This window comes from Bufo gargarizans, chromosome 2 (genome assembly GCF_014858855.1).
Source record: "Bufo gargarizans isolate SCDJY-AF-19 chromosome 2, ASM1485885v1, whole genome shotgun sequence".
In the NCBI taxonomy this organism is placed as follows: Eukaryota; Metazoa; Chordata; class Amphibia; order Anura; family Bufonidae; genus Bufo; species Bufo gargarizans.
This window is the reverse complement of record NC_058081.1, coordinates 702,518,235-702,579,182: the sequence shown is the minus strand read 5'-3', so window position 1 is coordinate 702,579,182 and position 60,948 is coordinate 702,518,235. Positions and strand designations below refer to the sequence as shown.

At 44.7% G+C, this 60,948-nt stretch overlaps 1 protein-coding gene across 2 annotated transcripts; it reads left to right on the top strand.

Annotated features, from left to right (window-relative positions):
• Window positions 1–3,913: 3,913 nt before the first annotated feature.
• Window positions 3,914–57,962, top strand: LOC122929047 (rho guanine nucleotide exchange factor 19-like). 2 transcript variants are annotated; one of them, XM_044282489.1, is made up of 17 exons: window positions 3,914–4,449; window positions 25,778–25,853; window positions 27,820–28,316; window positions 31,402–31,713; window positions 31,848–31,944; window positions 35,355–35,539; window positions 37,085–37,332; window positions 41,886–42,046; window positions 42,474–42,626; window positions 46,029–46,158; window positions 47,403–47,477; window positions 50,713–50,802; window positions 50,934–51,097; window positions 54,310–54,468; window positions 55,328–55,407; window positions 55,633–55,737; window positions 57,247–57,962. In XM_044282489.1, exons 3-17 carry the CDS (start codon window positions 27,845–27,847, stop codon window positions 57,402–57,404), a joined length of 2,589 nt encoding a protein of 862 aa, XP_044138424.1. In that variant the 5' UTR covers window positions 3,914–4,449; window positions 25,778–25,853; window positions 27,820–27,844; the 3' UTR covers window positions 57,405–57,962. The 2 variants fall into 2 exon arrangements, with proteins under 2 accessions (XP_044138424.1, XP_044138423.1); XM_044282488.1 differs by lacking the exon at window positions 25,778–25,853.
• Window positions 57,963–60,948: the final 2,986 nt, after the last annotated feature.

Sequence of the window (60,948 nt, the reverse complement as noted above, 5' to 3'; positions counted from 1 at the left end):
GGAGTATAATACAGGATGTAACTCAGGATCAGTACAGGATAAGTTATGTAATGTATGTACACAGTGACTCCACCAGCAGAATAGTGAGTGCAGCTCTGGAGTATAATACAGGATGTAACTCAGGATCAGCACAGGATAAGTTATGTAATGTCTGTACACAGTGACTGCACCAGCAGAATAGTGAGTGCAGCTCTGGAGTATAATACAGGATGTAACTCAGGATCAGCACAGGATAAGTAATGTATGTACACAGTGGCTGCACCAGCAGAATAGTGAGTGCAGCTCTGGAGTATAATACAGGATGTAACTCAGGATCAGTACAGGATAAGTAATGTAATGTATGTACACAGTGGCTGCACCAGCAGAACAGTGAGTGCAGCTCTGGAGTATAATACAGGATGTAACTCAGGATCAGTACAGGATAAGTAATGTATGTACACAGTGACTCCAGCAGAAGAACAATGAGTGCAGCTCTGGAGGATAATACAGGATGTAACTCAGGATCAGTACAGGATAAGTAATGTATGTACACAGTGACTCCACAAGCAGAATAGTGAGTGCAGCTCTGGAGTATAATACAGGATGTTGCCAAGAATGAATACAGGAGAATTAACATAATTAAATATGTAATTACTTATGTTTTGTTCCTTATAATTAGTAGAATTCTTTAATTTCTTACATCTCTTCCTCTATCATTCTGTCTATGGTCGGCCAATAGAGAAAATCAAGCAGCAAATGCAGTAATCCAATGGTTCATTGCTAAAGAGTTAAAGGGTTTTTCCTAGATAATTTTACTGATGACCTACTATCCTCTGAACAGAAGTATTTATGAAAGCAGAACCAATGTCCCTTCTAGACTCCCTCAGGAATGCCTAAAAGCCTGTTGGCAACCAAATATCCTTAGGTCGATCCAGATACAATACCAAGCATAGTAGATGGCAGCATGTCCTTTAAGGTTTCTTTATTCAAATTGGGTTCATAAAAATGTACAGAAAGTGCCAAAGATAGTGCAACGTTTCGACTATATCCTAGTCTTTTTAAGGATATAGTCGAAACGTTGCACTATCTTTGGCACTTTCTGTACATTTTTATGAACCCAATTTGAATAAAGAAACCTTAAAGGACATGCTGCCGTCTACTCTGCTTACTATCCTCTGGATAGGTCATCATTATCTGACCAGTGGGGTCCAACACCTGGAACCCCTGCCGTTCAGTTGTTTGAGAAGGCACCAGCTTTTCTCAGCTTTCCCCAGGCCATGTGACATCACTGTTATTGGTCACATGGCCTAGGCACGGTTCATCCCAACTGAAGTGAATAGGGCTGAGCTGCAATACCAAGCACAACCACTACCAAATGGACGGCACTGGTGAGCAGAGAGAAGGCTGCGAGAGCCAGTGCCTTCTCAAACAGCCCGGTGTTGGACACCCATATATCAGACACTGATGAACTATCCTCTGGATAGGTCATCAGTAAAAATATCTTGGAAAACCCCCTTAATTCATTACTAAACTGATTAAAGTGTTCACTGTGATATTGACTATGTTCTATGCACTATGTAACCAAAAAAGGCTATGTATGGGTAGGAAACAGTAAGGGTACTTTCACATTTGCGTTAGCGGAACTGCCTGCCGGATCCGGAAATCTGTGCGCAAACGGATACCATTTGTTGCCTGAGATGGATGCGGATCCGGCTGATAAATGAATTGAAACACCGGATCATATAGAAAAACGGATCCGGTATTTATTTATTTTCACATTTTTAAAGGTCTGTGCATTGCACAGACGGGGATCCGGATCCGGTTTTACAGGACACTTGGTACCGGATCCGGTATTAATACATTTCAATGGAAATTAATGCCGGATCCGGCAATCAGGCAAGTGTTCCGGAATTTTGGCCGGTCAAATACCGTAAAAGTGACTGAACTGAAGACATCCTGATGCATACTGAACGGATTGCTTTCCATTCAGAATGCATTGGGATAAAACTGCGTTTTTTCCGGTATTGAGCCCCTAGGACGGGACTCAATGCCGAAAAACTTTAACGCTAGTGTGAAAGTACCCTTAACTGGCAGTTCTTATTGTTAGTTGCCGAGTAATGTGCTGGTCCCATTTCCCCTGGTTAGTGAAGTATGCTGGTGATCAAGCAAGAGAGAGGACGTGTCTAGTGTGTGCCGCTGCCAAATAGGCCAAGACAGAATCCTGCTTTAGGAAAACACTATTCCTGTGGGTGAAAGTGGCCAAAAAGGCAACTTTGCCACGGATTAACTTCTGAGGGAAATAAGCATGGAATTACTGCAGAAGGTTGAGGATCATGAGGGCCGTGCTTGGACTGAGTCAGTAAGGCTGGGTTCAGACCGGAGCGTTCTGAAACGAGCGCTCTGTATGCGCGATTGTACGGGCGTTTACAATCGCGCATACAGAGACAGGCGTGCACACATTGTCGCGCGTTCCCGAATATCTATGTGCGGGAACGCGCGACAAACGCCCAAAAAAAAGCTCAAGCACTTGTTTGAGCGTCGGGCGTTTTACAGCGCGATCGTACTGATTAAAGTGTTCACTGTGATATTGACTATGTTCTATGCACTATGTAACCAAAAAAGGCTATGTATGGGTAGGAAACAGTAAGGGTACTTTCACATTTGCGTTAGAGGAATCCAGCCTCCACCTGAGCGTTTTACAGCGCGTTCCTACGCGCTGTAAAACGCACAACAGGCAAGAACCAATGATTCCCTATGGGAATGGTTCTCACCTGGGCGTTTTACAGCACGTACGATCGCGCTGTAAAACGCCCGACGCTCAAACAAGTGCTTGAGCTTTTTTTTGGGCGTTTGTCGCGCGTTCCCGCACATAGATATTCGGGAACGCGCGACAATGTGTGCACGCCTGTCTCTGTATGCGCGATTGTAAACGCCCGTACAATCGCGCATACAGAGCGCTCGTTTCAGAACGCTCAGGTCTGAACCCAGCCTTAAAGTAACACACGCATACAGCTTTAGACTTTACTGCCAGTGGTTTGGGTTATATTGCTTCTGGCGCCTGCCAACTAATGAGATGGACTGGCCCTCCAATCTAGGACTGCACCCCGCCGATGGGCATTGCAGATAATTATTGGGAGTAACCACACACTTTTAGTCATTGTGGAAGATTGCTAGTGTTTAAAGGAAAACTCAGGTTGGACCACCATTATGATAGCTACCTCCTATACACAGCCTTTGGGAAAAAGCCTACTCTGGGAAATACTTCAGAACTGTGCCTAATGCATGTATTTGTACTGTGACCCCACCATCTAATTAGTGAAGGAGAGACTGATCATCATCTGCCTCCTCTTCTCCTAACTTGCACCCCATGGCTCATTTAACAACAAGGACACCCCGGTCACCACCAGCCCGGAGACCTGAAAGTCCAGGATGTGCCCCGAGGGGAAGAAGGGTGTTCCCTTCCAATACCTGCGTGTCTGGCTTGGGGGAGCACTGGAGCAGGTTTAGCCACTGTGAGGACAACAACCACCCTCATTGCTACAGCCTCCAATGCGGACCTGCACAGTGTACAAGCTTTCCCAATATACCATACCTTTAACCCTGTCACCACTTGGGTCTGCTGGTGCTTGGGTCCAACTCACTAAGAATTGGCAACTGCTCTAGGGATGGGGGTCTAAGTTGATGTGTTTGCTTTCAGCCTGATGGTTGCGTAAAATAAAAAAGTTTCAGTCTGTGGGGTTTAGTGGCGGCGTGACCCACGTTAACCCGTTCTTGGCCACAGTTGAGCAGGGATGCCCCCCTCCCTTTCCCCTCAGCCTGGCACAGCTCTCCAGTCTCTTGTGTGATGAGACATTTCTTCCTCCAAGAATCTCCCTGTTATTTTGGGAGCTGCCAAACCAGTTCTGAGCTTGTGAGCAGAGACATGTCTGGAGGGACTGGGAGAAGAAGGGAGGGGGCTGGGGCGTGTGGCTGGGACATGTCAGCACAACACTAGGAGTCGGGTCTCCCTCCTCCCCCCTGTGCTGTGTCCCCAGTGTACACACACTCCCAGGCTCACACTCTGTACACAGTGGCACCCAGGCCGGGCACACACAGGCCGAGGATGAGCGACAGGTGCTGAGGATGACCTAGCTGTGGGTACGCAGGAGATGCTGGGGGGCCACGACGCAAGACGAAGAAGAAAAAGCCTGGGATTGTGCAGCAGCTCTGCAGCAAGGATGAAAGAAAAGGGGTCAACTACATAACCATCCAAGGGGGAGGGAAAGAGACAAAGGGGATGTGAGACTGGGACTTACATGGAGATACTGGAAAGCACCTGTTGGAAAGAAAAAGCCAAAACGAGGGACACCCCAGGCGACAAGTGAAGCCCAATCAGGCAGGGGGCTCGGTGCTGTAGACCCAACGCCATGTTCCGTCTGAAGACCCAGAACCCACAAGCAGATGGAGCCGGTGAAGGACTCGCACAATGAGGTACTGTGTCCCGCTCGTATCTGCTAGAACATTAGTCGGGGCCCCATCAATGATACTTTTGTTGTGTGCAGGGTCCCGCCGCAGTCCACTGGATTCCCACACTCATCCCCCCACACCCTCCACTTGTTGATCCGAAAACTTTCAGCCAGTTTGTCGGAAAGGCCCAGTTGGGATATTAAAAGTTCTGTTCGGAGCCCGAGGGAGATGAAGGAGGGTGCACTTATGGTTAGGGAGTAATTGTAGGGGGGGGGGGGGGGTGGGCGGACATTGAAAAGATGGGGGTGGGGGGTCCATTACTTTTGTTTGCTTGCAGGGAGAAGTGAAAGCGTTGCCTGACAAACTTGTCACTGTTATTCTCTGTTAATCCTTTTGTTCCCCCCGCTGCTGCTGACAATGAATAGGGGGCTCGCTGCTCGCCGTACTGGGAGAGGGGGGGGGGGGCTGCGGCAAAACTTTCTGCAGCAAGCAGAAAGTGAGATGTAGATCCAGCATCGGGGGCGAGGGGTATGGATTTTATGGGATGTGTTATGTACATGTGCGGCAGTCAGATCTCGGCTGCGTACGATGGATTTTCCGCTATAGGCGACTCTCGGCTTCTGCACACTCAGCATACGTCCTGACCGTTTGCTAAGGAGCAAGTGATGAAATATTTAAAGGGCCAGTGCCCAGTTTTCATCATTGTGAAAAGAAATGTTCTTATACACCTTGGCCTTCGGGTGCTTATGGACTTGCACCACTTTTTCTGCATCATTTTGGGGCATTTCCAAGGCAGGGATTGGTTTGAAATGTGACAACGTGCACCAAAAATGTGCCAAATATTTTTTACGGAAAACTATGCAAATAGGTGGTTCAAAGGGGAGTTCCAAGAGTTTAATACTAATGATTTGTGGGGGTCTGACTCCCAGCCCCCCAGCCAATCAGTTGTTTGAAGAGACCGAGATGTTCCGTGAGCATAGATTGGTCATGTGGCCTAGGGGCAGCTCAGTCCCATTCAAGTGAATGGGGCTGAGCTGCAATACCAAGCATGGCCACTATCCAATGGACGGCACTGTGCTTGGTAAGTTGCGAGGAGGTCGCGGGGCAGCGGGAGTTGGACCGCCACCGATCTGATGGTGGGGGGTAGTAGTAAATACTCAGGAGTTAGTAGTAAACAATCATTTAAAGTTACACACAAGTGCCTAAAATTGTGTCGCTGTGATAAATTTGGGCATTTTCTGACTTTATGGTTTAAATTTTAGACAGCATTTTAGAAAATGTCAGCCTTTGTGTTTCAAATTCTTGTCTTCAAGATCTTTGCATGCTATCAGTGAACAGAAAGATCCTTGTTTCCATGCAGAGGCTGAAAGCCCATCCTGATCGGACACAGGTGCAGAATTCATGACAAGAGGCCTAGTGTAGGTCATAGGCTATGGGCAACTAAGCCAGTGTTCCTTTGCACCAGTTTTGATAAATGTCATCCAGTATGTTTTAGTGACCTTAGAGCCTGGCCCCCTGACATGTGGAGGTTTATAATGTCCTCGTAGACAGTGCGAGGGTAGGAGTGTAATCCATCATGGTCTACATGACGTCATCAATGTGACATCACAGCGCTAGACAATTCTGTGTTTGATAAAACTAGGACAAAACCTGTCATTAAAGTATTACTGGCCGGGCATCACACATGTGGATGCAAATGCCTCAGGGGGTGTCTTATCCCAATATGAAGAATACAATCAGGGCCAAAAGTTTTGAAAGTGACAGTGCTTCAGGGTTTTTTCAATCTTTTTGTAAGATGTCTATGGTACATTAAAGTACAATTATGAGCAAGTTTTTTTTTTTTTGACAAATCCATCCAGTTTATGTAAAGATCCAATGGGGGAGAAAGCGCTGGTCTTCATATCCCCTGCGCTTCCGCAGGATACGCCCTAATTTATGACGCCGCGGCAGTCCAAGCGCCTGCGTTCAGCAGTCCAGGCGTCTAAACAGAAATCTACGGTAGCTCAGAGCTGCCGTAAATTTCTAGTTTCATTTGAACCAGAAAATTGATGCAAATGAAGATAAATGTGTTGCATCAGCTGGCCACACCCCCCTTACCAACCTTGCCACGCCCCCTTTCTGAAAAGTGATGAAGGCAGCGTAAAAAACATGAGTTTGCAACTTTTTAACACCACTTTTCTGGCTCATGACAACCCATTTTTGTCTAATCAGTGCTTGGGCTTTATATCAATTTCTGACTTTTTGTTTGGCCATTTGCTTTGAAGATTGACCACAGGTTGAGATCTGGGGAGTTTCCTGCCCATGGACCCAAAATTTCTGTGTTTTAGTCACTGAGCTTCTTAGCTCTCACTTTTGACGTTGCTCCTGGATGGTTGGGAGAAGTTGCTTCTGGATGGTTGGGAGAAGTTGCTTCTGGATGGTTGGGAGAAGTTGCTTCTGGATGGTTGGGAGAAGTTGCTTCTGGATGGTTGGGAGAAGTTGCTTCTGGATGGGATGGGAGAAGTTGCTTCTGGATGGTTGGGAGAAGTTGCTTCTGGATGGTTAGGAGAAGTTGCTTCTGGATGGGATGGGAGAAGTTGCTTCTGGATGGTTAGGAGAAGTTGCTTCTGGATGGTATGGGAGAAGTTGCTTCTGGATGGTATGGGAGAAGTTGCTTATGGATGGTTAGGAGAAGTTGCTTCTGGATGGTATGGGAGAAGTTGCTCCTGGATGGTTGGGAGAAGTTGCTTCTGGATGGGATGGGAGAAGTTGCTTCTGGATGGGATGGGAGAAGTTGCTCCTGGATGGTTGGAATCCCATTCGGTTTTTGTGGCCATGTTCTTAGGCAAAACTTTAAGTGAGCCCACTGCCTTAGAGGAGAAGGAACCCCACATATGAATGGTCTCAGAATGCTTTAGTGTTGGCACTCACAGTGATAGGAAGGCCTTTAGAGGATGGCCTGATGTCAAGAAGGGCAGCAAAGAAGCCACTTATGTCCAAGAAAAACATTAAGGACACACTAACATTCTGCAGGAAGTACAGGGATTGTACTGCAGAGAACTGGGGATTTGACTCTTGGCACCCTGCCATCAACTATTTAAAAGGGCCATGGCACTATGGCAAGCACGGCATCTCCTAAAAGTGTAACTGCCGTTTTATTTTTATTTGTGTAATGTATAGGGGCAGTGATACTGACCATTTTGTAATATACTTTAATTACATACATTTCTATTAGAAAAATAGCCCCAAAGTGGCCCATTTTGAGCCTTAGGCCGCATGCACACGACCGTTCCGTTTTTTGCGGTCCGCAAACTTGTGTCTTCCGCACTTTGGCGAACGGAACGGACGGCCGTCAATATAAATGCCTATTCTTGTCCGCAAAGCGCGGACAAGAATAGGACATGTTATATTTTTTTAGCGGGGCCGCGGAACGGAGCCAGGGATGCGGAAAGCACACGGAGTGCTGTCCGCATCTTTTGCGGCCCTATTGAATTGAATGGATATGCATCCGAGCCGCCAAAACGGCGGCTCGGATGCTGACCCAAACAACGGCCGTGTGCATGAGGCCTTAGCAACGCTTCTCTGTCTTCTGTTTACATAACACAGTCAGTGCTAGCAAGTCTCCACTGTTATGTAAACAGAAGACTCAAAATGGGCCACTTTGGGGCTATTTTTCTAATAGAAATGTATGATTTCAGTAATTAAAGTATATTAAAATATGGTCAATATCACTGCCCCTACCCATTACACAAATAACAATAAAACGGCAGTTACACTTTAAATGTTTACCAGTCCTAGCTCATAGTTTTAGTAGAGCCTGTGTCTATCATTGCAGTTCAGAGCAGATCGGACCCATGCATGTTAAAGTTTTATCCCATCTCAACATTTGTGGCCTATCACTAGGATATTCAACAAATGTCAGATAGGAGTAGGTCACATTTCTGGGACCCACCGTCCTATCTCCAGAAGGGGCCCCCCCCCCCCCAAAGTGAAGGAAAATGTACCGTGGATGCATGGCATCCTTTCCCTTCACTGCTGTGGGACCCTAAAAAAAAAAACTCTGGTGCATACCTGCTATATATATGGATGGCATACCTTTGACACTATCTTTCTATCCATATATTTCACAGCTATCTACATTATACAGGTAGATCAGCTATCTGGCGGTCTGTCTCTCATATCTAAAGTATCTTTATCTATCTATTTAAAAAAAGAAATAAACAGTCGCACTTCTCCACAATGACATATATCCATCTATTATCGATCATCTATGTATCTATAAATGTATCTATTTCATATCTATATATCTATCCAACTATTTTCATGTTTATCTACCATCTATATTGGAAATCCCTGGATATCTGCATTGATTACTGATAAAATGTAGTCTGACTGATATATGTGCCAGAATTAGGTTGGTTCCACACATGTGTTTCTATTTTTGGCCCATATGCAGGATTTTTTAAAGGCCTTTTTTCCCACTTTTAGATTTGCGTTAAAATCTTTTTGCATGTCACTTTTTGTGTTGTGTTACATGGGCACACTCAGCTGATTGTATATTTTTATGAAATAAGAAATATCAGTCAAATTTCCCTTATGATAAATCTCCCTTTAAATATAAGGCCGGGTTCACATCACCATTTATTTTTCTGTTCTTGTGAACCGTCAGGAGAACAGAAAACATAAACCAAAAAACGGATCCTGTATTTTAAGCTTCCGTTATACTCATTAAGGCTACATGCACACGACCGTGTGCCCCCCGTGGCCGTATTGCGGCCCGCATACAGCGGGTCCGCAATACATGGGCACCGGCCGTGTGCATTCCGTATTCAGCATCGCGGATCGCGGACCCATTCACGTGAATGGGTTCGCAATCACAGGGATGCGGAACGGAGGCATGGATCGGAGCCCCACGGAAGCACTTTGGAGTGTTTCCATGATGTTTCTGGCCGTGCCTCCGCACCGCAAAAAAATAGCACATGCACTACTGACCGTCGGATGCGGATCGCGGACCCCATTCAAGTGAATGGGTCCGCAATCCGTATGCGGCTGCCCCATGGTCTGTGTCCAAGCAATTTGCGGTCCGCAGCACGGGCACGGAGCCCTAACGTTCGTGTGCATGTAGCCTAATTCACATTTTGCATCCATTTTAGCCATTTCTGTCTGAGATCTGTTATTTTAGATACGACGTAGGTTTAGTAAATCTGCCCAAATTTCTTCTCTTTTTGAATCCACTCCTTGCTTTAGCTGCACTGAACCTAAAAGTAGAAGCCCAGCACTGGGGTACATCTTAGTTTACTCTATGGGCTCAATAAAAGACATGGATGGTACAACTGATTGTATCAGTATCTATTTATCTATCCATCCATCTCTATATCTATCTAATATCTTTATATCTATCTACCTAGTATGTTTCCATACATATAATATTTCATATCCGCACATAGGGGTCACAGTAGGAATTGTGCGTCCTCCTAAGCAATCCATTGGCACTGACACCTGGAAAGTCTTCCCCAGCCTTTGCAGTAGGTCTTGGAGACAGAGCCTGCGGTAATATGGATTACCACACCGGCGAGACACAGCACCCGGCGTGACTCATGGACCTCAGAGCTGGAAATGTATGTGTGTGTACTGTACATCTCACTGACAGCATTCCTGTTCTTCTGTACCACGGGGCCAGTGTATCTAATGCTCGGACACAATATTATTTTATTCAGAGGTTCCAGTATTTTTTTAGGGTAAGAAAACCAGAACCTGGTCACAAACGGACTAATTTCCTTAAGGCTGGGATCAGACCTGAGCGTTTTACAGCGCGTTCCTACGCGCTGTAAAATGCTCAACAGGCAAGAACCAATGATTCCCTATGGGAATGGTTCTCACCTGAGCGTTTTACAGCGCGTACGATCGCGCTGTAAAACGCCCGACGCCCCAAGAAGTACATGAGCTTCTTTGGGGCGTCTTGTCGCGCGTTCCCGTACATAGACTTCAGCGGGAACGCGCGACAATGGGCGTTCGCTTGTCTCTGTATGCGCGATTGCAAACGCCCGTACAATCGCGCATACAGAGCGTACGTTCAAGTACGCTCAGGTCTGAACCCAGCGTAAATATCAGCAGGTTTCTTTCAAGATTTGCCAAGATATGTTTGAAACCAGATCCACCATAACTATCACAGCTCTATTATGATCAGAAGCCAAGATGCTAGTATGAACAGAGCCTAAACCTGTCGTGGGGGATACTGTCTGCTGAACCTCTGTATCTAAACCTATCATGTGAGAAGCTGCCTACCTAGATACTGTATCTAAGGGTACTTTTCACACTAGCGGCAGGACGGATCCGACAGGCTGTTCACCCTGTCGGATCCGTCCTGCTGCTATTTCGCCGTGCCGCCGGACCGCCGCTTCATCCCTATTGACTATAATGGGGACGGGGCGGAGCTTCGCGGTGAGAGGCCGCCGGACATGCAGTACATTTAGTCTGGCGGCCTTTCGCCGTGCACTGCCGTGCTGCACCGGTGCTCCGCCCCCTGCCGGCGAAATAGCGGCAGGATGAACAGCCTGTCGGATCCGTCCTGCCGCTAGTGTGAAAATAGCCTAAGACTGACATATGTGATACAGTCTGCCGAGCTGCTGTATCTAAAGCCTCATTCACACATCAGTGTTTGATCAGTGATTTCCATCAGTGATTGTGAGCCAAAACCAGGATTGGAGCCTCCACAGAGATACGGTATAAGGGAATGATCTGCACCTGCTCTGTGTTTGGAGCCGCACCTGGTTTTAGCTCAGAATCACTGATGGAAATCACTGACCAAACACTGACTGTGTGAATGAGGCTTAAGCCTATTATGTGTGATGTCAGCTCTGTATCGGAGCTTATCACATGAGACACTGGCAGCTCAGCTGCTATATCTCATGCTGTGTGATGCTGTCAGCTGAGCTGCTGTATCTAATCATTAGTGATACTATCTGCTGAATCTCTGTGAGCCAATCATGTGTGATGTCTGCTGACCTGCTGTACCTAAGCCTATTATGTGTGATACTTTCTGGTCAGCTGCTGTATCTAATCATATCATATGTGATACCATCTGCTGTATCTAATCTTATCATGTCTGCTGAGCTGCTGTATCTAATCCTATCATGCGTGATACCAACTGATGTATCTAATCCTATCATGTGTGATACCATCTGCTAAGCTGCTGTATCTAATCCTATCATGCGTGATACTGTCTAGTGCTACATTCCGTTTCCAGAGACTTCCTCCGTGCATCTTGTTATGTGCAGGTGAGCGACTTGTCACCTGACACGGGCTGGGGTGGGGGCCACACATTCTTCAGAGTCTATAACATGCCAGGGGCCGTGCTTTTATCTTGTCCTCCGGGAGCAGCGCATGTAACCACAGAAGCATCAGCCCCTGTAAATCCTTCACATTCACAATCATTATCCACGTTTCAGTGAGTGGCTGATAAACATGTCCCTGAAATTCACCCCAATTACTGCCTCTTAGGCGATTGTTATGTATGTAAAGAGTTAATATGTTTTAAACTTTCTCTTAAGATGCCTTCAAGCCTAAATAGCAGCCATGAGCGTCAGAGAAGCCGCGTGTTATAGGGGAAGCATTTATCTGCACACACCAGACTTCCCGTCAGGAACCGCTCTGGATGACAGCGCACTGAGTCGGGGATTAATGTGGTTTATGTAAGAGAACAATAGATTAAAGAAATGGAAGAGCACACAGCACCGACACGTGTAATATCACACATGTAATACGGAAAGTCACCTGTGTAATATTACGCGTAATACAGAAGCTCCCCATGTAATACCACTTATCGCTCTCCTTGCTTATATCACACATGTAATACAGATGCTCCCCATGTAATATCAGACATGTAATACAGATGCTCCCCATGTTATATCACACATGTAATACAGATGCTCCCGATGTAATATCACACATGTAATAAGGTAAGTCGCCTGTGTAATATCACACGTAAGCTCCCCATGTAATATCACTTATCACTCTCCATGTTAATATTACACATGTATACAAATGCTCCCCATGTAATATCACACACGTAATACAGATGCTCCCTGTGTAATATCACACATTTAATACAGATGCTCCCCATTTATTATCACACATGTAATACAAAGACTCCCAATGTAATATCACACGTAATACAGAAACTCCCCATGTAATATCACACATGTAATACAGATACTCCCCATGTAATATCAAACATGTAATACAGATGCTCCCCATGTAATATCACACATGTAATACAGATGCTCCCGATGTAATATCACACATGTAATACGGAAAGTCGCCTGTGTAATATTACGCGTAATAAAGAAGCTCCCCATGTAATATCACACATGTAATACAGATACTCCCCATGTAATATCAGACATGTAATACAGATGCTCCCCATGTAATATCAGACATGTAATACAGATGCTCCCCATGTAATATCACACATGTAATACGGAAAGTCGCCTGTGTAATATCACACGTAAGCTCCCCATGTAATATCACTTATCACTTCCCATGTAATATCACACATGTAATACAGATACTCCCCATGTAATATCACACATGTAATACAGATGCTCCCCATGTAATATTACACATGTAATACAGATGCTCCCCAAGTAATATCACACATGTAATACAGATGCTCCCTATGTAATACAACACAATTTAACAGCACCTTGCAAACACAGAATATATTAACTACTGTAATTTCACTATATAACATGAATATGATATTTTGCTCAAAATAGGATGTGCCCATCCACCATGGCAAGGTGACTTCTTTCTGGATAGGAACCTACTCTATATGATACCTCCCCATGTGCCAACCGGAGTCTAATTATTTAGGGAGAGCAGGCTCCACATGTATACTGGATCTGCTCTATGTGTTACCTATCTTTGCACCAGCAGTTCTGAAGTGAATTCAGAGAGAGCAGACTACAACTATATATTGCACTAATTAAAACAGCCTGTGGAAAAGATGGGTTAGGGCCCATTCACACGACCGTAGGCGGTCCGTGCCCATATATCGAACCGCAAACAGCCATTGACTTGAATGGGTCCACAATCTGCAAGATACGGTGCGGAACTGAGCCATGGATAGGAAACCCATAGAAGCACTACGAAGCGCTTCCGTGGGCTTTTCGGTCCGTGCCTCTGCACCACAAAAGATAGGACATGTCCTATCTTTTGCTGTATATTGAGGATCGTGTACCTATTCAATAGTCACTGGTTCTGCGTCGCAATACGGGATTCACATAGCCAGTGCCCATGCATTGCGGACCGCAATTTGTGGGCTGCAGCACGGGCACGGGGCACACAAGGTCGTGTGTATGACTTAGGAGTGCACAACCGAAATGGAGACAGCCACACCTCCGAATGCATACTGCAGAAACAAAAGACGAAGTTAGTCATTACATCCAGTAAAATGAAGTGCGCAGGTGCGCGTCGCCATGGCCGAAACTACAAAAGTAAAAGCAAACACAATGCAACAGCACTCTGCAAACATAGAATATATGAACTAACGCTATATTCGCTATAAGAATTAGGCCTCATGCACACGACAGTATTTTTTCACGGTCCGCAAAACGGGGTTCCGTTGTTCCGTGATCCGTGTCCGTTTTTTCTTCCGTGTGTCTTCCTTGATTTTTGGAGGATCACCAGACCAGAAAATCTTGTGTGCCTCCGTGTTTTTTAACGGACCCATTGACTTGAATGGGTCCGCGAACCGTTGTCCGTCAAAAAAATAGGACAGGTCCTATTTTTTTGACGGACAGGAAACACGGATCACGGACGCGGATGACAAACGGTGCATTCTCCGAGTTTTCAACCGACCCATTGAAAGTCAATGGGTCCGCAGAAAATCACGGAAAACAGAACAACTGACACGGATGCACACAACGGTCGTGTGCATGAGGCCTTAGTATGAGATGCCTAGCAAATATATTTTGATCAAAATCACTTGTGCTGATCCACCACAACAAGGTGGCTCCCTATGTAATAAAACATATGTGACACAGACGCTTCCTATGTAATATCACACGTAATACAAACGTTTCCTATGTAATATCACACATGTAAGACAAATGCTCCCCATATAATATCACACATGCAACACAGGCGTTCCCCATGCAATATCACGCGTAATTCAAACGATTCTTATGTAATACAGACACTTCCTATGTAATATCCCACATGTAATACAAACACTCCCCATGTAATATCACACATGTAATACAGACTCTCCCCATGTAATATCACACTAAATACAGATGTTCCACTATGTAATATCACACATTAAATATACTTCCTATGTAATATCACACATGGAATACAAATGCTCCCTATATTACACACTCAGTATAGAAGTCCCCCATGTGATATCACATATAGAATGCAGAGGTTCTCCTGTGTAATATCACATGTGTAATACATTCTCTGTGTCATATACATGCAGTAATGATCCCCCCCTATGTAATAGAGTACAGTCTCTGTGTAATCACACATGTAGTAAAGATACTGCCCCCCATGTAATATCACACAAGAGTGCAGATATCATCGGTATAAGGGTACAGCCGGGGCCGTGATATGGTCGGGTTTAGGTCGTGCTGCTTTTCTTTTAGCTAAGGAAGACCGCACTGTAGTCAGTCTTCTTTGTTAATGGATGAGCGGCACATAACGCTGCACTATTGGTCTGGTAAAATATCAGTTTTTCTAACGGAAATTCAACACGACCCCTTATAGGTCTGTCGGACGCCATTTGTTACCGTTACTTGCCGCAGCAGATGACTCTGTTATTTTCATTGCTCTGCTCCTATAAGAGAAAAAAACAATGTAAATTAAAGCACTGGTGTGAACCAAGCACAATACTGGCGGCCCTGTGTAATACAACACACGTAATACAGACAGTCATCCGTTTATCACACATGTAATACAGACAGTCCCCAGTGTAATATCATACATGCAATACAGACAGCCCACCGTCTAATACAACACATGTAATACAGTCTCACATGTAATATCACACATGTACTACAATATGAAAAAAGGTTATGATTCCTCAGTGGTTGATATCTTTTACTGGCTAACACAGTATTTTTTTTTTTTTTTTACTTTTAACATGTAATACAGACAGTCTTTATAATATCACACTTGTAATACAGAGAGCCCGCTGTGTAATATCACACATGTAACTCAGACAGTTCCATGCATAATATATCACACATGTAATACAGACAGTGCCCTGTGTAATATCACACATGTAATACAGACAGTCCTACTTATAATATCACACTTGTAATACAGACAGTACCATATATAATATCACACATGTAATACAGACAGTCCCCTGTGTGATATCACACATGTAATACAGACAGTCCCCTGTGTGATATCACACATGTAATACAGACAGTGCCACGTGTAATATTACACATGTAATACAGACAGCTCTACTTATAATATCACACATGTAATACAGACAGTGCCCCGTGTAATATTACACATGTAATACAGACAGTCCTACTTATAATATCACACATGTAATACAGACAGTGCCCCGTGTAATATCACACTTGTAGTACAGACAGTTCTGTGTATAATATCACACATGCAATACATACAGTCCGCCGTGTAATATCACACATGTAATATTGAGATGTGACCATGTTATTTCTGGTTTGTTATGTTCTGAGAACGCTACATCTTATATAATATGTTCTTGGAGATGTAACAGAATATTTCTGCTGCGCATATAATTAGTAGGAAAGTGATCTGTGATAATTAGGGGATTTAGTGTGGGGTATGAGCCACTTTACTGGGAGCAGGAGCCAGAGAGATTACTATGTACTGGGCCAGCGGCCATACTCTGCAGACCCCAGGGTGGAAAATGTGAGCGCAGGACCCAGGACAGGAGCCAGCTGTGTCCTGCGCTGAGTGGTACAAGCACCATCATCGTGTTACATGTTACCCCGCACTCGGCAGTGATCCGTCTTCACATCTTGCTGAAACATCAGTACCAACAATAAATGTCAAAATCTATTATTACCCTGCGCAGTTATCAGTATGTGCATATGTTATGTGTACACGCTGCTCTTTTGACAGGATTATTGGACAGACATTTACTGTATGATTACGACATTTTCAAATATTTTTCAAGCCTTTTGAATGATTATGGCCTCTTTCACACTGGCGTGTGCACCCCGTTGCCCTATTGCGGATGCGGACCCATTCACTTGAATGGGTCCGCAAATCCGGAGATTTGGAATGGTGTGGAACGGAACCCTACGGAAGCACTACAGAGTGCTTCCGTGGGGTTTCGTCCCGTACTTCCGTTCTGCAAAAAGATAGAACATGTCCTATCTTTTTGTGGAATGGCCGGATCGCGAACCCATTCAAGTGAATGGGTCCGCGATCCGCTGCGGCTGCCCCGCGGACTGTGCTCGTGCATTGCGGCCCGCATTTTGCGGGCCGCAATACGGCAACGGGGCGCACACTCCACTGTGAATGGGGCCTATATCAGTGTTTCCATACATGCAATTAAAGGGGTGGCCCATCTGGGGATAGATGGCATATCACTAGGATATCCCTTCAATGTCATATAGGTAGGTGTCCCAGGGATAGCTCAGAACGGGGACCCAGAAGTGAACAGAGAGCCGCTATGGGAGTTTGGAAATTACATAAATAAATACAGCACCACAACTAAGCCCAATACATAAGCACAGCACCAGAACCAAGCACAATATGTATATACAGCACCAGAACCAAGCACAATATGTATATACAGCACCAGAACCAAGCACAATATGTATATACAGCACCAGAACCAAGCACAATATGTATATACAGCACCAGAACTAAGATCAATACACAAATACTGCACCACAACCAAGTTCATTACATAAATACAGCACCAGAACCAATCTCATTACATAAATACAGCACCAGAACCAAGCTCATTACATAAACACAGCACCAGAACCAAGTTCATTACATAAATACAGCACCAGAACCAAGCTCATTACATAAACACAGCACCAGAACCAAGCTCATTACATAAATACAGCACCAGAACCAAGCTCATTACATAAACACATCACCAGAACCAAGCTCATTACATAAACACAGCACCAGAACCAAGTTCATTACATAAACACAGCACCAGAACCAAGTTCATTACATAAATACAGCACCAGAACCAAGCTCATTACATAAACACAGCACCAGAACCAAGCTCATTACATAAACACAGCACCAGAACCAAGTTCATTACATAAACACAGCACCAGAACCAAGTTCATTACATAAATACAGCACCAGAACCAAGCTCATTACATAAACACAGCACCAGAACCAAGCTCATTACATAACTACAGCACCAGAACCAAGCTCATTACATAAACACAGCACCAGAAACAAGCTCATTACATAAACACAGCACCAGAACCAAGCTCATTACATAAACACAGCACCAGAACCAAGCTCATTACATAAACACAGCACCAGAAACAAGCTCATTACATAAACACAGCACCAGAACCAAGCTCATTACATAAACACAGCACCAGAACCAAGCTCATTACATAAACACAGCACCAGAACCAAGCACATTACATAAACACAGCACCAGAATAAAGCTCATTACATAAACACAGCACCAGAATAAAGCTCATTACATAAACACAGCACCAGAATAAAGCTCATTACATAAACACAGCACCAGAACCAAGCTCGTTACATAAACACAGCACCAGAACCAAGCTCGTTACATAAATACAGCACCAGAACCAAGCTCGTTACATAAACACAGTACCAGAACCAAGCTCATTACATAAATACAGCACCAGAAACAAGCTCATTACATAAATACAGCACCAGAACCAAGCTCATTACATAACTACAGCACCAGAACCAAGCTCATTACATAAACACAGTACCAGAAACAAGCTCATTACATAAACACAGCACCAGAAACAAGCTCATTACATAAACACAGCACCAGAACCAAGCACATTACATAAACACAGCACCAGAACCAAGCTCATTACATAAACACAGTACCAGAAACAAGCTCATTACATAAACACAGCACCAGAAACAAGCTCGTTACATAAACAAAGCACCAGAACCAAGCTCATTACATAAACACAGCACCAGAACCAAGCTCGTTACATAAACACAGCACCAGAACCAAGCTCGTTACATAAACACAGCACCAGAACCAAGCTCGTTACATAAACACAGCACCAGAACCAAGCTCGTTACATAAACACAGCACCAGAACCAAGCTCATTACATAAACACAGCACCAGAACCAAGCTCATTACATAAACACAGTACCAGAAACAAGCTCATTACATAAACACAGCACCAGAAACAAGCTCGTTACATAAACACAGCACCAGAACCAAGCTCATTACATAAACACAGTACCAGAAACAAGCTCATTACATAAACACAGCACCAGAACCAAGCTCGTTACATAAACACAGCACCAGAAACAAGCTCATTACATAAACACAGCACCAGAACCAAGCTCATTACATAAACACAGTACCAGAAACAAGCTCATTACATAAACACAGCACCAGAACCAAGCTCGTTACATAAACACAGCACCAGAACCAAGCTCGTTACATAAACACAGCACCAGAACCAAGCTCGTTACATAAACACAGTACCAGAAACAAGCTCGTTACATAAACAAAGCACCAGAACCAAGCTCGTTACATAAACACAGCACCAGAACCAAGCTCGTTACATAAACACTGCACCAGAACCAAGCTCGTTACATAAACACAGCACCAGAACCAAGCTCGTTACATAAACAAAGCACCAGAACCAAGCTCGTTACATAAACACAGCACCAGAACCAAGCTCGTTTCATAAACACAGCACCAGAACCAAGCTCGTTACATAACTACAGCACCAGAACCAAGCTCGTTACATAACTACAGCACCAGAACCAAGCTCGTTACATAAATACAGCACCAGAACCAAGCTCGTTACATAAACACAGCACCAGAACCAAGCTCGTTACATAAACACAGCACCAGAACCAAGCTCGTTACATAAGCACAGCACCAGAACCAAGCTCATTACATAAACACAGCACCAGAACCAAGCATGGCACATATATACAGCAACAGCTCAAGCAAATAGCTCAGTACAGATATTATTTGCATAGTCTGGTTAAATCTTGCCATATAAGTTTGTAAAATGTGAAACCACAGCTCCCAGTATGGCCTGAACAGGTGTAAAGGTATGCTGGGAGCTGTTGTTTCCCGAGGTAGTGGACTCCTGACGATCTGATATTGATGATATCATGATATCAATATCAAAATCTTGGAAAACCCCTTTAAAATAAAGGGCCACACACAGTGGTTCTAATGGCAGTGCACCCTATAGATAGAGTGTGTGGCACTGTGGCACCATATTTAGTGCCCCTGTATATATTGTCACACACACCTTGTGACCCGTGTTTATAGTGACAGGTTCTGTGACCTGTTTACATAATGCCTTTTGCTCAGTGCCCCTCGCCCAGTGCACCTTTATATGGCGCCTCTTGATCTGTGCCCCTGTATTCAGTGTAGTGCCAGGTTCTGTGACCCCTTTATTTAGTGCCTTTTACTCTGTGCTCCTTGCTCTATGCCTACTTTATATACTGCCAGAATCTGTGACCCCTATATCTAGTGCCTTTTGCTGTGTGCCCACTTTATGCAGTGCCAGGTTCGGTGTCCCCCATGTATAGCGCCTCTTGCCCAGAGGTAGAAACATAAATGTCTTTCTTTACTCAAGTGCAAAATGGGAGTTGTAGTACATCCAATTGTAGTCACAATTCGAAATGTACACAGTGCAATTCTGTTCCTAGATAGCGATGTATGGATTTAGGCAAGGATGGGAGTTATGGCCCTCTTTGTACACTATTTTACTAAAGTCTCTCTCAGTTGAATCTTTGGCTGTCAACGGTACCTTGGCAATAATCGCTGTAATGTCCACTGCAGGATACAGAGTTTTGAAGGCATGTCTGGCCAGGATGTGTCCAAGTGTAAATGGTGTCTTAGCAGTGTCCCTCACAGCAGTAAATCTGAATTGCTGTAGTAGCAGGTTACCTTCAACGTCCTTGCTTAGCCATGGAGATTCCAAGTTCTCCATTATCTTTGTCTCTTTCTGTAGATCTTGCAGATCTTGTACATCTTTCTGGACCTGAGAAGAGGGAGCACATGGACTTTGCTTCCTCTATCTCTCTTCTAAATCTCCCTAGAACAACCTCAGGTTAGGGGTAGAGCTAGCCGTCTATAGGAGCTGAGACAGGATTGTTAAGCTTGGCGTGCCATCCATATATAGCTATACTGGGCATAGCTCGGAGGTTCGAATCCGGAGTTTGTATGTTCTCCCCGTGTTTGCATGGGTTTCCTCCCACACTCCAAAGTGCTGGGGTCCTAGGTTCGAATCCGGAGTTTGTATGTTCTCCCTGTGTTTGCATAGGTTTCCTCCCACACTCCAAAGTGCTGGGGTCCTAGGTTCGAATCCGGAGTTTGTATGTTCTCCCCGTGTTTGCATGGGTTTCCTCCCACACTCCAAAGTGCTGGGGTCCTAGGTTCGAATCCGGAGTTTGTATGTTCTCCACGTGTTTGCATGGGTTTCCTCTCACACTCCAAAGTGCTGGGGTCCTAGGTTCGAATCCGGAGTTTATATGTTCTTCCCGTGTTTGCATGGGTTTCCTCCCACACTCTAAAGATGTACTGATAGGGAACATAGATTGTGAGTCCCATTAACTTGATGCTAATGTCTGTGAAGCGCTGCGGAATATAGTAGCACTACATAAGTGCATAAAATACTAATACATAACAATACAATATATTACATAACAAACCATTTGCAGATACCCCCTGCTCTGGGCTACTGCATAGTGGCATGTTCTGTGCACCTTTTCTTTGGTGCCAGGGTATGTGCTCTCTATTAGAGTTTGAGGATCTGTGCCTCCTTTATATAGTGCTTTGTGCTCTGTGCCCCTGTGTAAGCATACTCACCTATCTCGGATACCGGGTGAGTCAACCTGGTGACTACTGTAGGTACTTGGGAGAGAGAGCCCAAAACACCCTGTCCTAGGTGAACCAGGAGAGTGGGGCTTAGCGGTATGACAGAGGTGGAGCTAAGCAGAATGATGGGCGCGGAGGACAGCAGTGCTGCAGGCGCGGAGGACAGCAGTGCTGCAGGCGCGGAGGACAGCAGTGCTGCAGGCGCGGAGGACAGCAGTGCTGCAGGCGCGGAGGACAGCAGTGCTGCAGGCGCAGGGCTTAGTGATGCAATGAAAACATGTGCTATAGAAATAGTGATAGTTTCAGCATTTTATAGGATTTTTGGGCAGGTGTGGATCATTTATCTTCACTCTGCTAAACTCTCTCACACCAGTGTAAACTCACCGGGGGAGATTTATCAAACTGGTGTAAAGTAGAACTGGCTTGGTTGCCCATAGCAACCAATCCGATTCCACCTTTCATTTTTCACAGCTGCTCTGGAAAATGAAAGGTGGAATCTGATTGGTCGCTACTTTACACTGGTTTGATAAATCTCCCTCACTGTCCTTTAGGCCATCAGTACACTGCAGACAGCCTCAAGTCACCTCTGAGAGGCGGCAATGTTACATCCTAGCATTCTTCAGTTATGAAGGAGCATCCTGTGAATTATTCTTGAGGCTGCCACATCCTGAGAGGAATCTTGTTTTGTTCCTTGGGGTTATAATGATGGAAGCTGATGCGGCTCATAGAGTCCGTGAGTCAGTGCAGCCTCAGGCACCAGTATGGGGAATATTTTTCTCACCTAACCTTCTATCACTCACATGCTCCCATCTTGTTAATGACCATGACCCGGAGGAGACAGTGACCTCATTTCTTGCAATCTGACCTCGGCCTGACAAGTGGAGAGAATCCCTGCAGAAGTGTCCCTCCAAAAGATGAACCTGTGTCATATGTGCGGAGGGTGAACACTATAGAAGACTAGTTTATGAGAGCATAGAGGATAATTCCCAGACCTCTGAGGAAAAGTGAACATATTGCCTAATATGAGGCAACCTAAACATCAGGCTGTGGGATAAGAACACTATGTGTGTATGAAACGAGGGTGGGATTATGCAGAACAATTTATTTCAAGAGAGGATGGATCTAGAATAGAAGGATCTCAGACTATAATATGGGATCCACATGGGATTATAGTCATCCATTGTGGATCCCTTAGCATTTTGGCAGGAGCTTTTTCCCGCCTAAAAGTGGTTGCCGTCGTTGGGCAGATTTGCCCAGGGTGGTAACGTCTCCTGGATTGGTTAACATTTTTGTTGCTATCCCTTGGCAGAATTTCCCAGGGTGGCAACAGGGTTCAATTGGTCCGGTAATCCAGCCAATCAGTCACTCTGGCTCAAGGAAGATTTTCGCTGGCCCCAGTGACAGCTATTTTATTGGGAATTAGGTCCCTCATGTGACCAGGGGTTTGACGTAGAAAATAGAGTTATCCAGGGGCCTGTGTGACTTACCTGTCAAAATCTGAAGATTGTGGACAGATTTTCACACTACTATTTCCTTATGATTCATTGTTAATCTGGGATAAAATTGCTTTATGGGCAGATTTTAGTAGTAGCGCTCGAGTGGTTGGTTTGATAAAGTTATTCAGTTGTTGATTGATTAGAATTTGAAGATATGGTTTATTAATTTTTATGAATGATAAAGGTAGCAGCCCATTAATTTCTATGTGTCTTTTATATATTTGCATTTGGAATGGTATTAGGTATGATTTGTAATCCCATGAAGTACTCTGTGTAGGACGATGCAGCTTGGTGTTGAGTTAGGATAATGTATCTAAGTGCAGTGTGAATGGTGATGTACAGGGCATTGGATATATCAGAGTATTGCATGCAGATGATATTATCTGGGTGGTAGGTGAAGGATGATATACTGCATTTGTCTAGAAGGTTCACGATTATATATCTAGGTGCCACAGTCAGGATGATAACTCTGGGTGGTAGTTTCAGGAACATGTCTGGGTATTGACTGCAGTAATATATCTGCTATTGAATGCAGGATGATATACAGTTATCTAGGTGGTTAACAGAACTGGGATCCCAAACCTGTTCACCCCTGGTCCCAATGTTATCCACAAGGTCCAGAAGAGCCCAACATGTAGGAGGCATAGGAGAGCCCAGCGCCTTACTGTTATGCAGGTGCCTGAATCCTGAATCTACCACCTAGATGTATCATGAACCTAACACCCAGATCTATCAAACCGAGTCATCTGATAGATATGAGTGGTAGTTCAGGATGATATATATGGGTTGTAAATTAAGGATGATATATCTGCTTGGTAGGTTTATGATGATACAGCTGGGTGGTAGGTTCAGGATGACAGATCTGGGTGGTAGGTTCAGTTTGATAAAGTTGGGTGGTAGGTTCAGGATGATATATCTGAGTGGTAGGTACAGGATGATAGATCTGACTGGTATATTCAGGTTGACAGATATGGGCGGTAGGTTCAGGATGACAGATCTGGGTGGTAGGGTTAGTTTTAAAAAGTTGGGTGGTAGGTTCAGGATTATATATCTGAGTGGTATGTTCAGGTTGACAGATCTGGGTCGTAGGTTCAGGATGACAGATCTGGGTGGTAGGTTCAGTTTGAAAAAGTTGGGTGGTAGGTTCAGGATGATATATCTGAGTGGTAGGTTTAGGAAGATAGATATGGGTGGTAGGTTCAGAATGATAGATCTGGGTTGTGTTATATATCTGGGTACTGGTTGAATGATGATATATCTGGGTCTAGGATAAGGGACATTACTGCTTATCTGGTACTCAGTCTGCATGATTTACATCTCCTGATTTCACTCACCGCTTCCACAGAGGGTGTGAATTTTGAATTTTTGGGTTCCCATACGGAAGTATACGTGGACTATTCTGTTTCCCGTTTCCAAGGAAAAATTCACTCCATGGTCCAACCTCAGCCAACAGAGATAAATCGAGGTTTCCAACACACTAGTGTTACAAAAATTTATATCTGTAACGGCTTGAGAAAAGGAAAATAAAGCACAGAACGCTAGGATAATTTTAAAACACTTATTTTATTGCTTATACTAAAAAAAATACAAAAATAAAAATCCAGCATATTATACAGCACATGTGCAGATGCTGGCAAAATATACCAGACCCTGACTTTTCCCCTTGCCTCATCTGGGGCATGGTCAGGTAAAACTAAATTAGCATACTATATAGGTAGCAGTGAATGAATACCACACCCACCAATTACAAGGTCTGAATATTCTAACTGTACTTAAAATACATATTAAAAAAAGGTAGATACACAATTTCCAAAATGTAAATATCTAAAAAATGCATAGAATAAAAACAGCCCTTTAGGTAAACATAACTCCCATGTACGTGGAGATTTCCCCATAATTCACGTCATCTGGGATCCCCAATCACATGTCATAGAGTAGCAAATAGAAAGGTTCGGATCTCGATCTACTAACAGTAATTAACCCAGATGGCATTTCATTTCAAATTCTAAATTAATACCTTCCGGACACAATGTTTTCTAATGTATAAATCCAAAAACCTTCCCATTTATTCAGTTTTTTATTCGCATCTTCATCCCGCCACCATCCCTTTACTACCTCTATACCCCAGAAAACCCACAAATAATGCACTAGACCAACAATTAATGAATTAAATCATGACTTTATTAGAGAAATAGATAATACACATAAAAAACATATAAGAGGGACATACCTAAGATAACATGGTGATACTAAGGTAAGGTACTACATAATACTATGGCACATATGGTACCATGCCAGATATTCCCACAGACATACCAAAAATAAGGTCTCTAGACTAATCCTGGGGCCAGCAAAAATAGGTAACAACATGCAATTGAGATAAGAAAAAACTGAAAATATTGAGCAAAGTAGAGCACAGGACACCCTGATGTACGTTTCACATGAAAGCTTTGGGTGCGAAACGTACAAGGGGGTGGGTTATTGGACATATGATGGTATAATATGGTGAACACAGATCTATAGAATATTGTCAGCAATGAGTGGTAGGTTGGACAATAAAATATAGGGGGAAATGAGTGCAAAAATGTTTGAAAATGTGACTAAAAATGCTGGACATAGGATGATATAATAGGTAAGACATTATAACATGTTGGATACTTCTTAATATATTTTGGATATGTGGCAATATATTGGGTGATATGCTATACATATCACAATATGATCAGATTGATATCTGGGAAAACTGTAGACAAGTCATCATCTTGATCTCTCTGTCATGTTCCTTGTTCCTGGACGTTTTTTTTTTTTCAGTGTGGCCGGGGCATTATCCTGCTGAATGAGGCCACTGGCACTAGGGGGCACCGCTGCCATGAAAGGGGGTGTTTAGGTAGGTGGTATGTATAACATCTACATGATGTCAGGTTCAAGCAGAACATTGCCCAGAGCATCACAATGCCTCTGCCGACTCGTCTTTTTCTCATAATGCATCCACAGGCCGTCCACATGATGTAATGTGATTTAACCATTGCTCAATGGTCGACCATACTCTGACCAGTCAGCGACTACAGAGTAAGCTGTAATGTCCTGTGTCGCTGGTTCACTAGTTGTCCTTCCTTGGACCATTTTTGGTAGGTATGAACCACTACATACTGGGAACACCCAACAAGACTGTACGCTTTGGAGACGCTCTGACCCTGTCGTTAGACATCACAATCTGGTCCATGTCACAGTCGCTCAGATCCTTACATTTGCCCATTTTTCCTGCTTCCAAAATATCAACTTCAAAAATGGGCAGTTCACTTGCTGCCTAATATATCCCACCGCTTGTCTTCACTTCACCAGTCAGTGGTTAAGGCTGTTGCTGTATGTCCAGGACATTAAAATGAGCAGTATATGTTCTACAATATGTAACAATAGTGGACTGGAGGAGAGAACATCATGGCTGTACGTTATAGGGAATATACACTCACCTAAAGAATTATTAGGAACACCTGTTCTTTTTCTCATTAATGCGATTATCTAGTCAACCAATCACATGGCAGTTGCTTCAATGCATGTAGGGTTGTGGTCCTGGTCAAGACAATCTCCTGAACTCCAAACAATGTCAGAATGGGAAAGAAAGGTGATTTAAGCAATTTTGAGCGTGGCATGGTTGTTGGTGCCAGACGGGCCGGTCTGAGTATTTCACAATCTGCTCAGTTACTGGGATTTTCACGCACAACCATTTCTAGGGTTTACAAAGAATGGTGTGAAAAGGGAAAAACATCCAGTATGCGGCAGTCCTGTGGGCGAAAATGCCTTGTTGATGCTAGAGGTCAGAGGAGAATGGGCTGACTGATTCAAGCTGATAGAAGAGCAACGTTGACTGAAATAACCACTCGTTACAACCGAGGTATGCAGCAAAGCATTCGTGAAGCCACAACACGCACAACCTTGAGGCGGATGGGCTACAACAGCAGAAGACCCCACCGGGTACCACTCATCTCCACTACAAATAGGAAAAAGAGGCTACAATTTGCACGAGCTCACCAAAATTGGACTGTTGAAGACTGGAAAAATGTTGCCTGGTTTGATGAGTCTCGATTTCTGTTGAGACATTGAAATGGTAGAGTCCGAATTTGGCGTAAACAGAATGAGAACATGTATCCATCATGCCTTGTTACCACTGTGCAGGCTGGTGGTGGTGGTGTAATGGTGTGGGGGATGTTTTCTGGGCACACTTTAGGCCCCTTAGTGCCAATTGGCCATCGTTTAAATGCCACGGGCTACCTGAGCATTGTTTCTGACCATGTCCATCCCTTCATGACCACCATATACCCATCCTCTGATGGCTACTTCCAGCAGGATAATGTCAAAAAGCTCAAATCATTTCAAATTGGTTTCTTGAACATGACAATGAGTTCACTGTACTAAAATGGCCCCACAGTCACCAGATCTCAACCCAATAGAGCATCTTTGGGATGTGGTGGAAAGGGAGCTTTGTGCCCTGGATGTGCATCCCTCAAATCTCCATCAACTGCAAGATGCTATCCTATCAATATGGGCCAACATTTCTAAAGAATGCTATCAGCACCTTGTTGAATCAATGCCACGTAGAATTAAGGCAGTTCTGAAGGCAAAAGCGGGTCCAACACCGTATTAGTATGGTGTTCCTAATAATTCTTAAGGTGAGTGTATATGCACCTATACCAAGGATGGACAGAATATTGGGGGCAGTTGTTCTGCTCAAGGTAACTGTGATTTTTAGTAGCCCAGCAGCAGAATAGACATCTATAGAAAATGACCCAATGGTTTATATTTTTGTCTGTACAATTTCTATGTTTCTTGACATTCACTTGCTGTTTTTTCCCCAGGCCCGGTCTCCCTAACACAATATTCATGGATTATCAAGCCCTCCCTGATTTCCAGCCACACCGCAGCCCAATACCCTATGGGCGTGAAGGCAGCATGGTGCCCGGTATTGGAGACCCACCTCCCAGAGAGAGGCATCGGGTGGTCATGTACCAACAGGAGAGTTTGGCCTTTGGTGGTGTCCCCACTCTTTGCACTGAGAGACAGTTGGGGTTCAGTACTGTGCAGAGTCCTCTCAACTCTGGGATCGCTGGAGTGACAAACCACATACAGGATCACTGGATCATGGGTTTCCACAACAAAGGTTTGGACCATATTATGGAGACCCAGACCCTAGACAGAGACCAACATCATCTCTCAGAGGACCTAACCTTACAGGAACAGAAGAACAGCACAGAGAGTGACAGTGACCATCCCGAAACTCCATCTGTCTCCAGCCAGGAGAATGCAAGACCTGTCTGCAGAACGCCACGGAGCTCAGAAAGAGCCAAATCAGCCTGTAAGTGGCCACCACCAACTAACATATCCCCTATACATGATTGCGAACTGACTGTCGAGATTGCAGTCACTAAAATGTTTTTGCCAGGACTTAGATATTGATGGCCTATCCTCTGGTACACACAGCCACCTCACTGATCATCTGTTTCGGGCAGCGGCCAGGAACAGAAACCATTACATAGATGGACCTGGAAGCAAAAGGCTCCGTCCACTGTGTAGTGGTCGTGCCAGGGTACTGCAGCTCAGCTCCCATTGAAGTGAAACAGCTGATCACTGGAGGTGCCAGTTGTCAGACCCTCATCTATCTGATATTGTTGACCTATCTTAAGGAAATACCATCTAGACCACCCTCTTTAAGAGGCACAAGCCTCTTAAAAAATTTGGTGTATTCTTGGGTGGTTTGTGAACCAGAAAAAAGAATCTACACCTATAAGGAAGCTGGAATAGATTTATGGCGTAATATACAAAAATTTTCTGCTACACATGTTGTTAAAGGGGTTATCCCAAGTCTAAAATATCCTCCCCAATGCCCAGACCCCTCATATACATTATACTTACCTACTCTCCAGCACCCGTGTCGCTCTGGATCCCTGCACGGCCGCCACTGCATCTCCCCGTCACGTGGATTAAAACATCCGTTGCCAGATGAAGGGGAGATGTAGCGGTGGTCGTTCCGGGATCCCGAGCGATGCGGGTGTCGGGGAGCAAGTAAATATAATGTATAAGAGGGGCCTGGGCTTTGGGGGGGATATTTTAGACTTTGGATAACCCCTTTAAATAAGATGGAACATGGAGGTCTCACCTGCTGCCCACTCTCTGTAAAAGTGGTGACGATGGTGGAGAAAGCCAAAAAGTTATAAGGTTTGGTCCAACCAGAACTAGCCAACAATGTCAGATAGGTGGGGGTCCCACCTCTGGGACTTGTTCTTATCTCCAGAACAGCCCCCAAAAGTGAAGGAGAGCGCACCACACAGAAATGTGGGCACCCTCTATTCACCGCTATGGGAGTTCCAAAAACAGCCAAGCACTGGCTCTGCTATTTCCAACAGTCCCATAGAGGTAATGGAGAGATGGCTGTGTATGCGAGGTGAGCTCGCTCAGCTGTTTTTGGAACTCCCATATCAATGAATGGAGAGCAAGCCATGCATGCGTAGTATACTCTATTTGACTTTCACTTTGGGGGCCCCATTCTGGAGATAGGAGAGGGTCCCACAACTATTTGACATTGCGATATGCCATCAATGTCTGAGAGGGAGAAACCTTTAATGCATTCTTCCCCATTATCTCACAACAGATACTACTAATGTGACTGTAAACCTCATATATACTGTATACGTATGTATTGCCCAGTACAATTAGCTTTTTTGCCTCCTCAAGAGCTTATTTTCCACCCATGCATCCATGAAAAACAGATAGCTGGATAGCTTCTGTGTGCATCAATAAAAATGGCTATTCTCATTCGCAAAAGCACACCATAATAAGACATGAAGTGAGTTTGCTGGATTGGACACAAGGATACGTTACGAAATGGATGCAGGAATAACCCCACTGACTTGTGTCAGTCCGTGTGCTGTCTGTTTTAAAGGGCTTCTGTCACCAGAATCATTATAGTGAAACAGGCTGATCTGCGACATGTGCACACGTCAGCAGAAGCTAGCAGCCTTGGACCCGTCCCTATCTGTGGCTTTATTTAAGAGAAAACTGAACTTTAAATATATGCAAATGAGCCTCTTGGAGCAACGGAGGCGTTACCATTACTCCTAGAGACTCTGTTCTCTCTGCTGCTGTCGCGCCTCCTGCGCTTTAATTGACAGGGCCAGGCAGTGTAAACGTCAATACACCTGGCCCTGACTTCTCTGATTCTTGCACCTTTGCCTTGCTCTTCAGTACCCGGCGCAGGTGACAGAAGCCCTTTAAAATGCATACTACACAGATTTAACATATACGCTCATGTGAATAATCAGTAAATCACCTGTTCAAGGTTTTATGTTGAACATTTTTGGTGATGTTATTTTTAATTTTCAATGTTACTATCTATATATATAAAAAATCCTAAAATCCCAGTTCTCTCACTGGACACTAGATATATATAGTCGAGACGTCCTGTCCTGAGGAGATACCTTTTCAACAGTCATCTCATTATCACAGACAGGATTACAATGAAAGAAAACACAGGATCCACCATTCACAATAGGTGATGTCACAGCTTAGCTACTCCTCCTCCCTGCACAATGGCCGCTTCACAGATCACAGACCACGTCTAGAAAACTCTCCCATAAAAGTACATGAACATCTCATGTCCGCTGTGTCTATGGTCCATGTGTTGCTGTTACAGTATAACTCTAAATGCTGCTAACTGCAGCTCAGGAAAGTTGGCCGCCCCATAATCATGTATATTGGAAAAAAAAAAAGAATTAAAAAAAGCTATAATCCCTAAAAAACAACAACAACGGTTTATTAAAATTCCACTGTCTGGTTTTAATTAGTGAAACATATAGGTGATTATATTCCCTTTCAAAAGGACGCGTCCCCACTCCTGACATGTCTGCTTTAGTAACTTTTTGTATTCCTCATGTAATTACAATTCTGGAGCATCTATTGTTATGACTCTATGTTGTACCATTCCTTTATTATTCCTAGAACTTAAGAATGAATTGCTAGCAGTTTTTAATGAAGGTCCAGATGGGTGTTACCAGTTGGGGGATGTCCTTGCACAGTGCTGCCAGACTGTGCAGGGACACACCCTTAACTGGTAACACACATCTGGACCTTCATTGCAAACTGCTAGTAATTCTAACTCCCAGTAGGAATAATAAAGGAGTAGCACAACATAGAGTCATAAGAGTCAATGCTCCAGAATTACTTTTGATTTGCAACTTGGCTGTATTGGCCAATTTGTGTGTTGATTTTTTGCGATAGTCTGTCACAATTATTAGATTTCATGTCACATTCTTCATGTCGAGCAACACATGTATCCTTATGTAGGAAAGTTCTAGTTTAAACCTAATAGACTTGTATCTGTTTGTCACTATACCATGTGAATAATATGGCACGGCTGACGGAACCATTGCACTTATTTCCCACAGGGCGTAAACTTCGTCTGTACCTCCCCGAAGTCAGCAGCTCCCTACCTTCTCCGTCAGGAGAGGAGGATGCCGTGTTTCCTGAACCTGAAGACCCCACTCCTCCAGTGACTGAGGAGAAAGAGCCTCCCGAGGTTCTGGAGGTGACGTCACCCCCCGGTAAGGTGGAGCAGGAGAGGTGGAGATTCTCAGCCACAGAACTTATCTCTAAACTGCAGCTCACCCAGCGGAGGAACAACTTCACTGCCAGGCTCGGCAAGTCCCTGTCCACCAAGATCACCTTAAGAGAGCGAGGGGCATCTTCTGGACATGAGGGTGCGTACAAAGCCTAGCAGGGCACCTGACACGTCATACCAATGCCTCACATGTGATCCTACTATATACATAAGATATACTATGATGGGGAATGTAGTGCTGTGAGGTTCTCTGAACTGTTTGTCAATTTATAGGAAAATCCGGGAGAAGGGAAAGAAGATGCAACAGTGCGGGCGTGACCAGTCTTCTCCAACCAGCCACAGTGGACACAGCAGACACCTCATGGCTCAGGTTAGTACAAGATCCGGCTGTGCATAGTGATCTCTGCAGGCCCTGTCAATCAAGAAGAAGAAGAAGGAGGAGCAAGGATGCACACAACAGCTTGGGTCCGCCCTCGGTGCACTTTACTGCTCATTTGCATATGGATTAAAAGTATTATGATTACAACAAATCAACAAATCACTAAGTGAAAGATATTGTTACATTTAGCTGAACTTGCCCTACAAGACACTGTACACAGCACAGGAGTTAAAAGGGTTATCCAAACCCTAAAATGCCTCCCCATATGCCAGGGCCCTTCACAGAGGAAGGGGGGTTACAGCCTATAGCAGGTCATGACAGGAACGAGCCCCTCAGCAGGCCGTGCGGGCGTCAGAAGCGATGTGGGTGCCGAGGAGCCAGGTAAGTACAACCTGTGTGAGGGGCCCGGGCATATGGGGAGGCATTTTAGGGGTTGGATAACCCCTTTAACTCCTGTGCTGAGCCCACTCCATACGTAGCGAGTGCTGGTGGTGTAATACAGCCAGCACCCTGTCTCAATGACCAAGATTAGGGATAACGCCAGTTCCGGACAATAACACTGCAGATGCCACAGTCAATAGCAACCAGGGCATCTGAGCGGTTAGACAGAGGGAGGGGGCTCCCACTATCCTCCGATCATAACCCCTGCGGAGTAATCGCGGGGCTCTAATGTCACAGTAAGCTTGCCTATGGCCTGACAGGCAGCCTGTCAGAATCCCATTGACTGCAATAGTTTTCTATTGCAGTCTATGATACAAGCGAACAGGAGATCGCACATTCAAGTCGCCTAAGGAAAAAAAAAATTACAATAAAATAGTGAAAAAACACAAAAATTTTTCTAGTTTTACACTTAAAAATAATCAATAAAAAAAATCTGAGCTATTAAAATATTTTCCTGCGCAGTGAATGCCGTAACTGAAAAAAAATAAAATAAATGGCCGATGCTGTTTTTTGGTCTCCTCGCCCCTCAAACAAATTTTATAAAAAGTCATCAAAAAGTTGTATGTATTCAATACATACAAAAAACAAGTCCTCATACAGCTCTGTAGACAGAAATATGAAAAAGTCATGGGTGTCAGAATATAGTGATGCATAGAAAAACATTATTTCAAAGTTTTTTGTTTTTTTTTAGAGCAGTAAAACATAATAAAAATTATAAAATTATTATCGCTGTAATTGTACTGTCCCGCAGAATAAGATCGTCATGCAGTGGCGTACATAGAGAAGTAAGGCCCCCTTCACAGGGGCGTCGCGGGTGAGGGCCGGATGCGTTCAGGGTGCATTGCGGGAAACCCACGCGAGTAGGCACGCAATTGCAGTCAGTTTTGTCTGCGATTGAGTTCCAATGTTCAGTTTTTTCCACGCGAGTGCAATCCGTTTTGCACGGGCGTGAGAAAAAACTAAATGTGGCACCCAGACCCAAACCCGGACTTCTACACTGAAGTTCGGGTTTGGGTTTGGTGTTCTGTATATTTTATTATTTTCCATTATAACATGGTTATAAAGGAAAATAATAGCATTCTTTAATACAGATATAATGTCAATTGAGGGTTAAAAAATAATAAAAACATAACTCACCTCATCCACTTAATCGCGCAGCCGGCATCGTCTTCTTTCTTCTTCTTTCAGGACCTGCAAAAGGACCTTTGATTACGTAATCAATTCAGCAGGACCTGCGCTGATTATGTCATCAAAGGTCCTTTTGAAGGTCCTGAAAGAAGAAGAAAGATGATGATGCCGGCTGCACGATCAAGTGGATAAGGTGAGTTAATTTTTTTTATTTTTTAACCCCTAAAGGCACATTTTCGTAAGCATTCTGTATTAAGAATGCTGTTATTTTCCCTTATAACAATGTTATAAGGGAAAATAATACAGTGAATAGACTTTAATGGGGTCCGGTGTTGCTCATCCCCATCATCTCCTAGCAACCATGCATGAAAATCACACCGCATCCGCACTTGTGATTTTCACGCAGCCCCATTCATTTCAATAGGGCCTGCGTTGCGTGAAAAACGCAGAATATAGAAAATGCACAAGTGATGTGTGAAAATCACCGCTCATCTGCACAGCCCTATTGAAGTCAATGGGTCCGGATTTAGTGCGGGTGCAATGCGTTCACCTCACGCATTCCACCCTCGCGGAAAACTCGCCCATTTGAAAGGGGCCTTAGAGGGTAGCGTCCTATCCAAGTTTTCACCTCCAGTAGAATAGTAGATAATCCCAACTAAGACTGGGACCCCTCTTGCCCTGGGCCCCATAGCAGTCGCATGGTCTGCAGCTATGGTAGTTACGCCCCTGTCCTCATGTTATTTTTAGCCCCCAGTGAACACCATACAAACAAAACCCAAAAACCTTGGTGTAATTGCCATTTTTTTCCCATTTTCCAGTATAAACGATCGTAAATTAAATGTTGCCATTAAAAATACAACTTGTCCTGCAAAAAATATGGCCATGTGTACAGAAAACGAAAAAAAAAAAATTGCTCTCGGAAAGTGGGGAAGAATACACAAAAATGAAAAAGATATAAATAAATAGGCTGTGTCTTGAAAAGAATAAAAATGTTTTCTGGGAGTACAATATTGATGATCAATATCTGACAGCTGGGGGTCTGAGTCCCAGGACCCCTCCGTCGATCAGGTGTATGAAGAGGCCATGGTACTCCGGTGAGCACTGCAGCCTCTTCCTAGGTCAGTGACGTCACGTACATCAGTCACATGGCCAAAGTGCAGCTCAGTCCCATTGAATTAAATAGGCCTGGGTGGCAATACCAAGCGCAACCACTATACAATGTATGGCGCTGTGCTTGGTATGCTGAGAGTAGTGTCTAAATCCAATGCGCCATAAGGATCTTGTGATGTCACATGACATGCTAAAGTCACGTAGATTTGAAGCAGACATGGGATGTCCCAGCAGGGTAATATCTACATCCCATATTCTCTGGTAATAAAGATTAGTAATATAATGGAAAAATAATAATAATAACTAATGGTACTAACCCTAATGAACCGAGGCCTCCTATATCACATGACCTTGATGTAACAAGGTCCTTACGGCAAATGGGATTTAGACACCACCATGCTCACCGGAGTGCCGCAGCCTCTTCAATCAGCTAATTGGCGGAGGGGCTGGGTGTCTGACCCGCACCTATCCTGAGGACAGGTCTTCAATCTCAATGTCATCAGCCAAAAGTAATATCGGACGACTGGTGGGTCTTCCATGGGAGAGTGTTTCGGATATTTGCTCACTACATTTCCTTCTCCCAATGCTCAAAGAACAGACTCTTTGTTTGCTCCATTTAAAGGAATTTTTCACACTTGCCCTTCAATTGTCTCCACTCCCTGCCTCCCCCGGCCACAGGGTGACTGTGGGCCGCCTCACTGAGTCTTTTTTTACCCTTTCAGGAACAAACTGACAGAGGGTGGGGAGTCCAGTCCCGTGAGACCATCCAGCCAGGAGGCCGAGAGTCACAGCCATATGAGAGAGTCACCTTGTAAAGAAAGACAGACTGGGTGTCAGAGTGATTCAGAGAAGACAGACAGAAGGCAGTCATACTGTGAGAGGCGGCAGTCACGCTTCCTGCTGAGCTGTAAGACTTCATTATTATTTGTATCTGGTGGAAACCATCAATGGTAATTGTGAACATTTTTGAGATCATTTATTAAGACCGGTGTTTTAGACGACGGTCTTAATAACCCCGTGCTGGCGCTTTCTGCGTCTGTAGAGGCGCCGGCCTAAATCTGTGCCAGCTCCCTTGCTGGTGTACATTTAGCTCAATTGATAAATGAGACGGCCAGGCGGCCAGCCTGTCCTCTTCCCTGCCGACGCCATGCCTCCTATTTTAGAATTCGAATACGTGGCGTGGATGGGGAAGAAGTCACAGATTCGGCCACAAATCCCCTATCCGACCGAATCTGCAAGAGATATACACCAAAAATCAGCATATATCTATTCATAAATGACCCCCTTTGTTTCTATGTATGAGACAATGAGATATAAGAATGCTCTTAAGTGGCCATCGTCCACCAGATAACAGTGCCTCTACCAGCAGAATAGTGAGTGCAGCTCTGGAGTATAATGCAGGATGTAACTCAGGATCAGTACAGGATAAGTAATGTATGTACACAGTGACTGCACCAGCAGAATAGTGAGTGCAGCTCTGGAGTATAATACAGGATGTAACTCAGGATCAGTACAGGATAAGTAATGTAATGTATGTACACAGTGACTCCACCAGCAGAATAGTGAGTGCAGCTCTGGAGTATAATACAGGATGTAACTCAGGATCAGTACAGGATAAGTAATGTAATGTATGTACACAGTGACTGCACCAGCAGAATAGTGAGTGCAGCTCTGGAGTATAATACAGGATGTAACTCAGGATCAGTACAGGATAAGTAATGTAATGTATGTACACAGTGACTCCACCAGCAGAATAGTGAGTGCAGCTCTGGAGTATAATACAGGATGTAACTCAGGATCAGTACAGGATAAGTAATGTAATGTATGTACACAGTGACTCAACCAGCAGAATAGTGAGTGCAGCTCTGGAGTATAATACAGGATGCAACTTAGTATCAGTACATGTGTGTAATGTATGTACACAGCGACTGCACCAGCAGAATAGTGAGTGCAGCTCTGGAGTATAATACAGGATGTAACTCAGGATCGGCACAGGGTAAGTAATATATGTACACAGTGACTCCACCAGCAGAATACTGAGTGCAGCTCTGGGGTATAATACAGGATGTAACTCAGGATCAGTACAGGATAAGTAATGTAATGTATGTACACAGTAACTGCACCAGCAGAATAGTGAGTGCAGCTCTGGAGTATAATACAGGATAAGTAATGCAATGTATGCATACAGTGACTCCAGCAGCAGAATACTGAGTGCAGCTCTGGAGTATATTATGAAGTGTAAATCTTTTAGCAAAACAGCTATGAAAAGATATCCAGTAGGTTGGGCAGTGTCCTTGTGGTCAGTTTGCCTCTGCATGGTCTTTGAGATAACCATACATCCTGTCCACCCATAGCTGTTTTTATCTGTTATGACTCCCTCTTTAGCCCCCAGCTGATTACACACCCCCTTGTGTGCCCCCCAGTAATATTGCTGGTGCTGTCTTGTCTTCAGCAATCCTGTATCAAGAGTACAGTGATGTGGCCATAAACCGAGAGCTACAGCGGCAGAAACGTGAGGACACCACCGGAGAGGAAGATGATGTGTCGGCAAGTCCCAAGAGCAACCTATCCCCAAGCAGCTCCTTCCGCTCCCAGCGTTCGTCCCGAGGTTCCACATTCTCTCTGTGGCAGGATATTCCAGATGTGAGGTGCAGTGGCCTGCTCAACACACTGACCATCCAAGAGAGGAAACTACAAGAGGTACTATAGTATGTCCTGTCCTATAATGGAGCAGAACAACTGAAATATAAATGCTGATGTGAACCCAGCCTTACCCATTCCCTGAGGTCATGTCCAATTACAAAGGGAGAGGAGAAGCTATACCTCTTCTCCTCTCTCTGCCCCCCCCCTCCCCCCTTCCAAGCTGGTCAGCTGAGGAGGAAGGGGGCTGCTTCAACCTGGAATATCTCAGGCTGTATAGCACCTAGAGATATGAGCCAAGAACTCACCTGCAGAGTATCACAATTTACAGGGTACAGCAACCTAAAGCACAGAAACAATAGTATGATCCTCATTTTCTCCAGGGTATCTTTCAGTACCAAAGAATTGCCAATGCAGGAGGCGGAGCCTTCTTATATAACCCCCCCTAGTCAGCGATGATATCACATCATCAGCAAGTATAAGCTGACCAATCACAGTGCAGCTTTAATGTTTCTAAAGAAGGCTGCCCTGTGATTGGTCACTATAGGCAACATGGACAGTTTTTCTGTTTACATACATGTGACCCATCATCTTTGGACACTTTTAATTAGAATCATCACCTACACTATAAGCTTTACAGAGGACCTTACGGGAAGCAAGGTGGCTGGAGCTGTGAGTGGTGACGGTGGCCACGAGGGTGGCTGTAGTCAGGGTTACCAACCAGAATTTTTCTTGACAATTTATCCCAAAATTACAGACAGCCAACATTCTTTTAGACGCTAGACAAATTGGAAAACCATAATGAATGATAAAGATGATAAGTCATACATGTCTATAGGTGAATATATTGATAAACCTCAATACCAGCATTTACTGTGAGCTGTAAAATGATAATTACCACCAAAATAATCTAGTCAAGTGTCACCAGCCTAAAAAAACATAATGGATCTTTTTTTTTTCAGGGAACCAGGAAAAAAGTTGTCTATTTTTACAGACTGTACAGAATTTTTTAGACGGTTGGCAACCCTGGCTGTAGTCATGGTGGCTAATCCCTCTCTCCCTCTAGCTCTCCCTGGGCTACATGTGCAGTTAATGGTGGTGCACAACCCTTCTCCCATCTGCTTTGGGGTCTCCTGCCTGTTCGTGGCTAGGGTGCCATTGGTGTTAGGAGGATGAGCAGTAGGGCACGTCAGGAGGGCAAGCGTGCAGGCCGTTGGAGGCAATGATCAGGCCCCTTTTGATTAGGATAAATAGGAACTCTCTATTGCTAAATAGATGATAGGAGTCATAGTACATGTGGCAGGCACAGTCTATTTCACAGAGTAGGTTCTTTCCAAAAGCTCTATATATAAAGTGGCTATGATGGTAGTAGTACTCCCTGCGTCTCTCTCTAGATACACTATACAATCTTTCTAAATAATCACAGGCATGCAATCACTCTCACTATATTTTCTGCAGTTCCCAGTCACAGGGTGCAGTCCTTCAATGGATGGCCATTCCATCTCAGAAGTGTGGCTGGCGCCTGAAGCAATTGACCCATTCCGCATGCAGTAAAGTCTATTGCCATAAACATACATTTACCTTACAGACCCATTGTGGTGCTGTAAGTTTGCAGGAAAGAGGTCTGGACTTAAATGCCTCTTACACAACCACTAAGTTTAAAGTCAGGAATGCCCTTGGGTAATGGTGGGGGTCAGGTTTGGGTGTTATTACACTGATATAGTTTGGAAGTACATCAGCACCCTGAACAGCTTAGCAGATCCTATATTAAATTTCCATCTGTTGCACTGCATTGTTCACTGGATCTTTGTCTCCTCCTCTCTCTATCTTCTCTCCTGTCACCAGCTCTATGTCTCATCCTCTCCATCTCATTTAGCCATTCACCAGCTGTCTCCTCCTTTTCATCTTTTTCTGCCATTTACTAGCCCTATGTCTCCACCTCTCCTCTTGTAGACATTCATCAGAATTATCTCTCCTCCTCTCTGTCTCTCCTTGCCATTCAGCAGTTGTATACCTCCTCCTCTCTTTCTCTTCTCACCATTCACTAGCTCTATGTCTTCTCCTTGTCATCTCTTTGTGCTATTCACTGTCTCTATGTCTTCTCCTCCCCATCTTTTCTCACCATTCACTTCCTCTATGTTTCCTCCTTGCAATCTCTTCTTACCATTCCCTTCCTCTTCGTCTCTCCTCCCCATTCCCTGCTTCTATGTCTCCTCTCTGTCTATCCTCACCACTTCCCGGCTCTATGTCTCTTCTCTGTCTCACCTCACCAATCCATGGCTCTTTATCTCCTCTGTCTCTCCTCACCATTCCCTGACTCTATGTCTCCTCTCTGTCTCTCCTCACCATTTCCCGGCTCTATGTCTCCTCTCTGTCTCTCCTCACCATTCCCCAACTCTATGTCTCCTCTCTGTCTCTCCTCACCATTTCCCAGCTCTATGTCTCCTCTCTGTCTCTCCTCACCATTTCCCGGCTCTATGCCTCCTCTCTGTCTCTCCTCACCATTCCATGGCTCTATATCTCCTCTCTGTCTCTCCTCACCATTCCCCGACTCTATGTCTCCTCTCTGTCTCTCCTCACCATTTCCTGGCTCTGTGTCTCCTCTATGTCTCTCCTCACCATTTCCCGGCTCTATGTCTCCTCTCTGTCTCTCCTCACCATTCCATGGCTCTACATCTCCTCTCTGTCTCTCCTCACTATTCCCCAACTCTATGTCTCCTCTCTGTCTCTCCTCACCATTTCCCGGCTCTATGTCTCCTCTCTGTCTCTCCTCACCATTTCCCGGCTCTATGCCTCCTCTCTGTCTCTCCTCACCATTCCATGGCTCTATACAGTATCTCCTCTCTGTCTCTCCTCACCATTCCTCGACTCTATGTCTCCTCTCTGTCTCTCCTCACCATTTCCTGGCTCTGTGTCTCCTCACCATTTCCCAGCTCTATGTCTCCTCTCTGTCTCTCCTCACCATTCCATGGCTCTACATCTCCTCTCTGTCTCTCCTCACCATTTCCCAACTCTAAATCTCCTCTCTGTCTCACCTCACCATTCCATGGCTCTATATCTCCTCTCTGTCTCTCCTCACCATTCCCCGACTATGACTATATGTCTCTCCTCACCATTTCCCGGCTCTATGTCTGCTCTTTGTCTCTCCTCACCATTTCCCGGCTCTATGTCTGCTCTCTGTCTCTCCTCACCATTTCCCGGCTCTATGTCTCCTCTCTGTCTCTCCTCACCATTTTCCGGCTCTATGTCTCCTCTCTGTCTCTCCTCACCATTCCATGGCTCTATATCTCCTCTCTGTCTCTCCTCACCATTCCCCGACTCTATGTCTTTCCTCACCATTTCCCGGCTCCATGTCTCCTGTCTATCCTCACCATTTCCCGGCTCTATGTCTCCTCTCTGTCTCTCACCATTCCATGGCTCTATATGTCCTCTCTGTCTCTCCTCACCATTTCCCGGCTCTATATCTCCTCTCTGTCTCTTCTCACTATTCCATGGCTCTATATCTCCCCTCTGTCTCTTCTCACCATTCCCTGACTCTATGTCTCCTCTCTGTCTCTCCTCACCATTTTCCGGCTCTATGTCTCCTCTCTGTCTCTCCTCACCCATTCCATGGCTCTATATCTCCTCTCTGTCTCTCCTCGCCATTCCCCGACTCTATGTCTCTCCTCACCATTTCCCAGCTCCATGTATCCTGTCTATCCTCACCATTTTCCGGCTCTATGTCTCCTCTCTGTCTCTCCTCACCATTCCATGGCTCTATATGTCCTCTTTGTCTCTTCTCACTATTCCATGGCTCTATATCTCCTCTCTGTCTCTCCTCACCATTCCCTTACTCTATGTCTCCTCTCTGTCTCTCCTCGCCATTTCCCGGCTCTATATCTCCTCTCTGTCTCTTCTCACTATTCCATGGCTCTATATCTCCTCTCTGTCTCTTCTCACCATTCCCTTACTCTATGTCTCCTCTCTGTCTCTCCTCACCATTTTCCGGCTCTATGTCTCCTCTCTGTCTCTCCTCACCCATTCCATGGCTCTATATCTCCTCTCTGTCTCTCCTCGCCATTCCCTGACTCTATGTCTCTCCTCACCATTTCCCGGCTCCATGTCTCCTGTCTATCCTCACCATTTTCCGGCTCTATGTCTCCTCTCTGTCTCTCCTCACCATTCCATGGCTCTATATGTCCTCTTTGTCTCTTCTCACTATTCCATGGCTCTATATCTCCTCTCTGTCTCTTCTCACCATTCCCTTACTCTATGTCTCCTCTCTGTCTCTCCTCGCCATTTCCCGGCTCTATATCTCCTCTCTGTCTCTTCTCACTATTCCATGGCTCTATATCTCCTCTCTGTCTCTTCTCACCATTCCCTTACTCTATGTCTCCTCTCTGTCTCTCCTCACCATTTCCCGTCTCTATATCTCCTCTCTGTCTCTTCTCACTATTCCATGGCTCTATATCTCCTCTCTGTCTCTCCTCACCATTCCCTAGCTCTTTTGTCTCTTCTTTTCTGTCTCTTATCACTATTCCCCGGCTCTATGTCTCCTCTGTCCTCACCATTCCCGGTCACTGTCTCCTTCTCTTTGTCTCTTTTCACCATTTACCATCTATATGTCTCCTCAGGCTAAATTCGAGTTAGTGACCTCAGAAGCTTCGTACGTGAACAGTTTGTCCATAGTTGTGGATCATTTCCTGAACTCTCCAGAATTAAATGAGTGTCTCGGCGCCCAGGAGAAGCAGTGGCTTTTCTCTAAACTTCCAGAAGTGAAGGAAATCAGTGAGAGGTGAGGACAAAATGTTCACCCCCATTTTTCTATTGTGCCCTTTCCAGACTGTTGGTGCTGATTGTGGAGCATCACAGATGTAATTTTAAAATTTTTCGTCTAACTTTCACCATTCACATCCCTATATATTTCAGTGTAATGATAGGTGGTGCACTCCCAAGCGGTGTCTCAGATCAGTGATCTCAGTGATCACAGCGACAGAGCAGCTTTGGCATTTTTACATTTTGTTCCCAAAAAATGTCATGCTGAGCAATGTTTGGAAGGAGCAATTATTTGTCCTGACTTGCATGCAAAGTGTGAACCATCCTGGTTTAGAAGCTTCAGAACACTGACTGTTTCCTATGCCAATTTCAACCACAAGGGGGCAGCCAGTTAAATCGAAACAACAAATGTTTGTGTTGAGTACTTCTTCTCTGCACCACAACAGGTTCCTGACAGACCTGGAGGTCAGGCTGGAGGAAGACATCTTGAGATTTGACGTTTGTGACATTGTGTTACGTCATTGTCCAGAGCTGCGTCGAGTTTATCTTCCATATGTCACCAATCAGGCCTACCAAGAACAAACCTACCAACGGCTGCTGTAAGTGTCGCCTCCAGTAAATGTAGAAGGGCAGATCACATGACTACATGAACAATGGGGCAGAGACGTGACAACCTATAATTTGTCATCCTGTGCTGGGTTTGCTGGAAATCAAGGGTTAGGTGGGTGAACATTGGATTGAGTGTAATATCGCAGTGTGAATTACACCCCTCAACACTGAAATTGCAACACCAAGAAGGAAAAGTAATGGAATTATGAAAATCACAGGATCAACAGACATGTTAATGATATGCAAATGTTAACTTGCACACCTTGGCATGCTATCAATGAGGTTATTAATGGTTATCTAAAGAATGTTCTGCCACACTGAATGGACTTGGGCACACAAATCATCAAGAGCCATTGCTGATAGCTCCCTTTGCAACTGCAGACCAATGACGTCCCAGTAGTGCTCTAGGGGAGACAAGTCTGGAGATGTTGCAGGCCATGGTAGCACGTTTAGGCCATGCAGGCTGCTTACAGTAGCCCGAGCAACATGCGGCCTGGCATTTTCATGTTGAAAAACGGCTCCTTGGACACTTTGGAGAAATGGTTGTCCCACTGGTTCCACGACCAAATCAATGTCACTCTGAGTTGTTAGTGTACCTGAAATTAAGATAGGGGGGTCCAGCTACCATATATTATGCCACCCCACACCATAATCCCGGGAGTAGGACCAGTGTGACATTCCTATGTGGAGGCCTCTTCATGGTGTTGCCCATGTGGTCTCCAGACCAATGTGTGCCTATAATTGCGTCCGAGACAAAAAGCAGGAACCATTGCTGAAGAGCACAGACCTCCATTCCAGACTCCATTGTCATTTTGCTGTGCACTATGACAGCCTTTGAGAGTGGTGGCATGAGGTCAATGGAACATCTGGAGCTGGATATCTGTCTCGCAACCCAATGTCGTACGAACACCTTCTGATGGTTTGTGTAGACACTATTTGCTGCCCTAGACTTAGGATGTGACATCCAATTTCACTTGCAGTATAGAAAGGATCACTATAGTGCAGGAATACTTTGAGGTTAACGTGGGTTCTTCCTCAATACATGCAGTATGGGAGGTCATGAAAGCCTATCTGAGAGGGATATTAATTAAATCCATTAGTAGGATTAAATCTAGGCCTAGAAAGATATCCGAATGCAGGCGGCGGAGGAAGCCTTTACTCAGGTTCCGTCAATAGAAAATGGAGAGGGATTGCGAGTTGCGCAGGAGGCTCTGAGATGTTATCTCCTTCAAGTAACGGAGAGGAAACGCCTCTTTTACATACAAAAGTTTTTTGAAGAAGGGGAAAGAGTGGGGCACATGCTCTCTATGATATCCAAAGTACAGCAGGGTTCTACTTGTATTATGGGGCTAATGGATTCGGAAGGAAAGCTTAGACAATATACTAGCAGTATTTTGGAAATCCTTGGTGGTTTTTATTCCTCTTTATATTCCTCAAAAAAATAATGTTTGGAATCAGATACATATTAAGGTGTTATGTATTAACAGTACACATTAAGGTGGCGATGTAAGCAGACAACACCCTGCAGATTTTGGGTGACACATCTACATCACTAGTTGCTGTAATGTCTCTTATTGATAGGTTTGGGCAGTTGTCTGGTTTAACAAATAACTAGCATAAATCTGCACTAATGCTCATAGATGGTCAGCCAAGATCACCAGTGATAACTGACAGAAATATCCCATGTGTAGAGACATTTAAATATTTAGGTATTAACATATCTGCTAAAATTAAGGATTTTGAGGAATTAAATCTTACCCCACTACTAACAAAATTTCGCAATAAAGTTAAGGCCTGGTGTAAACTTTACTTGTCAGTGGTGGGGAGGACGAACCTTCTTAAGATGGTATTGATGCTGCAGCTTTTAGATGTTCTCCATAATGCCCTGATCTGGCTGCCAAGGGACAGGTTTAACAAAATGAACTCGATATTTAGGGATTCCCAATCCATGGGTAGACTTTCTGTTGGCCCAAAGTCAACACTTTAAAGGATGGATAGAGTTGGGGTCTATGGATATAACTAGCCAGATTCTTAGACATCATCTGAAAGGCAGGGATCTAATGATGTTACTAGAGGGACTAGATGGGAGGTCAGAAATTCCCATACGACGTAAAATGCATACGGTTTGGCGGAATATCAAACACTTGAGAGTGGTTTCCGGAATTACAGAATATGTCCCAATATGGCGTAACCCAGTTTTGTCTGAATTCGGATCGCTGACAGGGTTTGATGAATGGAAGGAGAGGGGAGTGACAAGAATGGGACACCTCCTGGAGGCTGGAGTGTTAAGAGCTTTTATTAGCTTCCAGGAATTATAACACTATGATCAAGAATGGTCTTATGGTGTCACAGCGGGATACAGCATTGCACTTTATAGTTTCGGGAGGAGAGAGTTGATATCCATGGTGTATAGGTTGTTAAATACCTAGAATCACACCCATTGACCAGGATGCAAAAATGGGAACAAGACGTAGGCGCAATTTCGAAAGATCAATGGTCTGATATACTAGAAGTGGTACCTCTTTCCTCTTTGAGTGAAAGTGGAAAACTATCACAATTATTTGTTATTCATAGAGTGTACAAGACACCGGTTTTCTTACATCGGATGGGTGGCAATAGGCCGCTTGCTATATGTGGCTAGGAAATTGATAGCTGTACATTGGATTCAGGCTGACCCCCCCGACACCCAGAGAATTTCAGTGTAAAATTAACAATATGCTTGTATACGAGAAAGCGGTCTTCCAGAAAAGAGGTTGTCCCCTCAAATATAAGAAGCTATGGGAGCCGTGGCTGGAATTTGTGCGAGTAAACAATATTATGAGATAAAGATGCAGCTGATACCGGAATTGGGGGGATTGGTTGGGGGGGTAGAAAGGCGAGGGGTTCTGAGTTCAAAGAAAAAAAAGATTCATGTCACACCCCTGTACACCTAATTCTGTCATTCCAGTTCGTCATTGTTCTCCCAACCACCGGGACACAAAAAGTTAAATCTCTCGGCTTAGGCACGTATTGATCTGACGGAGGGATAAACTAAGTTCTCTCAGTGCAAGACTTCTGTCCGTCTCAGTTTGTGACAAGTGCCAATAACTGGCACGTGCACATCGATGAACAAAAGGCATCTTTGAGGTTTCCAGTGGCTAAAAAACGTTGCTCTTAATCTGGCTTTTATGCCTCTCCTACATGCCACAGATTGGAGCTAGTTGCTTGAAAATGTGATCATCTGCAGATCTTAGGGACACCTCCTACTTCCTTGATTGGCATACCATTATGGCTTGCCCCTGGTGTTGCAATTTCAATGTTAAGGAATGAATATAGAATAACTAACCTTAGCCAACCAGCTCATGGCCCTGTATACAATGTACAGTACTGTATGGTATATATTTCTCCTCCAGACAAGAGAACACTCGTTTCCGTGGTGTCCTGGTCAAACTGGAAGAGGATCAAGTCTGCCAGCGCCTGCCCCTGACATCCTTCCTCATCCTGCCCTTCCAGAGGATCATGCGTCTGAAGATGCTGGTAGAGGTAGGTGATTGGATGTACCCGGGTATGTTCTGGGCATGGGCACCTCATAAGTGTCCCTTCTTTATGGAATATAGGTAGCATTAAGGAAAGGAAACTCTCTTTAATGGGATTGGGCCATCTCATATATTGGGGGCATATTGCTAGGTTGTGCCCCCAATGGTTGATAGGTGCGGGTCCCACCTCTGAGACCCGCACCTATCTCTAGAATAGAGCCAGAAAACTGAAGGAGAGCGAACCATGCATGCATGCCCACCATTCATTTATTTCTATGGGAGTGCCAAAAATACCCGAGCAGCATGCTTGGCTATTTTCATAATTCCCATTTAAATGAACAGGAAGTGCACTGCACAAGCGCGGCCACTGCTCCATTCACTTCTATGGGCTGACAGAAATACAGCGCTCGGCCATTTTTGGCAGATCTATAGAAATGAATAGAGAGCTGCTGTGCATGCGCAGTGCGCCCTCCTTCACTTTGTGGGCTCCGTTCTAGAGATAGGTATGGGTCCCAGAGATGGGATCCGCACCTTTCAGACACTGGAGGCATATGTGAGCAATAAGCCCCCATTGTACGAGATGGGCCAACCCCTTTATGTGTCGTCGATCCTCAGGGATGTGGTTCTGGAAGTAGAAGGTAATCTATTGCTCACTGTTATGAGCCATTTCAGGTTTGAGAGCGGCTAGCTGTAGGATAGATGAATATAACTGTGAAATGAAAGATATTTTCCTAGCAGATATTTAAAGAGGGTCTGTCACCAGGAAATTCACTTTTATGCCTTGTAGGGCTGGATCAGCTGAATGTAGTGATGCATTTCACTTAGCAATGCATTGCTTCATTCTGGAGACAAAGTACTTTTAATTGATATGCAAATGAGCAGTTAAGTGCACTGAGGGCGGGCCCAAGCCACTCTCTGCACCCTTGCTCCTCCTGCTTCCTCTGCCAGCTCCTCTCTTTTAATTGACAGGACCAGGTGAGATGACTGTGCTTGAACCTAAGTCTGTCAATCAAGAAGAAGAGGTAAGGGCTGGTAGAGAAAGCAAGAGAGAGGCAGGGGTGCACAAAGTGGCATGAGCCTACCCACTGATCATTTGCATATGGATTGAGTGAAAGTGTCCTAACATTCAGCATAGCTAGCCCTGCAAGGCATAGTGCCGGGGCTATCAGTGAACTTCCTGGTGACAGACTTCTTTTAACACACGATCCCTCCTCCCTAATTCTAAATTGTCCTGTCCCTATATCTCCACAGAACATCTTGAAACACACGGCCCCCGGGTCACACAATGAAGAAACGGCGAGCCAAGCCTTCACTGAACTCAAGAAGGTAACAAGAACCATTACAGGTTAATAGTGCTACGTAAAAAATGATGTAAAACAATAAGACAGCCGTGTAATCAAGCTGTGGCCCTCAAGATCTGCACAGATGGTTTGTATACAGCACATGCAGCTACCAACAGACCAATGCATGTAGCTCCTCCTTGTAACATCAGTGTCTGTCCTCAAGAGCTCACAATCTAATCAACCTATCTCACACAGTGTATCACTCCCATCATCCTTGTCTAATCTACTGATCTCATTAACATGCTGGGGAGAATTTCATATGTAGCCAGTGACGCAGGTTTAGGCCTCATGCACACGACGCAATTTGCGGAACGGCACGGACAGCCTTTAATATAACTGCCTATTCTTGTCCGCAAAGCGCGGACAAGAATAGGACAGGTTATATTTTTTTTGCAGGGCCATGGAACGGAGCAACGGATGCGGAAAGCACACGGAGTGTTTTGCGGCCCCATTGAAGTGAATGGGTCTGCATCCGAACCGCCAAAACTGCGGCTCGGATGCGGACCAAAACAAGGCCGTGTGCATGAGGCCTTATGGTGAGAAAGGGGAAGCTCATACAAACACGGGAAGAACATACTAGTTAGACGACTCATCAGTGCTGACATCTGCCTCTGTGTACACATCACGTGTATTGTAGACTGGTTACTCTGGAGGTGACAGGCGGTTGAGATGTGACACCCGAGTGTGATTGTATTGGGAGAGGGGGTTGTATTTGACATGGCAGCTCTGCTGAACATGTGGGGCCCACCTGGACACCCGTGTGCAGCAGATGGCAGTCATTTAGTACGCTATGGCACTATAGTATTATAAAGCAGTCCCATCACAGGGAGAAGCGGGACATGAAGGAGGAAGGTTAATGAGGACCCATATGTTTAAGGAGGCTTGAAAAAGACCAGGACATGGCTGAAGGCGAGGTGCCACCTTATGTATATTAATAAGCTTATCTCCACCAAAGGCAAAAGAGAATAAATATAATAAAAGAGCATCATTTTCCTCTATTTTTCTCCCTTCTTTCTCTGTTCTGATGACCCTAAAAAGCAGGGATGCTCAACCTGTGGCCCTCCAGCTGTTGTAAAACTACAACCCCCAACATGCCCTGCTGTAGGCTGATAGATGTAGGTTGTCCGGGAATTATGGGAGTTGTAGATTTGCAACAGCTGGAGGGCTGCAGGTTGAGCATGCCTGCCCTAAAGACTAAGAAGAGGAATTAGATGGAGCTACCCTTTAAATATACATGATAAAACATGACTGGTCAGGATCATAAACTAATTCATATTATATTCAGTGATGTCAGTAACAGGGGGCGGGGCTGTGACAACCTCTCAGACATGATATACAGGCAGGTTGTCAGCAGTAATAGATGAATAGCTGCTCCAGTAGTATAAGGTGTGAGGATCTCATGTCTGATCACAATGTAATTATATTATATCAGTGATGTCAGTAACAGGGGGCGGGGCTGTGACAACCTCTCACACATGATATACAGGCAGGTTGTCAGCAGTAATAGATGAATAGCTGTTCCTGTAGTATAAGGAGTGAGGATCTCATGTCTGATCACAGTGTCATTATATTATATCAGTGATGTCAGTGACAGGGGGCGGGGCTGTGACAACCTCTCAGACATGATATACAGGCAGGTTGTCAGCAGTAATAGATGAATAGCTGTTCCTGTAGTATAAGGTGTGAGGATCTCATGTCTGATCACAGTGTAATTATATCAGTGATGTCAGTAACAGGGGGCGGGGCTGTGACAACCTCTCAGACATGATATACAGGCAGGTTGTCAGCAGTAATAGATGAATAGCTGTTCCTGTAGTATAAGGTGTGAGAATCTCATGTCTGATCACAATGTAATTATATTATATCAGTGATGTCAGTAACAGGGGGCGGGGCTGTGACAACCTCTCACACATGATATACAGGCTGGTTGTCAGCAGTAATAGATGAATAGCTGCTCCTGTAGTATAAGGTGCGAGGATCTCATGTCTGATCACAATGTAATTATATTATATCAGTGATGTCAGTAACAGGGGGCGGGGCTGTGACAACCTCTCAGACATGATATACAGGCAGGTTGTCAGCAGTATTAGATGAATAGCTGCTCCTGTAGTATAAGGTGTGGATCTCATGTCTGATCACAATGTAATTATAGGGGTATTCCAACCTTAGGCTACTTTCACACTGGCGTTTTGGTTTCCGTTTGTGAGATCCGCTCAGGGCTCTCACAAGCGGTCCAAAACGGATCAGTTTTGCCCTAATGCATTCTGAATGGAAAAGGATCCGCTCAGAATGCATCAGTTTATCTCCGTTTCGTCTGCTTTGGATGCGGACACCAAAACGCTGCTTGCAGCGTTCTGCTGTCCGCTTGACGAAACTGAGCCAAACGGATCCGTCCTGGCACACAATGTAAGTCAATGGGGACGGATCCGTTTTCTCTAACACAATCTGGCACAATAGAAAACGGATCCGTCTCCCATTGACTTTCAATGGAGTTCATGACGGATCCGTCTTGGCTAAGATACAGATAATACAAACTGATCCATTTATGGATGCATGCGGTTTCATTATTGTAACGGATCCGTTTTTGCAGATCCATGACGAATCCGCCCAAAACGCGTGTATGAAAGTAGCCTTAGACATATAGACACATATGGTATAACCACATAATGGGATGTCCACCTCTGGAATCTGAACCTGGTACAAATAGCCCCGACCTATGCCGCAGCTTGCTTGGCTGTTTTAGTAACTCCCATAGAAGTGAATGGATAGAGTCACAGACATGCCCGGCCACCTTTCCATTTCTTCTTCGCCTGGAATACCCGACTAAGGCCTCATGCACACGACTGTGTATTTTGCGGTCTGCAAAAAACGGATCTGCAAAAAAAATACAAGCGGTCCAAAACGGATCAGTTTTGCCTTAATGCACTCTGAATGGAAAAGGATCCGCTCAGAATGCATCAGTTTGCCTCCGTTCCGTCTCCATTCCGCTTTGGAAACAGAATGCACACGAAGTAACTTCCTTTTTTTTGTGGACCCATTGAAATGAATGGTTCCGTATACAATCCACAAAAAAACTGAACGGACACGGAAAGGAAATACGTTCGTGTGCATGAGGCCTAACAGTGGAATTACAGATTCTGGGTGGATTTATTTTCCTACTCGAAGCAGATGTAGAGGGAAGACTGCAGTGTATTTAATGGCGGCCTCTTCTTGCGCAGTTGGTGATGGAGTGCAATTCCAGCGTCCAGTCCATGAAGAGAACCGAGGAGCTCATTCATCTCAACAAGAAGATTCACTTTGAAAGTAAGGTGAGGAGATGAGTGCGCTGTGGGCGGACTGTGGTGGAGGAAAACCGCCTAGGGTAAAACGGAAGGACTGTTACATCACTCTGCACCGCTCATTAATCACTCTGGGACTTTATATCCTTGTCTCTTTGCAGATTTTCCCACTGATCTCGCAGTCTCGCTGGTTGGTGAAGCACGGGGAACTGACAGAACTGGACATGCAGATTCCGAACACAGCCGGATCACGCTTTAAACTCTGCCCGAAACCTGTGTATCTGCATCTATTCAATGACTGCCTCCTGCTCTCCAGGAAGAAAGAGTAAGTGCAGGCATGCTGGCACCATGTACGGAATAATTGTGATGGAATTCTAGCTGAAATCAATTTAAAGGGGTACTCCGAGACCTGGAAACCTTATTCATAGGGGCAGAAGAGATGCAGGAGTCACTCACCTGCCATCTGGCGATCCAATTCCGGCACTGGGCTCCCTTCTCCTCTGCTTCTGGTCCCTGTCGGACCCGTGATGTGTTGTCTACACATGTCACTGCTAGCAGCCTCCGTGGCTAGTGGTCCTCAGCAGTGACATGGCAGGCACGGCACATAACAACTGCCACCACTGAGGCCACTGAGCAGTGACGTGTGTGTAGACCGTGCGTCACAGGTCCAGTGGGGATCGGAGGCAGAGAAGAATATAGCCCGGCACCAGAACCAGAGCGCTGGTGACAGGTGAGTCCTTCTTTTGACCCCCCGCACCCTGCCTGCACATATGAAAAGGAGCTCCCAGTCTTGGAGAAGCCACTACCCCATGGGTGATACTTACCGTACCTACAATGTATTTTCAGTTTTTTAGCTCTGTTTCGTTTCATGGTCTGTTGGAGTCTGAGGTTGTGTCAAATCCATTTCCTGTGTAATTAGAGCATTGGGATGCTTTCCTGTTCCCATGATTTATACTGCAGCTCTGCTTGCTCAGATTGGCTGCTGTATATAAGCAGGAATTGAGGTGTAATTATCTCACGAAGAGATGATTACATCACAGTAATGAATAAACTACAAGTAACTAAAGGGCCCTTTACACTGGCTGAGAATCCACCAGATAAGCGATAACAAGCGTTCATATGAGCGATTATCTGGCGGTGTAAAAGTGCCGCCGATTAACCAGTGAACGAGCAAAACGCTTCTTCGTCGTGCAATAGATCATTTGTGCGGATGCAAAAATCATTGTTCTCCGGCGGCAGATTGTGCTGTCTAAACACGCTCTGCTGCCAGCAAACGAGTCTGTGTGGGGACGAGCAATGGCATGAGCGATCACTGCTCCCCATACTGTGGAGGAGATCTCCTCCACGGACAAGCAGGTGTTTGCTGGGGAGGAACAATCGTCCGCTGTATCGTCCCCTCTAAAGGGACCTTAAACCACCAGTAAGAAGAAGATTATCTCGAAACCACAGACCAAGCAGAGGAGCCGCGATAAGCGGAAGGAGTCTTGGTAAGGTTGGAGACCTAGGAGAAGATTTATCAAAACTGGTGGAAAGGAAATGTGACTTCATTGCCCATAGCAACCAATCAGATTCTACCTTTCATTTTCCAAAGGAGCTCTGAAAAATGAAAGGTGGAATCTGATTAGTTGGTATGGGAGACTAAGCCAGTTTTTCTTTGCACCGGTTTTGCTAAATTTCCCCCAAAGGAATTAATTCTATGGACGAGATTTGTCAAAACTGGTGCAAAGTAAAACTTCCATGGGTACCATAATCAGGGGGCCCCATCACTAAACAGCCAGTCCCTTCAACTGGACTAGGGGGAGATTTCTTAAAACTGGTGCATAGGAAAACTGGCTTAGTTGCCCATAGCAACCAATCAGATTGATCCTTTCATTTTTCAGAGCTCCTTTGGAAAATAAAAGGAGGAATTTGACTGGTTGGTTTCTTTGCCCACAGCATGACCAATCAGGTTGATCCTTTTATTTTCCAAAGGAGCCCTGAAAAATAAAAGGGCCCCCCCTAGGTAGTATCAGGAATTCACAGCGACTTCAGAGGTGTGCAGTCAAGCTCCTGTCCCGGAGATGTGGCACACTTGCACGCCAGTCACGAATATCCGTATATTTGCCTTTCAGACTCGTGATTCGCGTCACAGCGTAGTGAGGGTCGTGTGGAGCCCCGCTGTGAGGCCCTTACATGACAGATTCATACATTTCAACATATTCCTTTACTCAGGTTCCTAAATAGGTGAGGAGCTAAAAGCAGCACAAGCCGTAATCAGTGACGTCAGCGCTCAGTCCCCGTGTCCTCCGCAGGCCCTGGTTACTAAGCAACAGCTAAAAATACCCCCCATATGATAATATCATTCCGCTACTGTCTGAGGAAAACCTATGTCTACAGCCTGGGGCAAAGTCATGTTAGGGAGACCTGAAATGTTTCATATTAAAGGAGCGGTGCTTCTTTGAGGGGGAGGGGGTTTGGCAAACACCCCCCTCTTCAAAAAGACGCAAACAAAAGCATACACTTACCTCCTTCTTGGCGATAGCTCACGGGTCCTCGGCTCCATGGCCTCGGCTGCTCCACTGGGCTTTCTGGATGCAAACTTCCTGTTTGATGCGGTCAGCGACTGTCCCCCCTTGGGTCACGTGACTCACCGGGAAGCTGGTCACTGCTGCAGGTAGCGATTGGCTGCAGCAGCGTCAAACAGGAAGGTTACATCCAGAGAGACCAGAGGAGCAGCTAGTGTTGATTGAATCGAAGACTTTGATCCGAATTTCAGGAAATATTCGATTCACAGTGAAGCTGAATTTCCTCATGATTCGTGGTAACTAATCAACGGTTCCTGAAATGGCGCCAAAAAAAACAAACATACTCACGTCATCCATTTGCTCGTAAAGAGGCCGTCATTGCCATCTTGAGTGAAGATACTGCGCAAAATCTCGTTTGGTGACGTGTGACGTCACTACACCAGCGCACTGGCGGGGCATGGTGACACCATCACTGATTACGACATCACTGATTACGCCATCACTGATTACGTCACCGCGCCCACCCAGCATGATGATGATGCTCTCCGCAGGCAATTAGATAAGGTGAGTATGTTTTGTTTTTTTACCGGATTAACCCCTGAAAGCCCACAATTGTAGCATCAGATGCCACGATCAGCGACAAATGCAGCAATGGCGGGGCTGGCGCAATCGCCGTTCCCCATCATTGCCACCGCTATATACAAAGGAATGCGCTTCGTTATGAAGTACCGTAATTCGTCACGAATCGAATGTCTTTGTGAAATTTGGCGAAGCAACAAAATCAAATTTTTCATAAATTCGCTCAATACTAGGAGCAGCCACGGCCATGGAGTGGAGGAGCCAGGTATGTTTCTTTTCACAGGTCTACTGTGGAGGGAGGGGTTGCCAAAAAACTAATAAAAAATAAAGTGCACAACCCCTTTAAGCCCCCCATACAGAATGCCGACTGTCCGGGGGTCACTGTTATCTCACGTATTTCCTCATCACAGACTCCTGTTAATACATTCCTTCTTTCGGATCATTTTCTCTGCAGGTTGGGCCGGTTCGCCGTCTTTGCGCATGCGCAGGTGTGTGACCTAAAAGTGACAGATCTGAGCTGGAAGCTGCAGGAGGTTCCTGGGGAAGTGTTCCACGTCCATCTGTGCCACGAGCAGAAACCAAAGCACCAGATCCTACTTCGGGCGCAGAGCGAGTAAGTGAGGGAGAGTGCACACTGCGGTACATGATGTATGGGGTGCAGGTGTGATTATTATGGGGTACACAGAGGAATATCATCAGGACACCGCTGCCACAAACGTAGCTAAAAAAAAAGGCATGGAGCACACAGCCGCCTGTTATACACTGATCGATGAACATGACTGGGAGGTTCTTTGTATACTGTACGTTCTTATTAACATGCACAGGTCCACTTGTCACCTTCACAGCGATCACTTTTTAAGTGTGTTCCTACACTATTGGGTGCAGTACCACCACAGCACCCATGGGGGAGGAGGGCAACCCATAAAATGGGCTAAAATGTGTACGGCCAACATAAAGGGCTATTCCAGTTGGTAAAAGTTATCCTTTATTCTGTCCAAACTAGATTGGTGGGGGTCCTACCGCTGGGACCCCTGCCGATCACGACAAAGGGGGCCCCGCAACTCACCTGAAATGACCGGAGAAGCCGGTCGCACACGCCAGCGGCTGCGCTATTCATTTCTATGGGAGTTCCAGAGCTAACAGAGTACAGCACTCACCTATCTCTGGAACTCCCATAAAAATGAATGGAGCAGCCGCATGTGTGACCGGCCGCTCCGGTCATTTCATGAGGGCTCCACGGGGTACCCCTTTTACCTTTTTAAAAGTTCCCTGTAATTTGATATAAGGCAGGCATGCTCAACCTGCGGCCCTCCAGCTGTTGTAAAACTACAACTGCCACAATGCCCTGCTGTAGGCTGATAGCTGTAGGCTGTTCAGGCATGCTGGGAGTTGTAGTTTTGCAACAGCTGGAGGGCTGCAGGTTGAGCATGCCTGATATAAGGCATCACTGATCTCGCTGTCTCTCCCCGCAGGAGTCAGAAACAGCGCTGGATCTCAGCCATGTGTCCTTCAAACCCATTCAGTGACCTCGAGAACCTGACAGAAGGCGAAGGTGAGGACACAGGGGGATTATGGGGAAATGATTTTTGACAGTTGAGAACACAAACAATCAGTCTGATTTAAAGACGATAAACCTGACATTCCAAACATGGATCATTTTTAATCAGATACAATTACAGTTCTTTGTCTGCTCCTTGCAACTCAAGGCTTAATGTCTGCAGTTCTCCTTTCCCACCATAACATTCCCTTCTGTCTTATCAATTTTCTCTTCCTTTAGATGCCCCGCAAGTGCAGTGCATCAAGGGTTATACCGCACAGGAGCATGACGAGCTGACCCTGGAGAAAGCTGACATTCTCCGCCTCACCGCCAAAACAAGCGATGGTAGAGATCACAGCAGATTAAATGCATTAAAATCTCTCATTTCATTAGCAGTATTGTAGTAGTTATATTCTTGTACATAGGGGCAGTATTATAGTAGTTATATTCTTGTACATAGGAACAGTATTATAGTAGTTAAATTCTTGTACATAGGAGGCAGTATTATAGTAGTTATATTCTTGTACATAGGAGCAGTATTATAGTAGTTATATCCTTGTACATAGGAGCAGTATTATAGTAGTTATATTCTTGTACATAGGAGCAGTATTATTGTAGTTATAGTCTTGTACATAGGAGCAGTATTATAGTAGTTATATTCTTGTACATAGGGGCAGTATTATACTAGTTATATTCTTGTACATAGGAGCAGTATTATAGTAGTTATATTCTTGTACATATGGGCAGTATTATAGTAGTTATATTCTTGTACATAGGAAGCAGTTTTATAATAGTTATATTCTTGTACATAGGAGCAGTATTATAGTAGTTATATCCTTGTACATAGGAGCAGTATTATAGTAGTTATATTCTTGTACATAGGAGCAGTATTATAGTAGTTATATTCTTGTACATAGGAGCAGTATTATAGTAGTTACATTCTTGTACATAGGAGCAGTATTATAGTAGTTATATTCTTGTACATAAGATCAGTATTATAGTTGTTATATTCTTGTACATAGGAGGCAGTATTATAGTAGTTATATTCTTCTACATAGGAGGCCAGATTATAGTAGTTATATTCTTCTACATAGAATTATTATAGTAGTTTTTTTCTTGTACATAGGAGGCAGTATTATAGTAGTTATATTCTTGTACATAGGAGGCAGTATTATAGTAGTTATATTCTTGTACATAGGAGGCAGTATTATAGTAGTTATATTCTTGTACATAGGAGGCAGTATTATAGTAGTTATATTCTTGTACATAGGAGCAGTATTATAGTAGTTATAGTCTTGTACATAGGAGGCAGTATTATAGTAGTTATATTCTTGTACATAGGAGGCAGTATTATAGTAGTTATATTCTTGTACATAGGAGGCAGTATTATAGTAGTTATATTCTTGTACATAGGAGCAGTATTATAGCAGTTATATTCTTGTACATAGGAGCAGTGTTATAGTAGTTATATTCTTGTACATAGGAGCAGTATTATAGTAGTTATATTCTTGTACATAGGAGGCAGTATTATAGTAGTTATATTCTTGTACATAGGAGCAGTATTATAGTAGTTATAGTCTTGTACATAGGAGGCAGTATTATAGTAGTTATATTCTTGTACATAGGAGCAGTATTATAGTAGTTATATTTTCCAAAGGAGCACAGGAGTTACTCCCATTGTAAAGAAAATATGAAATACGTTCTGCATCCTGAGGCATAATGGGAGTGACATTTAGTATATGATATCTCAGAAAATTAAGAAGATACAGAGTTGCCTGTGTCCTAGGTTGACATTTACATGACTGTATGTTCTTGCATGGGGCAGTCACACAACGTGTGTCCTATTTTTGGCAGGATGGATGGAAGGTATTCGGCTTTCAGATGGAGAGAGGGGTTGGGTGCCAGCGACTCATGTGGAGGAAATCACCAGTAAGAACGCTCGGCTGCGCAACCTGCGGGAGAATAAGAGGATCAAGCATGCCACTAGCAAACTAGCGATGAAACCGCCATAGCCCGGAGACCCCTCACTATCGTGTTCCAATGGGGGTCGTGGTATACGCATAGAATATTTTAATGTCCTGTACATTTCAGCAGACTTTCTGTAGTTGGACTTTTAGTCCTGTGTGCTCATGGGGCCCCCAATGCTTGTGGAGCCCTTATACCTTTGTGGAGATACGGAAGTGGCCTTTCAACCTGTCACACAGGACTGCTGCAATTTACCCGCCGATCCAAGGATGGAAAACGTAATCTGCTTCTCCCAAAATCCACCATTATGGTGCATGAGGAATACTATCAAATTACCTTTCCTAGAAGTGACACAGGCACTGTCTGTTCGGGATCACCCAGTAGAAAAACCTGCAGCACGATAGTGACAGAAGTGCCAAGAATTTGCCAGTACTACAAGGATCGAATATTCCGGCCGAATGTGTCCTTGTTGGGTGGGCTGAGACCCTATGACACCATAAGAATATAATCTAATTAGCAAGAGGTCCAATGAATCTCCTTCTTACACCACAGAGAACTCTGTAAATAGCTCTACACTGCCTTGTAATTAAATCTTCTTCAGATGAGTGTCTGTGTTATTTCTTAGGCCTGAGAACAACTCATTTTTAGTTATTTGTTCAACGTTTCTTACAGATCTGTGCCTCAGGGTGCAGGTATTAGCATCCCTTGAGGTGCGTCTCCATTGCTACAGTATGTCCATGTGCAGTAACAAACACAAGACACGGAGACATGAAAGGGGCAGAAGGAGAATTGAAAAATTCCTGTAAATACTAAAATGGGTGCTTGCTCTTCAGAGTCTCCAAAATGGCTGACAAGGGTCACTTCATGTCTGTGGAGCACAACCTTCTGCTCCACTTAGGCCGGGTTTACATCACCGTTTATTTTACCGATCTACTGATCCGTCAGAAGAACAGAAAAATAAAGAAAATAACTGACACTGCTCAGTTATGCACATTTTCCATCCGCTTTAGCCATTTCCGTCCGAGATCCGTTATTTTAGACAGGGAAAAAAAGTCCTGCATGCATCTAAAATAATGGCTCTCAGACGGAAAATGGCCAAGGGTACTCTCACACTAGCGTTATTCTTTTCCGGAATTGAAATCCGGTAAAGGGTCTCAATACCGGAATAAAAAACCGCATCAGTTTTGTCCTAATGCATTCTGAATGGAAAGCAATCCGTTCAGTATGCCTCAGGATGTCTTCCTTTCCGTCCCTTGTACGGTATTTGACCGGACAAAATACTGCAGCATGCTGCTGTATTTTTTCCGGCCAAAATCCCAGAACAATACCGCACTTGCTGGATCTGGCATTAATTTCCATAGAGATGTATTAATGCTGGATCTGGTACCAAGTGTTCCGTAAATTGCCGCATCACTGGATCCGGTTTTCCGGTCTGTGCATGCGCCGGGATATAGGAGGAGCTACTTTCTCTTTTGAGCTTTGATCCAGATGATACCAGATGAGCCGGATCCGGAAAAAAAGGCTATCCGTTTGTATACGTTCCGTTGCCGGAACTGCCTGCCGGATTCTAATAATGCTAGTGTGAAAGTACCTTAAAACGGATGGAAAATGTGCATAACTATGCATAACGGATGCTTAAAATACAGGATTAGTTTTTTTCTTTATTTTTCTGTTCTTCTCGCAGATCAGAAGAACGGAAAAATAAACGGTGATGTGAACCCGGGCTAACAGAGATTTGGGGAAAGTTAGGTTCATTTAAGGTCTCCAGATGATCTTACAATGATCCTTCAGATAAATTCTAGAGAAAGTACTGGGGCTTTGCGGGTTAGATATTGATGGCCAGATTCCCTCTGATCTCCCGCCATTCCTCCACGACTTCTTTTTTCTATCATCCACTACTCCCAGCGAGTCTCACTACTTCAGCTACGAGACTATGGTTTCAGCATGGTGTCTTTCGCTTTGCAGATATTGCAGACCCATTCACTAGGGACCTGTTACCTTTCTCCGCTGTGCAGAACCTTCCCTCCTCGACCAGATTAGACATTTTGCCCAATCTATCATCTCGGGGTTCGATGTCTCTCTCCCGACGGCATTTGAGCGCCTTTGTAGAAGAGGGGTGCCTATGAAGGGATTGATATCTGAGATTTACTCTATTTTGTTGATCCCCTTCCCGGAACGGATTCATAGACACTCTTACATGGTCCGATAGGAGGACTATTTAGGGAGAACTCTACCAGACGCACTGTGTTGACTTATATGGAGGAGAGCAGCGATGTCTTCAATCTCAGTTCTCTTTCAAGAGAACCAGTATAAGATTTTAATGTACTGGTACCACACTCCTGATCTCCTCCATAGGTTGAATCCAGCAGTCGCGGAGGTCTGTTGCAGATGCGGGACAACCAGGGGAACGCTGCACCACATTTTTTGGGACTGCCCTTTAATACGCACCTTCTGGTCCAGAGTCAGCGCTCTTTTGAGTGATATTTTTGGCTGCAGTATACTTCCTGATCCCATTTCCTTCCTGCTTAATGTTACACCAGCACATATAAGGAAACATTCACTTAAACTGTTAATACAAGTACTGACTGCAGCTCGCAGCCTTATCGCCCGCTTCTGAAAACAACGTGACCCCCCCCAAAAAAATCTCCGACCTATATGCTAGGGTGACGGAGATCAGGACCCTGGAATACACGACTGCTATGGTCCAGGATAAAGTAGATCTATTTCACGCCATTTGGGATGTTTGGGACAACTATTGGGACACTAGACAACCCTGAGACGAGCCCAAGAAAATACTGTAACCCCCCCCCCGCACTTCCCTCCCACCTGATGTGTCTTTGTCTGTATTGTCTACATTCTCTATGACAATCCTGTTCTGATAGGATTCAATGTAGCTCATACTCACCCTAAGGCCTCCTGTACACGAACGTGTGCGGAACGCAATGCACGAACACCGTCCATGGGGCAGCCGCAGTGGATCTTGGACCCATTCACTTTAATGGTTCCGCGATCCAGTCGTTCCGCAAAAAGATAGGACATGTTCTATCTTTTTGCGGAATGGAAGCACTCCGTAGTGCTTCTGTAGGGTTCTGTTCCGTGCTTCCGTTCCGCACCATTCCGCATCTCCGGATTTGCGGACCCGTTGAAGTGAATGGGTCCGCATCCGTGATGCGGAATGCCCACGGAACGGTGCCCGTGTATTGCGGATCCGCAATATGGCCATGGAGCGCACACGTTCGTGTGCAGGAGGCCTAATAATAGATTCATGCAGCTACTTCCTCAGGAACGTTCTTTTACAGTCGGAATACCGTCGATAAATGTCTCTTCTTTTTTATTTTATATACATTTTTTTTTCAACTAAATGAGTACGACAAGTCGCTAGATTTCCACATAGCCTTTATTGTTTTTTTGTCTGTCTTGTATTGCACATACCATCTGATGTTGTATCATGTGTTTTTTTTGCTGAGTACTTTTTGCCTTGTTCACTTTATTTTGTACAAGTGTGCATACAGTTGAAACAGATTTGTACTGTTGTATTTCATTAAAAATACAATTATAAAAAAAAAAGATATTGATGGCCAGGATAGGTCA

Excerpts from the sequence above, each read along its gene's own strand:
- LOC122929047 (XM_044282488.1), top strand. Across the intron at positions 28,317-31,401 it reads AGAAAGAGCCAAATCAGCCT|GGCGTAAACTTCGTCTGTAC; the intron begins GTAAGTGGCCAC and ends TATTTCCCACAG. Across the intron at positions 55,408-55,632 it reads GAACCTGACAGAAGGCGAAG|ATGCCCCGCAAGTGCAGTGC; the intron begins GTGAGGACACAG and ends CTCTTCCTTTAG.